The following is a 72,089-nucleotide window of genomic DNA, read 5'->3' as shown; positions in this document are numbered from 1 at the left end:
TGTTCATCTCATGCATTCGAGCATTTTCCCCGTTGTCCGTCTTGCATTCCAGCGCTTCGTTCTCCTCCGGTGGTCATTTCTACCTTTCTTTCATGTGTAGGGATTAATCATTTCCGGATTGGACCGAGACTTGCCAAGCGGCCTTGGTTTACTACCGGTAGACCGCCTGTCAAGTTTCGTACCATTTGGACTTCGTTTGATGCTCCAACGGTTAACCGAGGGACCGAAAAGGCCTCATGTGTGTTGCAGCCCAACACCCCTCCAATTTGGCCCAAAACCCACAAAAACCTTCTCCATCTTCTAGAGCGTTCGATCACGATCGCATGGCCGAAAACCGCACCTCATTTGGACTCTCCTAGCTCCCTCTACCTATAAATTTAGCCTCCTCCCCGAAAATTTCGGATCAAGTCGACCCTAACCCTAGCCCCCCGCTCCTGTCCGCGCGCCGGACGTGTCCGCCGGCGTCGGACAACGTCCGCCGCCGCCCGCGCCCTCTCAGCGACCGCCACCTGTCCCTGTCCCGCCACTCCACCGCGCGGCCCGGCGAGCCCGCGGGAAGCCCGCCCGAGCCACCCACCGGGCCAGTGGCGCCGCCCCGCGCCGCCTCGTCCCTTCGCCGCCCGGCCGCCGCCTTCCCGCGCCCGACGCCCCTCCTCTCGCCGGCGGGAGGCAACTCCGGCGAACTCCCTCGCCGCAGCGCCCGGCTGCCGCCCCGCCGCCTAAGTCCTCCGCCGCCGCCCGGGCCGAGCCGCCCCGGCCTCCTCCATCTCCGGCCTCCTCCTGCCTTCCCCGCGCCCTCACCGCTTCGCCGGAGTCCGGCGAGCCTCCGGCGACCTCGGGGTCAACCGGTGAACAGTACCACGCCGAGATGCTACAGTGCCAGATCTGAGATCCAGATCCACAGCGGGTTGACTTTCTCCCGAAACCCTAGTTCATGTTGCCCTGTTCATCGTGTCATAACTTTGCATCTGTAACTCCGTTTTGCGCATATAGCATATCAAAATGTTCAACTCAGAGAGTACATCATTTCGTTCCATTGCATCATTTTCATTTGAGTTCATCTTGATGCCCGAAATGCTGTTAGAAGAGTGCTACTTGAGATAATTGTCAGATCTGCTGCTCCATTTAGGCATTTGTCATTTTTGCCATGATTATTGTGTGCATGATATGCCCATGAGCTCTACATATGTTTTGTTAAGGGTTTTGCCATATTTCCATAGGTGCAACCCATGTATTTTTGTGATGTGTGTGGTGACTAGCAGAAGCTTGCAAAGTGAGGCACTTGGTAATGCTGATTTCAGGGACTTAGCAATTCCACCAAGTCCTTGATCTGTTTTTCTCATGATGCCATATGTTCATGTTGTTTCCTAGTGATCCGTGCCTCTTTTGAGGATGATCAGTAAGGATGTTTTATTAATCTTGTAGTGCTCTATCCATACATGTTTTTGTTTGTAATTATGGAGCACCCTAGCTTGAGTCAATAGAGCTCTACTTTTGCTACTTCGTGAATCTGGGCAGATTGTCTACTTGTTAGCGATTTTGCCGAGGATGTTGTAGTTGATCCGTGCATGCTATGCTATTGTTCTTGCCATGTATAGCTTGAATTTTGTGTATTCTTGATGGGTGTATGTTTAGATTATCATGACTTGCTCCGTAGTGAGTGCATCGAGCTCGTAAACATGCCTACTTGATATCTGTTTCAGCATGCTCCAGTTTTCACTAAGTCTGAGAACTGATTATGTTTTTGCCATGTTCACATGCTTGCAATTGTATTCTCTGATCCCTTTTGGCTCAAGGTCACTAAGGGACTTTTGTTAAGCTCTTTGAGTAGCTCTATGCCATGCTTTACTTTGCCATGTTCAGGTCCTGTAGCATGTAGTTTTGTTGCTCCAAAGAGTGCTATCTGATCTGAAATTCCAGACAAGTGTTAATTTCACTAAGTCTAAGATCTGTTTACCATATGCATTTTTGCCATGTTTGTTTGAACCTGTTAATGGATGATTTGTCCGTAGCTCGGTGCTAGACTTTTGTTAAGCATCATGAATGCATCCCTGCCATGTATTTTTATGCCATGTTTGGGTGCTGTAGCATGTTCATCTCATTGCATTTAGATGGCTACTTGTTGTACATCGCAGAACGTGGTCATATTTGAATTGCTTGCCATTTCCAAACCGTAACTCCGATTCCAGCATTCTTTATATCGTTTTCAAGCGATTTCATCTCATCTTTCCAGTGGCACACTTGGATTCCCAAGTTGATGCCAGGTTCATGCATCCCTTGTCAAATCTTGCATATGCATCCCGCATTGCATCCCGCATAGCATACCATCTTTGCATCATGTTGTTTGAGTTTGCACGTGGTTGATTGTGTTCCGTTTGCTTGTTTTTCTTGTTTGGGTAGAGCTGGGAGATGAGTTCGCTAACGAGGAGCCCGTTGAGTTTGCTTTCGAGGATCCAGTCAACTCTGACAACTTTGCAGGCAAGATGATCATACCCTCAAAATCACTACTATCTTTGCTATGCTAGATTGCTCGCTCTTTTGCTATGCCAATGCTACGATGCCTACCACTTGCTTTCAAGCCTCCCAAATTGCCATGTCAAACCTCTAACCCACCATGTCCTAGCAAACCGTTGATTGGCTATGTTACCGTTTTGCTCAGCCCCTCTTATAGCATTGCTAGTTGCAGGTGAAGATTGGAGACCGTTCCTTGTTGGAACATTATTTACTTGTTGGGATATCATTATATTGCCATGTTATCTTAATGCATCTATATACCTGGTAAAGGGTGGAAGGCTCGGCCTCTCGCCTAGTGTTTTGTTCCACTCTTGCCGCCCTAGTTTCCGTCATATCGGTGTTATGTTCCCGGATTTTGCGTTCCTTACGCGGTTGGGTTATAATGGGAACCCCTTGATAGTTCGCCTTGATTAAAGCTTTTCCAGCAATGCCCAACCTTGGTTTTACCATTTTCCACCTAGCCTCTTTTTCCCTTGGGTTTCCGGAGCCCGAGGGTCATCTTATTTTAAACCCCCCCCCCCCCCCCCCCGGGCCAGTGCTCCTCTGAGTGTTGGTCCGACTGAGCTGCCTGCGGGGCCACCTCGGGGCAACTTGAGGGTTGGTTTTACTCGTAGCTAGTCTCATCTGAGTGTGCCCTGAGAACGAGATATGTGCAGCTCTTATCGGGATTTGTCGGCACATTCGGGCGGTGTTGCTGGTCTTCTTTTAACCTGTCGAAGTGTCTTGAAGAACTGAGATACCGAGTCTGATCGGAACGTCTCGGGAGGAGCTCTATTCCTTCATTGACCGTGAGAGCTTGTCATGGGCTAAGTTGGGACTCCCCTGCAGGGATTTGAACTTTCGAAAGCCGTGCCCACGGTTATGGGCAGATGTGAATTTGTTAATGTCCGGTTGTAGATAACTTGAACCTTAAGTTAATTAAAATGAATCAACCGTGTGAGTTACCGTGATGGCCTCTTCTCGGCGGAGTCCGGGAAGTGGACGCGGTGTTGGAGTAATGCTTGCCGCAGGTTTGCCCTCTTTAGTTATGCGTTCGCGGTTTGCCTTCTCTTCTCGCTCTCTTTTGCGAACAGGATAGCCACTATATATGCCAGTCGCTTGCTGCAGCTCCACATATTTACCTTGCTTTTCCTATTAAGCTTAAATAGTCTTGATCGCGAGGGTGCGAGATTGCTGAGTCCCTGTGGCTCACAGATTACTTCCAAACCAGATGCAGGGCCTGATGATTCCGCTCCAGGTGACGCGCTCAAGCTCAAGTGGGAGTTCGACGAGGACTCTCAACGTTACTACGTGTCTTTCCCTGATGATCAGTAGTGGTGCCCAGTTGGGGGTGATCGGGACCGTGTCGCATGTTGGGTTATCTTTTATTTTGGCGCCGTAGTCGGGCCATGAGTGTTTGGATGATGTAAGGTTATTATGTACCTTGATTGACGTGGCGAGTGTAAGCCAACTATGTTATCTCCCCTTTTATCATCTATATATATTACATGGGATGTTGTGAAGATTGCCTAACTTGCGACATATGCCTTCAATGCGATTATGTCTCTAAGTCGTGCATCGACACGTGGGAGCTATAGTCGCATCGAGGGTGTTACATAGGCGCGCCCCACCCTTGTGGACAGGGTGTGGGCCCCCTGACGTTGATTCTTTCGCCAGTTTTTTTATATGTTCCAAAAATATTCTCCGTTGATTTTCAGGTCATTCCAAGAACTTTTATTTCTGCACAAAAATAACACCGTGGCAATTCTGCTGAAAACAACGTCAGTCCGGGTTAGTTCCATTCATGCAAGTTAGAGTCCAAAACAAGGGCAAAAGTGTTTGGAAAAGTATTTACGTTGGAGACGTATCACAGAGCCATGGTCCTTTGTGGTGAAGCTTCGTGGTGTTGTTGGGAGCCTCCAATTAAGTTGTGGAGATTGCCCCAACCTTGTTTGTAAAGGTCTGGTCGCTACCTCCAAGGACACCAATAGTGGAATCACGACATCTCGCATTGTGTGAGGGCGTGAGGAGAATACGGCGGCCTAGTGGCTTCTTGGGGAGCATTGTGCCTCCACACCGCTCCAACGGAGACGTACTTCCCTCAAAAGGAAGGAACTTCAATAACACATCCTCGTCTTCACCGGCTCCACTCTCGGTTATCTCGCACATTTACTTGTGCAAGTTTACTTTGTGTTGCATCTCTTGCTTGCTTGTGTACTTTGTTATTGTTGCATCATATAGGTTGCTCACCTAGTTGCACATCTAGACAACCTACTTTGATGCAAAGTTTAAATTGGTTAAGAAAAGCTAAAAATTATTAGTTGCCTATTCACCCCCCCCCCCCTCTAGTCAACTATCTTGATCCTTTCACCGGGGCCCTCCACCATCTCAAGGAACGAGCTCTTTATTCGTCGACGACACTCCTACTACGCTTGTACGAGATGGATCTTCTTCACTAGACTGAAGCAACGTCAAGTACGGGTGCCAAGAATGTCCATGGCAGTAGCTAAGGATACCTCGGTGACCAAGGGAACATGCAAATTAAGACTCACACCCCCTAGACAAATCATCATGTCCTCCCTTTACAGAAACAAATTGTTCAACATCCAAAGTGCCATGCAGCATGGCAGATTGAACAGTGTAGTGAATGTTGTAAAGATGGGGTTTTACATAATGCTTAATCTTAGGGGGGTGCTTAATGGTTCTGACATTTGAAAGGAGCCTAAACACACTTGTTTGCTTTCGGAGGAGTTGTTGGGATTCCCCCAAATGTAAGGTTGAAGTAGCCCAGCGGCAAGTATTTTCTGCCGTTAGAGAACCAAGATTATCAATCCAATAGGAGCTTCTCCCGATGAACAAAGTAAGCATCACCTACACATAAAAGCACAAACAACTTGTCCCCAACACGGCAAGAGGGTTGTCAAACTATTTGACTTGCTAGTCACAAGATTAAAAGCAACTGATAGAGATAATTTGTAGAAAAGTGAAAAAAAGAGAACACTAGCAATTGTGTAGAAGAATTCATTAATGGAGAATACACACAGGGGCCATAGGTTCACTAGTGACATTTCTCTCAAAACAAGCTAATGGCATGGTTAACAAATTATAGTTGGGTAGCGATTAAATTGCAATATTTATGTTTATGACTATGACCATTCATGGTAGAATCTCATATAGGAATTACGTCTGTGAAAAGTAGACCATTAATCGAACTGCATCTACTACTAATACTCTCCAGCCCAAAATTGTTATCCATCATGCATCTCAAGGTATTAAGTTTACAAGAAACAGAGCATGGCAATAAGCAAGATAACATAATGTAGACAGTAAAGCATCAATCAATATGATGAGACAACGTCATTTTATCCTTAATGTCAACAATACAATACATGTCTTGGCCCTTATTGTCACCGGGTTAGAGCACCGCAAGATTGAACCCATTACAAAGCACCACTCCCTTTGAAGAAAAACCCATCGAACCTGGTCAGAGAAGATAGATAGGTCAGAGAGCATGGAAAGCTATTTAATTATATAGCAAGAAAACCTCAAAAGATTCAATTAATTTTAATGAATAATCTGATCATAAAGTGACAATTCATCGTATCCCAACAAACACACCACAAAATTACATCGAATTGATCCCGATCATGTGAGACAGCTCATGGGAACATGGTGTTGAAGACCCAGAGAGACAGATAGATAGAGAGAGAGCCTAAACACACTTGTTTTCTTTCAGAGGAGTTGTTGGGATTCCCCCAAGTGTAAGGGTGAATTAGTAGCGCAACAGCAAGTATTTCCCGCCATTAGAATCAAGATTATCAATCCAGTAGGAGCTTCTCCTAGCGAACAAAGTACACATCACCTACACACAAAAACACAGACAACTTGTCCCCAACACGGCAAAAGGGTTGTGAAACCTTTGATTTGCTAGTCACAAGATTAAACGCAAGTGATAGGGATAATTTGTAGAAAATTAAAAAAAGATAACAGTAGAAATTGTGTTGAAGAATTCATTAATGGAGAATAGACCCAGGGGCCATAGGTTCACTAGTGACATTTCTCTCAAAACAAGCAAATGGCATGGTAAACAAATTACAATTGGGCGGCGATTATATTGCAATATTTATGCTTATGACTATGACCACTCATGGTAGAATCTCATATAGGAATTACGTCTGTGATAAGTAGACCATTAATCAAACTACATGTACTACTAATACTCTCCAGCCCAAAACCGTTATCCATCATGCATCTCGAGGTACTAGTTTACAAGAAACAGAGCATCGCAATAAGTAAGACAACATAATGTAGACAGTAAAACATCAATCAATATAATGAGACAGTGTCGTTTTATCCTTAGTGTCAACAATACAATACATGTTTTGGCCCTTATTGTCACCAAGTTAGAGCACCACAAAATTGAACCCACTACAAAGCACCACTCCCTCTGAAGAAAAACCCATCGAACTTGGCCAGAGAAGATAGATAGATCGGGGATCATGCAAATCTATTTAATTATATATAAGAAAACCTCAAAAGATTCAATTAATTTTAATGAATAATCTAATCATAAAGTGAAAATTCATCATATCCCAACAAACACACCACAAAATTACATCGAATTGATCCCAATCATGTGAGGCAACTCATGGGAACATCGTGTTGAAGACCCAGAGAGAGAGAGAGAGAGATGGAGACGGAGAGGGGAGAGAGGGAGTCATCTAGATACTACTATGGACCCTAAGGTCCTGATGGAACTACTCACACATAGTCATGGAAGCAACAAAGTTGATGAGGAAGCCTCCAACATTGGATTCCCACTCCAGCAGAGCTCTGGAACTGACGTCCAGATTGGATCTTCGCGAAACAGGAACTTGTGGTGGCAGAAAAAAATCTTATCAAAACATCTCGGAGGTTTCAGTATTTATAGGAAATTATGGCAGTGGAACGGGCGTAAGGCGATGTAGGTGGGCCCCACACGGCCTAGGGGCGCGCCGAGGGGGTGGTGCGCAACGGGTGGTCGTGTGGGCCCCATGTGGCTCCTCTCAATCTTCCCCGAAGTTTCTTGTGTCCTTCACTGCCCGAAAAAATAATATTAAATCGGCAAGTTGTTTTAACCTTTGTCGATTGGCTTCCTACAACACCAAAAACATACAGAAAAATATAAACTAACAGTGGGCACTAAATTAATAGTTAGTTGATACGTCACCAATGTATCTATAATTTTTTTTATTGTTTCATGCTATTATATTATCAATCATGAATATATTATATGCATTTTATGCTATTTTATATCATTTTTGGGAACTAACCTATTAACCTAGTGGCTAGTGCCACCTACTGTTTTTTGCTTGTTTTTGGTTTTCTAGAAAATCAGGACCAAACAGAGTCCAAACGCTGTGAAATTTTTTGATGATTTTTTTCTGAACATAAGAGACCCTGGAAGCTTCGGGAGGAGACCAGACGCGAAGAGAGGAGACGACAAGGCAATGGGGCGTGCCCTGCTACCTTGTGGGCCCCATGTGGCTTCATCCAACCTAATCCCACTTCTATAAATTCTCAAATATTGGGAAACTAATAGAGAGCCACCCGAAACACTCTTTACACCGCCGCAATCTTTTGTTCTTCCGTGATCCCATCTAGAGACCTTTACCAGTACTCTGCTAGAGGGAGAATCGATCATGGAGGGCTTCTACATCATCCTTGCTGCCTTCCAATGATGCGTGATTAGTTCACCACAAACCTACGGGTCAAGCTAGTAGCCAGATGACTTCTTCTCGCTCTTTGATCTTCAATACAATGTTCACTCGATCTTCCTGGAGTTCTATCTGATGTAATCTTCTATTGTGACGTGTCTGTTGGGCTCCAGTGAATTGTGGGTTTATGACCAGATTATTCATTAAAAGTAATTGAGTCTTTTCTGAACTTTATTATGCATGATTATGATAGCTTTGTATTTTTCTCCGACCTACCTGTTTGGTTTGGCCAACTAAATTGATTTATCCTCAGTATGAGAGGTGGTTTATAATGGGTTCAATCTTGCAATGTCCTCACCTCGTGATAGAAGGGGCAGCGAGGCACGTATTTGTATTGTCATCATTAAGGATAAAACGATGGGGTTTGTTCATATTGCCTGAGTTTACTTTGTGTACATCATGTCATGCAAATATATTTAATTATATAGAAGAAAACCTCAAAAGATTCAATTAATTTTAATGAATAATCTGATCATAGAGTGATAATTCATCATATCCCAACAAACACACCACAAAATTACATCGAATTGATCCCAATCATGTGAGGCAGCTCATGGGAACATGGTGTTGAAGACCCAGAGAGAGAGAGATGGAGAGGGAGAGGGGGAGAGAGGGAGTCATCTAGCTACTACTATGGACCCTAAGGTCCTGATGGAACTACTCACACGTAGTCATGGAGGCAACAAGGTTGATGAGGAAGCCTCCGACATTGGATTCCCACTCCAGCAGAGCTTTGGAACTGATGTCCAGATTAGATCTTCGCGAAACAGGAAATTGCGGCGGCAGAAAAAAATCTTATCAAAATATCTCGGAGGATTTCAGTATGTATAGGAATTTATGGCGATGGAATGGGCGTAAGGCGATGTAGGTGGGCCCCACATGGCCTAGGGGCGCGCCGAGGGGGTAGTGCACACCGGGTGGTCATGTGGGCCCCATGTGGCTCCTCTCGATCTTCCCCAAAGTTTCTTGTGTCCTTCGCTGCCCGAAAAAATAATATTAAATCGACAAGTTGTTTTGACCTCTGTTGATTGGCTTCCTGATGTCTACTACACAACCTTCTTCTTGTAGACATTGTTGGGCCTCCAAGTGCAGAGGTTTGTAGGACAGTAGCAAATTCGCCTCAAGTGGGTGACCTATGTTTTATGAATCCGTAGGACGCGTAGGATGAAGATGGTCTCTCTCAAGCAACCCTGCAACCAAATAACAAAGAGTCTCTTGTGTCCCCAACACACCCAATACAATGGTAAATTGTATAGGTGCACTAGTTTGGCGAAGAGATGGTGATACAAGTGGTATATGGATGGTAGATAATAGTTTTTGTAATCTGAAAATATAAAAACAGCAAGGTACCGAATGATAAAAGTGAGCGTAAATGGTATTGCAATGCTAGGAAACAAGGTGTAGGGTTCATACTTTCACTAGTGCAAGTTCTCTCAACAATAATAACATAATTGGATCATATAACTATCTCTCAACATGCAACAAAGAGTCACTCCAAAGTCACTAATAGCGGAGAACAAACGAAGCGATTATGGTAGGGTACGAAACCACCTCAAAGTTATTCTTTCCAATCAATCTGTTGGGCTATTCCTATAAGTGTCACAAACAGCCCTAGAGTTCGTACTAGAATAACACCTTAAGACACAAATCAACCAAAACCCTAATGTCACCTAGAACCTCCAATGTCACCTCAAGTATCCGTGGGTATGATTATACGATATGCATCACACAATCTCAGATTCATCTATTCAACCAACACAACGAACTTCAAAGAGTGCCCCAAAGTTTCTACCGGAGAGTCAAGACGAAAACGTGTGCCAACCCCTATGAATAGGTTCATGGGCGGAACCCGCAAGTTGATCATCAAAACATACATCAAGTGAATCACGTGATATCCCATTGTCACCAAAGATACGAACGGCAAGACATACATCAAGTGTTCTCAAATCTTTAAAGACTCAATCTGATAAGATAACTTCAAAGGGGAAGCTCAATCCATTACAAGAGAGTAGAGGGGGGAAAACATAATAGGATCCAAATATAATAGCAAAGATCGCGATACATCAAGATCGTGCCAAATCAAGAACACAAGAGAGAGAGAGATCAAACACATAGCTGCTGGTACATACCCTCAGCCCCGAGGGAGAACTACTCCCTCCTCGTCATGGAGAGCACCGAGATGATGAAGATGGCCACCGGAGAGGGATTTCCCCCTCGGCAGGGTGCTGGAACGGGTCTAGATTGGTTTTCGGTGGCTATGGAGGCTTCTGGCGGCGGAACTCCCGATCTATTGTGCCCTCCGATCGTTTTAGGGTATATGGAGATATATAGGAGGAAGAAGTGCGTCAGGGGGCCACGAGGGGCCCACGAGGGTGGAGGGCGTGCCCAGGGGGTGGGCGCGCCCCCTGCCTCGTGGCTTCCTCGTTGATCCCCTGACATGCACTCCATGTATTCTGGGCTTCTTCTGATCCAAAAATAAGTTCCGTGAAGTTTCAGGTCAATTGGACTCCGTTGGATTTTCCTTTTCTGCGATACTCTAAAACAAGGAAAAACAGTAACTGGCACTGGGCTCTAGGTTAATAGGTTAGTCCCAAAAATAATATAAAAGTGTATAATAAAGCCCATAAACATCCAAAGTTTATAATATAATAGCATGGAACAATCAAAAATTATAGATACGTTGGAGACGTATCAGCATCCCCAAGCTTAATTCCCGCTCGTCCTCGAGTAGGTAAATGATAAAAACAGAATTTTTGATGTGGAATGCTACCTAAGATATTTATCATGTATTTCTCTTTATTGTAGCAAGAATATTCAGATCCATAAGATTCAAGACAAAAGTTTAATATTGACATAAAAATAATAATACTTCAAGCATACTAACAAAGCAATCATGTCTTCTCAAAATAACATGGCCAAAGAAATCTATCCCTACAAAATCATATAGTCTGGCTATGCTCCATCTTCACCACACAAAGTATTTAAATCATGCACAACCCCGATGGCAAGCCAAGCAATTGTTTCATACTTTTGATGTTCTCAAACTTTTTCAATCTTCACGCAATACATGAGCGTGAACCATGGATATAGCACTATAGGTGGAATAGAATGGTGGTTGTGGAGAAGAAAAAAAGGAGAAGATAGTCTCACATCAACTAGGCGTATCAATGGGCTATGGAGATGCCCATCAATAGATATCAATGTGAGTGAGTAGGGATTGCCATGCAACAGATGCACTAGAGCTATAAGTGTATGAAAGCTCAAAAAGAAACTAAGTGAGTGGGCATCCAACTTGCTTGCTCACGAAGACCTAGGGCATTTTGAGGAAGCCCATCATTGGAATATACAGGCCAAGTTCTATAATGAAAGATTCCCACTAGTATATGAAAGTGACAACATAGGAGACTCTCTATCATGAAGATCATGGTGCTACTTTGAAGCACAAGTGTGGTAAAAGGATAGTAGCATTGCCCCTTCTCTCTTTTTCTCTTTTTTTTAATTTGGGCCTTCTCTTTTTTTATGGCCTCTTTTTTGGGCTTCTTTGGCCTCTTTTATTTATTTATTTATTTATTTTCATCCGAAGTCTCATCCCGACTTGTGGGGGAATCATAGTCTCCATCATCCTTTCCTCACTGGGGACAATGCTCTAATAATGATGATCATCACACTTTTATTTACTTACAACTCAAGAATTACAACTCGATACTTAGAACAAGATATGACTCTATGTGAATGCCTCCGGCGGTGTACCGGGATGTGCAATGATGCATGAGTGACATGTATGAAGATTTATGAACGGTGGCTTTGCCACAAATACAATGTCAAGTACATGATCATGCAAGCAATATGAAAATGATGAAGCATGTCATAATAAACGGAACGGTGGAAAGTTGCATGGCAATATATCTCAGAATGGCTATGAAAATGCCATAATAGGTAGGTATGGTGGCTGTTTTGAGGAAGGTATATGGTGGGTTTATGATACCGGCGAAAGGTGCGCGGTATTAGAGAGGCTAGCAATGGTGGAAGGGTGAGAGTGCGTATAATCCATGGACTCAACATTAGTCATAAAGAACTCACATACTTATTGCAAAAATCTATTAGTTATCGAAACAAAGTACTATGCGCATGCTCCTAGGGGATAGACTGGTAGGAAAAGACCATCGCTCGTCCCCGACCGCCACTCATAAGGAGGACAATCAATAAACAAATCATGCTCCGACTTCGTCACATAACGGTTCACCATACGTGCATGCTACGGGAATCACAAACTATAACACAAGTATCTCTCAAATCCACAACTACTCAACTAGCATGACTGTAATATTACCATCCTCATATCTCAAAACAATCATCAAGTATCAAACTTTTCATAGTATTCAATGCACTTTGTATGAAAGTTTTTATTATATCCCTCTTGGATGCCCATCATATTAGGACTAGTTTCATAACCAAAGAAAATTACCATGCTGTTCTAAAGACTCTCAAAATAATATAAGTGAAGCACGAGAGTTCATCTATTTCTTCAAAATAAAACCACCACCGTGCTCTAAAAGGATATAAGTGAAGCACTAGAGCAACAACAAACTACTCCGAAAGATATAAGTGAAGATCAATGAGTAGTCGAATAATTATGCAACTATATGAAGACTCTCTAACATTTAAGAATTTCAGATCTTGGTATTTTATTCAAACAGCAAGCAAAGCAAAAGAAAATTACATTCTAAGAATAGCAAACATCATGTGAAGAAGCAAAAACTTAGGATCAACCGAAACTAACCGATAGTTGTTGAAGAAGAAAGGTGGGATGCCAGCCGGTGCATCCCCAAGCTTAGAAGCTTGAGACTTCTTAAAATATTATCTTGGGATGCCTTGGGCATCCCCAAGCTTGAGCTTTTGTGTCTCCTTAATTCCTCTCATATCACGGTCTCCCTAAATCTCAAAAGCTTCATCCACACAAAACTCAACAAGGACTCGTGAGATAAGTTATTATAAACCATTGCCAAAACCTTATCATACTCTACTGTAGAAAATCACTAAAATTATTATTCAACATTGCATACTAAATGCCTCTGCATATTTAATAGTCCTATCCTCAAATAGAATCATTAAAGAAGCAAACATATGCAAACAATGCAAACATAACAGCAATCTGCCAAAACAGGATAGTAAATTTATCACATTCTTCCCTGACTCCAAAAATTATGAAAGAAAATTCCCACTGTAGTAAATTTATCAGATGTTAATATGCAAAAGGTTTCAACATTTTATCACATTCTGACTTTTCTAGGGAATTATTGCAACAGCGGTAAACTTTCTGTTTTCAAACAGCAACATGAAGACTTGTAACGTAGGCATAGTAAAGACTATCAATGCCACTTTTATTGGAATAAAAGATGCAAAACATTGTTCTAAATAACAGGAAGAAAATCCTAACAAAATAAATTGACGCTCCAAGCAAAACACATATCATGTGGTGAATAAAAATATAGCTCCAAGTAAAGTTTCGGGAGGAGACAAGACGCAAAGAGAGGAGACGACAAGGCAACAGGGCGCGCCCTGCTACCTTGTGGGCCCCATGTGGCTCCGTCTGACCTAATTCCACTTTTATAAATTCTCATATATTGTGAAACCAACAGAGAGCTACCCAAAACACTCTTTACACCGCTGCAAGCTTCTGTTCTTCCGTGATCCCATCTGGAGGCCTTTTCCGGTACTCTGCCAGAGAGAGAATCAATCGCGGAGGGCTTCTACATCATCCTTGCTGCCTTCCAATGATGCGTGAGTAGTTCACCACAGACCTATGGGTCTATAGCTAGTAGCTAGTTGACTTCTTCTCGCTCTTTGATCTTCAATACAATGTTCTCCTTGATCTTCTTGGAGTTCTATCTGATGTAATCTTCTTTTGTGATGTGTTTGTTGGGTTCTGGTGAATTTTGGGTTTATGACCAGATTATTCATTAAAATTAATTGAGTCTTTTTCGAACTTTATTATGCATCATTATGATAGCTTTGTATTTTTCTCTGACCTACCCATTTGGTTTGGCCAACTAAATTGATTTATCCTCAGTATGAGAGGTGCTTTGTAATGAGTTCAATCTTGCGGTGTCCTCACCTCGTGATAGAAGGGGCAGCGAGGCACGTATTTGTATTGTCGTCATTAAGGATAAAACGATGGGGTTTGTTCATATTGCCTGAGTTTACTTTGTCTACATCATGTCATCTTTCTTAAGGCGTTACTCTGTTTGAGCTTAATGCCATAGATGCATGCTGGATAGCGACCGATTGGTGGAGAAATAGTTGTAGATGCAGACAGGAGTCAGTCTACTTATCATGGACGTGATGCCTATATATGTGACCATTGCCATAAATAACGTCATAACTATGTGCTTTTCTATCAATTGCCCAACGGTAATTTGTCTACCCACCGTTTGTTATTGTTTCGAGAGAGAAGCCTCTGGGTGAAAACTATGGCCCCTGGGTCTACTTTACTCATATTAATAAAACCAAAAATACCTTGCTACAATTTTATACCTTTTATTGTACTTTTCTTTTTATCTATCTACATATACAAGATTTAATCCTTGCAAGTAACAAGTTCAAGTGGATTGACAACCCTCTTGCCCGCGTTAGGTGCAAGTATTTGCTTTTGTGTGTGCAGGTGTTGTTCACTAGGGTTTGTGTGATTCTCCTATTGGTTCGATAACCTTTGTTCTCATTGAGGGAAATACTTATCTCTACTATATTGCTTCATGTGACGCCCGGGTAATTAAGCTACACTAACCACACCCTAATATACCATGTCATCATGTTTTATTAAGCCAAATTGCCACTTGAGGAAATCGGAGTCAAATTCAAATTTCAAACAAGTCAAATTCTTATTTCTTCAAACTATAAAATAAAAATGTTCGATGGGTTGCAAATATTCACTAAGTAATTACCATGTAGGAACTAACATTAAATGGATATTTAAATTTCCCCTAGAAATAATTAAAGTGAACAAGCATCCCTTATTATGCCCATTAAAATATGAACTTAATTTCAAACATTTCCAAATAACTACAAACTTTTTGGACAACACCCAAAATATTAGGAGGTAATTATGTGAGGAGTTTCAACTTTAACTAAAATCATTTAGTACCTAAACTAAATACAAAACAGTAGATAAAAAAAGAAAAACAATAAACAAAAAGAAGTGAAAACATAATACCTAATCTACTCGGCACTTGGCCCATCTAGCAAAATGAGCAGGCCCAGCCCAACTCACCTCCCTCCTTCAACCTCCTGTTCACGGGAGGCTTGGTGGACGCCTGTGCGACGTCCGTGCCTCGGATCAGCCACACGCCGGCCATCCGCCGACTCCTCTCGCTGGTTAAGACCGTCCTCGACGCCCCCGGCAACCCTAGACGCCCCACTCTCCCCCTCTCGTCCCAGATCCACCTTCCTGCACACTCCCGAACGCCCCTGTCGACATGGATCCGTTGTACGCATAGCCACCGTCGTCCTCACACCTAGCCGTCGTGTCCAGCTGCTCTGCAGTGCTCTACTACGCCCTCTACGCCAACGAATGCGACCCGGGAGCCATCACCACGTCGGGATCGAGTCGTTTTCCTCCTCTGCATCACCCTCACCGTCGCCGGAACCCGCCGTCATCGAGCCCTCCCCGAGCCCGCTGTGCACCTCTACAGGGCCCCTGTGAGCTCCTCATTCCTTCCCGTCCCCCCCATTTTCCCCATCGGGTCCACCGTCGTAGCATCGTCGTGTCGCCCTATGCATCGGCCGCCATGGACGGGAGCTCGGCTCCCTCACCGCGCGCCCCTGGCCGCGTCCCTACACTGCCTGCTCGCGCACGCGCCGCGCCCTGGCCTCACTGTCGCGCATCCGCGCCGGCCACGCCCGCGCCTACGGCCGCGCTCGCCGGATGGTGCCCACGGCCGCCACGTCCTGCTGCTGCTCTGGCCGCCCCCGTTCGCCTAGCCTCGGGTCAGCGCTCGCTGACGCTGCTCGTCCTGCCGCTGTCACCGCCGCCCTCTGATGCACTGCACGGCTGCCGCTCCTGCATACTGGTTGCTGCCCCTCACGCTGCCCGCATGCGCCGCGCGCATCCGGTGCTACCTGCTTGCTGTTGCTGCGGCTGCTCACCGCTGCTCCTGCCAAACTGCTGCTCTTGCTGCATCACTGCTCCGAGCGTCGCTGCTTGCCGTAACGCTGCTGCTACTAGTGCAACGCTGCTACAGTAACATTTAGTTACTGTAGCGGCTAGCTAGCTTTTATAAATCTACAACGACTAACTCTCTAGACAGCCCCTAAACTGCAGTTAAACAACTGTTAACAAGGCTAAAAAAAATATGATTAGAAAGTATATGTGACAAACACCATTTTATCTCACTGCACCAAATGCTTTCAATGCATGGTGTAAATACTACAAAATTCAGAAAATGCTATCTTGTGTTAAACAAACAACAGAATTGACTCCTAGCATTTTGTGTGTTGCGTGCTTTGTGTGGTGTGTGTGTGTGTGTGGCCGGCTTGGCCACGGCCCACGGCCGTGTGTGGCCGGCCCTTGTGTTAATTAGGACTAATTTAGTTTAGGATTAAAGTTAGTGCTAAGTTAGTCTAATAGCCGGTGACACGTGGATCTACAATTAGTTTAAATAAAATCAGCTTTATAAAAAAATGTCTAAGTCTATGACATATAGGACCCTCCTGCACTGTTCATTTTTGACCAAGTCAACATCAACTATGTTGACTTTGACTGACCCCACTTGTCATGCACCCTGGCTGGTTACACTCTGTGTACCCATAGCATTTTATTTTTTTATTTTGGAATAATATTAATTTCAGAAAATGATTAAAACTTTAGAAAAGCATAGAAAATTAACCGTAACTCGGATGAAATAACTTTGTACATGAAAGTTGCTCAGAACGACGAGACGAATCCGGATGCGCAGCCCATTCGTCCGCCACACATCCCTAGCGTAGCAAACATGCAACTTTCCCCTTCCGGTTCATCTGTCGAAAACGCGAAACACCGGGAATACTTTCCCGGATGTTTTCCCCCTTCACCGGAACCACCTCGTACCGCGTAAGGGTACACCTAGCATCACGCTTTGTCATGTCATGCATCGTCGTGCATTTTTTTTGCATTATATTTATTGTTTCTTCCCCCTCTTCTCTCGCTAGACACCGAGACCGACGCCGCTGCTACCCAGTACGACTACGGTGTTGACGATCCCTCTCTCTTGCCAGAGCAACCAGGCAAGCCCCCCCTTTGATCACCAGATATCGCCTATTCTTCTCTCTACTGCTTGCGTTAGAGTAGTGTAGCATGTTACTGCTTTTCGTTATCCTATCTTGATGCATAGTCTGTCCTTGCTACTACTGTTGTTACCTTTATCTGCAATCCTAAATGCTTAGTATAGGATGCTAGTGTTCCATCAGTGACCTACACTCTTGTCCGTCTGCCATGCTATACTACTGGGCCGTGATCACTTCGGGAGGTGATTACGGGCATATGATATATACTTATACTGTTACATTACTTATGATAATGTTCGGAGATGGGGGCTGAAGGGCAGGTGGCTCCATCCAGGTAGTGATGGGCCTGAGTTCCCGACGGCCCCCGACTGTTACTTTGAGGCGGAGCGACAGGGCCGGTTGAGACCACCTAGGAGAGAGGTGGGCCTGGCCCTGGTCGGCATTCGCGGATACTTAACACGCTTAACGAGATCTTGGTATTTGATCTGAGTCTGGCTACTGGCCTATACGCACTAACCATCTACGCGGGGACAGTTATGGGCACTCGACGTGGTGGTATCAGCCGAAGCCTTCGTGACGTCAGCGACTGAGTGGCACGCGCCGGATTGGACCGTAAGCCTGCTCTTGTATTAAGGGGGCTAGTTCTGCTTCCGGCCGCGTTCGCAACGTGCAGGTGTGCAAAGGGCGATGGGCCCAGACCCCTGCGCCATAGGATTTAGACCAGCGTGCTGACCTCTCTGTTGTGCCTAGGTAGGGCTGCGACGTGTTGATCTTCCGAGGCCGGGCATGACCCAGAAAAGTGTGTCCGGCCAAATGGGATCGAGCGTGTTGGGTTATGTGGTGCACCCCTGCAGGGAAGTTAAACTATTCGAATAGCCGTGATCTTCGGTAACAGGACGACTTGGAGTTGTACCTTGACCTTATGACAACTAGAACCGGATACTTAATAAAACACACCCTTCCAAGTGCCAGATACAACCGGTGATCGCTCTCTCACAGGGCGACAAGGGGAGGATCATCGGTTAGGTTTATGCTACACGATGCTACTTGTTGAACTTACCATCTACTCTCTTCTTCTGCTGCAAGATGGAGGTTATCAAAAGCGTAGTCTTCGATAGGATTAGTTATTCCCCTCTTATTCTGGCATTCTGCAGTTCAGTCCACTGATATGGCCCTTTACACATATATCCATGCATATGTAGTATAAATCCTTGCTTGCGAGTACTTTGGATGAGTACTCACGGTTGGTTTGCTCCCTCTTTTCCCCCTTTCTATACCCGATTGTTGCGACCAGACGTTGGAGCCCAGGTGCCAGACGCCACTGTCGATGACGACTACTACTACTCGGGAGGTGCCTACTACTATGTGCAGCCCGCTGACGACGACCAGGAGTAGTCTAGGAGGATCCCAGGCAGGAGGCCTGTGCCTCTTTCGATCTGTATCCCAGTTTGTGCTAGCCTTCTTAAGGCAAACTTGTTTAACTTATGTCTGTACTCAGATATTGTTGCTTCCGCTGACTCTTGTGCCTTTGAGCATTTGTATTCGAGCCTTAGAGGCCCCTGGCTTGTAATATAAAGCTTGTATTATTTTAATTTGTGCCTAGAGTTGTATTGTGATATCTTCCCGTGAGTTCCTGATCTTGGTCGTACACATTTGCGTGCATGATTAGTGTACGGTCAAATCGGGGGCGTCACACTTCAGCCTTCCTCTTCGGGGGAAATCCCAACGCAGCTCACAAATATCATTAGTTCATAAAATAATATAATTTAGTATAAAAGTATATAAAGAGGATAATATAATGGCATGGAATAATAAAAAATTGTAGATATGTTTGAGACGTATCAACAATCAAGTCCCTTTTTATTGCCTTGGTTCCTTAGGCAACCCCCCCTAGCTCAATTGGTAGAACTCTCATTCTTTTCATTGAATAGCTTGTCGAAGTAAGCTTACTGTCCATGTTTGATCTCCCCTCCCTTCACCAGAAACTTATCTAATCCGTCCTTGATACATTTGACTTGGCTGACATCCCTCATCTTCCTCTCTCGGATCTTGTCCATCTTATAGATGCCCCTTTTTCCTTCCTTTGTGCTTAACCACAGGTAAAGGTCATCATACGTCCGACCCATTGCTTTGCTCACAGTTGGCTTTTGCAGTCTTCTTCGCCACCTTGTACTTCTCTACATTGTCTATACTGTTATCGAGGTTTACATGTGTGAAACAATCTTTTTTCTCCTTAATCAACTTCTGAACATTATCATTTCGCCACCAGGTATCTTTAACTTCACTTCTACTCACCCTAGTCACCCCAAACTTCTTTGAAGCTACCTTCCGAATGCAAGTCGTCATCTTCACACATATTGTTTGCGTAACCTCCTACCCCACTGAGGACCCTTCTCAATAAGCCTGGCATTAAAAGCCGGAGTTGACTCCTCCTTGAGCTTCCACCACTTTGTTCTGGCAACTTTGGTGTGCTTATCCTACTAGACATGAATCCAAAAGCAAAATTCAACCACCACAAGCTTATATTGAGGGACAACACTCTCTCTAGGTATCACCTCACAATCTAGGCAAGCACATATGTTCTCTCATCTCCAGAGGACAAAATGAATATGGGTAGAGTGTAGTCCACTACTAAATTTCACTAGATGAGATTCTCTATTTCTAAAGAGGGTGTTAGCTATGATCATGTTGTAGGTTAAACGCAAAGCTTAAGACATCCTCTCCCTCTTTATTCATGCTGCCATATCCAAAGCCTCCATGCACCCCTCAAAAGTTGTGTTCAATGTACCCACATGGCCATTGAGGTCTCCTCCTACGAAGAGCTTCTCGTCAATACGCACACTCCTAACCATGTCCTCCACACCCTCCTAGAATTACCTCTAGGTGCTATTTTTGTGGCCTACTTGTGGGGCATATGTGTTGATAACATTCAGAACTAAGTCCCTAGTGACCAGCTTGACCAGGATAATCCAGTCCCCTTGCCTCTTGACGTCTACCACTCCATACTTGAGACTGTCGTTGATCAAGATGCCAACTCTGTTTTTATTTATAGTTGTACAATGTACAAAATCTTGATCACCCTGTCGAAAAAATAACATTACATAAAAGAACAGAGGGAGTACTAGGTTTCTAGAAAAACTTTAGTTTAAAATATTTTGAGGTGTTTGGATAAAAGAAATATCTTTTCTTGTGAATTGAGGTTTTACCAAAATTGTAGTTTTTTTGGAGTATTAAAAGAAAAACTCCCGACCTCTTTTTTAAAACCAGAAAGGTCTCGCCCTCTTCATCTATTTTGGCCGATCTACATCATGCTTATTAGTGTATAAATGTATATGTGCACAAATTTTGTTGTATCAGTGACTAGTAGCAAACTCACACGATTCTGTACGATACCAATATTTGATTTAGCTGTTTCTTTATGTAAGGTGTAATTTTTCATCATGGTGATCAAGGCATGAAATTGTAGAGAACTTAGGATGAAATTATCCTTAGCCAATTTGTTAATTAGCGACAGGTAACCAATTAGCTTAGAAAAGAAAGTGATACATGCAATCGGGAAAGATATATTGTCTTTTTTTCTAGAAGGAGAGATACAAGCAATCGGATGAGGGAGACTTTCGTTTTTTCTGGAGGGCTGGAAAACGAATTACAAGAAATGTGTTGGGAATCATTGCATGGAAAACATAAATTTTTCTATGCACGCGCAATGATCTATCCATGGAGATGTATAGCAATGAGGGGGGAGTGTGTCTACGTACCCTCGTAGACCGTAAGCGGAAGTGTTTCACAACGCGGTTGATATAGTCAAACTTCTTCTCACGTCAACCGATCAAGTACCGAACGCACGACACCTCCGCGTTCTGCACACGTTCAGCTCGGTGACGTCCCTCGCCTTCTTGATCCAGAGGGTCGACGAGGTACTAGATGAGTTCCGTCAGCACGACAGCGTGGTGATGGTGATGGTGAAGTGATCTTCGTAGGGCTTCGCCTAAGCACTACGAAAAATATTACCGGGGGTGTAAACGGTGGAGGGGGCACCGCATACGGCTAAACAATTGTCTGTTGTGTACTAGGGCGCCCCCCACATATATATAGGTGGGAGGGATAGGGGAGGCAGGTAGGAGGCGCCCAAGTAGTCCGAATCCTACTTGGGGTCTCCCCTTGGCCACCCCCCCTTGCCTTATTTGCCAGAGGGGGAAGGAAAGATGAGGGAGGAGGGAAGGAAGGGGGAGGCCGAATCCCCCCTTTCCTTTTCCCTTCCCCTATTTCCTTCTCCTCCCGGTTCAGCCCATATGGGGGGCACACCAGCCCCTTGTGGCTGGTGCGTTTACCCTCGTGGCCCATAAGGCCCATATCTTTTGCCGGGGGTGCCCGGAACCCCTTCCGGTGACCCGATATGTACCCGGTACCCTCTGAAACACTTCCAGTGTCCGAATACCATCGCCCTATATATCAATATTTACCTCTCGACCATTTCGAGATTCCTCGTCATGTCTGTGATCTCTCCCGGGACTCCGAACAACATTCAGTCACCAAATCACATAACTCATATAATACTATATCGTCATTGAACGTTAAGCGTGCGGACCCTACGGGTTCGAGAACTATGTAGACATGACCGAGACACCTCTCCGGTCAATAACCAATAGCGAAACCTGGAGGACCATATTGGCTCCTACATATTCTACAAAGATCTTTGTCGGTCGAACTGTTATGACAACATACGTAATTCCCTTTGTCCATCGGTATGTTACTTGCCCGAGATTCGATCGTCGGTATCTTCATACCTAGTTCAGTCTCGTTACCAACAAGTCTCTTTACTCGTTCTGTAATACATCACCTTGTGACTAACTCCTTAGTCATTTGCTTGCAAGCTTATGATGTGTATTATCGAGAGGGCCCAGAGATACCTCTCCGATACTCAGAGTGACAAATCCTAATCTCGATCTATGCCAACTCAACAAACACCTTCGGAGATACTTGTAGAGAATATTTATGATCACCAGTTATGTTGTGACGTTTGATAGCACACAAGGTATTCCTACGGTATCCAGGAGTTGCATAATCTCATAGTCGGAGGAATATGTATTTGACATGAAGAAAGCAATAGCAATAAACTGAATAATCATTATGCTAAGCTAACGGATGGGTCTTGTCCATCACATCATTTTCCTAATGATGTGATCCCGTTATAAAATGACAACACATGTCTATGGTTAGGAAACATTAACCATCTTTGATCAATGAGCTAGTCTAGTAGAGGCTTACTAGGGACACGGTATTCATTTATGTATTCACACATGTATTTAAGTTTTCGATCAATACAATTCTAGCATGAATAATAAACCTTTATCATGAATAAGGAAATATAAAATAATAATTTTATTATTGCCACTAGGGCATATTTCCTTCAGTCTCCCACTTGCACTAGAGTCAATAATCTAATTCACATCGCCATGTGATTAACATCAATAGTTCACATCGCCATGTGATTAACACCCATAGTTCACATCGCCATGTGACCAACACCCAAAGTGTTTACTAGAGTCAATAATCTAGTTCACATCGCCATGTGATTAACACCCAAAGAGTGCTAAGGTGTGATCATGTTTTGCTTGTGAGAGAGGTTTAGTCAACGGGTCTGCCACATTCAGATCCGTATGTATTTTGCAAATTTGTATGTCTAAAATGCTCTGCACTGAGCTACTTTAGCTAATTGCTCCCACTTTCAATATGTATCCAGATTGATACTCAGAGTCATCTGGATCAGTGTCAAAGATTGCATTGACATAACCCTTTATGACAAACTCTATCACCTCCATAACTGAGAAACATCTCCTTAGTCCTCTTTAGGTACCTAAGGATAATTTTGACCGATGTCCAGTGATCTACTCCTGGATCACTATTGTACCCCCTTGCCAAACTCATGGCAAGGTACACAATAGGTCTGCTACACAGCATGGCATACTTTATAGAACATATGGCTGAGGCATAGGGAATGAGTTTCATTCTCTCTCTATCTTCTGCCGTGGTTGAGTTTTGAGTCTTACTCAACTTCACACCTTGCAACACAGGCAAGAACCCTTTCTTTAACTGATCTATTTTAAACTTCTTCAAAATTTTGCGAAGGTATGTGCTTTGTGAAAGTCCTATTAAGCGTCTCGATCTATCCCTATAAATCTTGATGGCCAATATGTAAGTAGCTTCACTCAGGTCTTTCATTGAAAAATTCTTATTCAAGTATCCCTTTATGCTATCCAGAAATTCTATATCATTTCCAATCAACAATATGTCATCTACATATAATATTAGAAATGCTATAGAGCTCCCACTCACTTTCTTGTAAATACAGACTTCAACGGAAGTTTGTATAAAACCATATGCTTTGATCACCTCATCAAAACATATATTCAACTCCGAGATGCTTGCACCAGTCCATAGATGGATCGCTGGAATTTGCGCACTTTGTTAGCACCTTTAGGATCGACAAAACCTTCTGGTTGCATCATATACAACTCTTCTTTAAGAAATCCATTAAGGAATGCAGTTTTGACGTTCATCTACCAGATTTCATAATCATAAAATGTGGCAATTGCTAACATGATTCGGACAGACTTAAGCATCGCTATGGGTGAGAAGGTCTCATCGTAGTCAACCCCTTGAACCTGTCGAAAACCTTTTTGCGACAAGTCGAGCTTTGTAGTCAGTAACATTACCATCAATGTCAGTATTCTTCTTGAAGATCCATTAATTCTCTATGGCTTGCCGATCATCGGGCAAGTCCACCAAAGTCCATACTTTGTTTTCATACATGGATCCTATCTCAGATTTCATGGCCTCAAGCCATCTGTCGGAATCTGGGCTCATCATTGCTTCTTCATAGTTCGTAGGTTTGTCATGGTCTAGTAACATGACTTCTAGGACAGGATTACCGTACCACTCTGGTGCGGAACGTGCTCTGTTCGACCTACGAGGTCCAGTAGTAACTTGATCTGAAGTTTCATGATCATCATCATTATCTTCCTCACTAGTTGGTGTAGGCATCACGGGAACGGATATCTTTGATGTGCTACTTTCCAAATTGAGAGAAGGTGCAATTACATCATCAAGTTCTACTTTCCTCCCACCCACTTCTTTCGAGAGAAACTCCTTCTCTAGAAATGTTCCATTCTTGGCAACAAAGATCTTGCCTTCGGATCTATGGTAGAATGTATACCCAATTGTTTCCTTAGGGTATCCTATGAAGACGCACTTCTCCGATTTGGGTAGAGCTTATCAGGCTGAAGCCTTTTGACGTAAGTGTCGCATTCCCAAAATTTAAGAAATGATAGCTTAGATTTCTTGCCAAACCACAGTTCATATGGTGTCGTCTCAACGGATTTAGACGGTGCCCTATTTAACGTGAATGCAGCTGTCTCTAATACATAACCCCAAAACAATAGTGGTAACTCGGTAAGAGACATCATAGATCGCACCATATCTAATAAAGTACGGTTACGATGTTCAGACACACCATTACATTGTGGTGTTCCAGGTAGCGTGAGTTGTGAAACTATTCCACATTGTTTTAAATGAAGGCCAAACTCGTAACTCCAATATTCGCCTCCGGGATTAGATCGTAGAAACTTTATTTTCTTGTTACGATGATTCTCTACTTCACTCTGAAATTCTTTGAACTTTTCAAATATTTCAGACTTGTGTTTCATCAAGTAGATATACCCATACCTACTCAAATCATCTGTGAAGGTCAGAAAATAACGATACCTGCCGCGTGCCTCAACACTCATCGGACCACATACATCGGTATATATTATTTCCAGTAAGTCATTGGCTCGCTCCATTATTTCGGAGAACAAAGTTTTAGTCATCTTGCCCATGAGGCATGGTTCGCAAGTATCAAATGATTCATAATCAATTGATTCCGAAAGCCCATCTGCATGGAGTTTCTTCATGCACTTTACACCAATATGACCTAAATGGCAGTGCCACAAATATGTTGCACTATCATTACAACTTTGCATCTTTTGGCATCAATATTATGAATATGTGTATCACTACGATCGACATTCAATAAACCATTCACCTTGGGTGTATGACCATAGAAGGTTTTATTCATGTAAACATAACAACAATTATTCTCTGACTTAAATGAATAATTGTATTGCAATAAACATGATCTAATCATATTCATGCTCAACACAAACACCAAATAACATTTATTTTAGGTTCAACACTAATCCCGAAGGTAGAGGGAGTGTGCGATGGTGATCGTATCAACCTTGGAATCACTTCCAACACCCATTGTCACTTCGCTCTTAACTAGTCTCTGTTCATTCTGCAACTCCTGTTTCGAGTTACTAATCTTAGCAACCGAATCAGTATAAAATACCCAGGGGCTACTATGAACACTAGTAAGGTACACATCAATAACCTGTATATCAAATATACCTTTGTTCACTTTTCCATCCTTCTTATCTGCCAAATGTTTAGGGCAGTTCCGCTTCCAGTGACCATTTCCTTTGCAGTAGAAGCACTCAGTTTCAGGCTTGGGTCTAGCTTTGGGCTTCTTCATGGGAGTGGCAACTTGCTTGCCATTCTTGTTGAAGTTCCCTTTCTTTCCCTTTCCCTTTTTCTTGAAACTAGTGGTCTTATTAACCATCAAGACTTGATGCTCTTTCTTGATTTCTACCTTCGCCGATTTTAGCATCGCAAAGAGATCGGGAATTGTTTTCGTCGTCCCTTGCATATTATAGTTCATCATGAAGTTCTAGTAGCTTGGTGATAGTGACTAGAGAACTCTGACAATCACTATCTTATCTGGAAGATTAAATCCCACTTGATTCAAGCGATTGTAGTACCTAGACATTCTGAGCACATGCTCACTGGTTGAGCTAGTCTCCTCCATCTTGTAGGCAAAGTACTTGTCAGAGGTTTCATTCCTCTCGACACGGGCATGAGTCTGAAATACCAATTTCAGCTCTTGGAACATCTCATATGCTCTGTGGCGTTCAAAATGTTTTTTGAAGTCCCGGTTCTAAGCCTTAAAGCATGGCGCACTAAACTATCAAGTAGTCATCATATCGGGCTTGCAAAATGTTCATAACGTCCGATCTGCTCCTGCAATAGGTTTGTCACCTAGCGGTGCATCAAGGACACAATTCTTCTGTGCAGCAATGAGGATAATCCTCAGATCACGGACCCAGTCCGCATCATTGCTACTATCATCTTTCAACTTGGTTTTCTCTAGTAACATATCAAGAATATATATAGGAGCTAGCTATTGATCTACAACATAGATATGCAAATACTATCAGGACTAAGTTCATGATAAATTAAGTTCCGTTAATCAAATTACTTAAGAACTCCCACTTAAATAGACATCCCTCAAGTCATCTAAGTGATGCGTGATCCAAATGAACTAACCCATGTCCGATCATCATGTGAGGTGGAGTAGTCATCAATAGTGAACATCTCTATGTTGATCATATCTACAATATGATTCACGTTTGACCTTTCGGTCTCCAGTGTTCCAAGGCCATGTCTGTACATGCTAGTAGGCTCGTCAAGTTTAACCCAAGTATTCCGCATGTGCAAAACTGTCTTGCACCCGTTGTATGTGAACGTAGAGTCTATCACACCCGATCATCACGTGGTGTCTCAACACGACGAACTATAGCAATGGTGCATACTCAGGGAGAACACTTTTACCATGAAATTTAGTGAAGGGATCATCTTATAATGCTACCGCCGTACTAAGCAAAATAAGATGCATAAAATATAAACATCACATGCAATCAAATATGTGACATGATATGGCCATCATCATCTCGTGCTTTTGATCTCCATCTCTAAAGCATCTTCATGATCTCCATCGTCACCGGCTCGACACCTTGATCTCCATCATTGCGTTGTGGTCGTCAAAGATATAAGTGAAGCACTAGAGCAAATGACAAACTACTCCAAAAGATATAAGTGAAGATCAATGAGTAGTTGAATAATTATGTAACTATGTGAAGACTTCTTCTCATAAATAAAATTTCAGATCTTAAGTACTTTATTCAAACAGAAAGAATAACATAATAAAATGACATTGCAAGGATAGCACATATCATGTGAAGAAGGAAAAACTTAGGTTCAACCAAAACTGACCGATCATTGTTGAAGAAGAAAGGTGGGATGCCAACCGGGGCATCCCCAAGCTTAGATGCTTGAGACTTCTTGAAATATTAATTAGGGATGCCTTGGGCATCCCCAAGTTTGAGCTTTTGTGTCTCCTTGATTCCTTTCATATCGCGGTTTCCCTAAATCTTCAAAACTTCATCCACACAAAACTCAACAAGAACTCGTGAGATAAGTTAGTATAAATCAACACATAAACCTTATCATTCTCTACTGTAGAAATTCACAAAAATTATTAGTTTACATTGCATACTAAATGCCTCTGCATATTTAATAGTCCTATCCACAAATATAATCATTAAACAAGCAAACATATGCAAACATAACAGCAATCTGTCTAAACAGAACAGTCTGTAAAGAATGCAAGAGGAATCATACTTCCCTAACTCCAAAAATTCTGAAAAATTACCACACTGTAAAACATTTGTTTTTACTTATTATATAAAAATTTCAAGATTTTATCATGTTCTGACTATTCACAAATATTCAAAACATAACAGCAAACTTTCTGTTTTTAAAACAGCAACAGATGGACTTGCAAAATAAGCATGGTAAAGGCTATACTTGACCTTATTATTGAAATAAAAGATGCAAAACATTACTCTAAATAACAGCAAGCAAATCCTAATAAAATAAAATGACGCTCCAAGCAAAGCACATATCATGTGGTGAATAAAAATATAGCTCCAAGTGAGGTTACCGATGAACGAAGACGAAAGAGGGGATGCCATCCGGGGCATCCCCAAGCTTAGATGCTTGGTTGTCCTTGAATATTATCTTGGGGTGCCTTGGTCATCCACAAGCTTAGGATCTTGCCACTCCTTATTCCGTAGTCCATCAAAACTTTACCAAAACTTGAAAACTTCACAACACAAAACTCAACAGAAAACTCGTAAGATCCGTTAGTATAATAAAGCAAATCACTACCTAGGTACTGTTGTGAACTCATTCTAAATTCATATTGGTGTTATATCTACTGTATTCCAAATTCTCCATGGTTTATACCCTCCGATACTACTCATAGATTCATCAAAATAAGCAAACAACACATAGAAAACATAATCTGTCAAAAACAGAACAGTCTGTAGTAATTTGTAACTCTTCAATACTTCTGTAACTCCAAAAATTCTGAAAAATTAGGACAACCTGAGAAATTTGTTTATTAATCCTCTCCAAAAGGAATTAGTATTTTATCACGCTTCTGTTAAAAATGAGAATTGTTTTCCTGAGTGCAAAAGTTTCTATTTTTTAGCAAGATCAAATCAACTATCACTGTAAGCCATCCCAAAGGTCTTACTTGGCACTTTATTGAAACAAAAGCTATAAAACATGATTAATGCAATACCTCAATCATGTGAAAATGCAAAAATAGTAGGGGTAAATTGGGATGTCTCCTGATGACCCACAAGTATAGGGGATCTATCGTAGTCCTTTCGATAAGTAAGAGTGTCGAACCCAACGAGGAGCAGAAGGAAATGATAAGCGGTTTTCAGCAAGGTATTCTCTGCAAGCATTGAAATTATCGGTAACAGATAGTTTTGTGATAAGTTGATTGGTAACGAGTAGCAAGTAATAAAAGTAAATAAGGTGCAGCAAGATGGCCCAATCCTTTTTATAGCAAAGGACAAGCCTGGACAAACTCTTATATGAAGTAAAGAGCTCCCGAGGACACATGAGAATTATCGTCAAGCTAGTTTTCATCACGATCATATGATTCGCGTTCGGTACTTTGATAATTTGATATGTGGTTGGACCGGTGCTTGGGTGCTGTCCTTACTTGGACAAGCATCCCACTTATGATTAACCCCCATTGCAAGCATCGGCAACTACAACAGAAGTATTAAGGTAAACCTAACTGAGGGAGTCCTGGATTAGGGAGTGTTCGGATAGCCGAACTATACCTTCAAGCCGGACTCCTGGACTATCAAGATACAAGATTGAAAGACTCCATCCCGTGTTCGGAAGGGACTTTCCTTGGCGTGGAAGGCAAGCTTGGTGACACGGATGTTCAGATCTCCTACCATTGTAACCGACTCTATGTAACCCTAACCCTATCCGGTGTCTATATAAACCGGAGGGTTTTAGTCCGTAGGACAACATACACATCAACAATCATACCATAGGCTAGCTTCTAGGGTTTAGCCTCTCTGATCTCGTGGTAGATCAACTCTTGTACTACCCATACCATCAATATTAATCAAGCAGGACGTAGGGTTTTACCTCCATCGAGAGGGCCCGAACCTGGGTAAAACTTCGTGTCCCCTGCCTCCAGTTACCATCCGGCCTAGACGCACAGTTCGGGACCCCCTACCCGAGATCCGCCGATTTTGACACCGACATTGGTGCTTTCATTGAGAGTTCCTCTGTGTCGTCACCATCAGGAAGGATGACTCGCCCCGTCTTTAAAGACGGCACCGTTGCTAAGGGAGCTTTGGCTGTCGGCCAAACCCTCCGGCTAGGTGGTTTTCTTATGACCACCTGTTCGGCTTCTACACCGACGATGACCTCTCGAGCCATCGAAAACAATCTTCATGTCAACTCGGAACTTGCAGAGCAGTTAAATCCAATAGAGCTTTCCTCCATAAACGAGCTCTTGGATCGCTTCGCCGCCCTGGGAGTCGCTACGGATTACGACCAGATTGGGCCTAAAACCGATCTGAGAGAGATTAACTCTCCCCAAGCCACCCATCACGTTGCCGTGGTAGAGGGACAGTGCGGCGACCCTTCATCTATCCTAAGGACTCGCTATGTCCGGATTCCCGGTCCCTCCAAACCGGATGACCGCGGAGGGGAGGACATCACTCAAGACCTGAACCGAGAATCAGGCTCCGGGCTGGATTCATTGGACGACATCCAGGAATCCAAACTTTCGAGTTCGGAAATTCCTCGGCCTCTGAGCCTCAGAAGGGGTAAGGCTTCGGATTCAATTCCACCCACACACCCGAACATTAGCGATCTATCCCAAATCCGGCAAGAGCCCAAAGAAACAGTACATCATTACTGGGCCAGATTCCTCCTGGTTATGCACAGGATAAAGGGCTGCCACGAGGAAGACGCAATTTCATCCTTCTACAATAATTGCACGGACAAGGGAATACTCAACGCCATAAGTCGCCGTGATATTACACGCTTTGTTGACTTAGCGTCCATAGTACGAAAGTACTGTGCGATGGAAAGCGCCTGGAAAACCGAAACAAAATTTTGGGACAATCCGGCCCTTAATGCAATCCCAGTCCGAAATAAAAGGGTGCATCATCGCCAGACACCCGGGCCAAACACCAAAAGGCAAAAACCCTCTACTGGGCATGGAACCGTACTGGAAGGATGGCTTAATGGACCCTGTAAAATTCATAGTACAGAGGACGCCACACCAACTCACAGCCTTAGAGCATGTTGGATACTCCGGCAGGTGGCCAAAATTGGCGAAAACCTCCTAATCCCGGAAGCCACAGAAAGCCACCCCAGAGACACCAATACGGTATTAACAGTCTTCGAGACCTTCGCATCAAATAACATGCGAAAAAGGACACTCCGCAGCCTTGCCGAAGTCTACCAAGTAGCAACAATAAACCCTGGAGTGACACGGCCATTACCTTCAACGCTAGTGATGAACCTAAATTCCGAACAGCCCGAGCACCAGCCGCACTGGTCCTCAGTCCAATAGTGGACGGCTTTCGTCTCACCAAGGTACTCATGGATGGCGGCAGCGGATTGAACCTCATCTATGAGGAAACTCTCCAAAAAATGGATATAGACTGGAACCGCATCACGTGAAGCAGCACAACCTTTAGAGGAATAATCCCCAGTCGGGAAGCACGCTATACAGGAAAAATCACACTAGATGTGGTGTTCGGCATGCCGGACAATTACAGGTCCGAAGAAATCACGTTCCACGTGGCCCCGTTCAGCAGTGGTTATCACGCTTTGCTAGGGCGGGAAGCATTCACAATCTTCCAAGCAATACCCCATTACGGTTACATGAAGCTCAAGATGCCCGGGCCTAACGGGATCATCACTCTCGCTAGTGATCCGGATGTAGCACTCTGCGCCGAAAACAAGACAGCCGCACTGGCCCTCGAGGCACTATCCGAAGCCCTAGCGGCTGAGGAGCTAACTGCGCCGCGCTCTACGGTGAATAGGGATGATGTGGTACTCGACAAAAGATCCAAATCCACCTCCTTTAAACCAGCGGACGAAATAGTCAAATTCCAAGTCCATCCAACGGACCCCAATAAAACAGCTTCCATCGGGGCACAGTTAAACCCTGATGTAGACGCCGCATTGCGAGAGTTCCTACGAGAGAACTGGGACATTTTCACCTGGCACCCTTCAGACATGCCAGGAATCCCACGCGGGCTGGCCGAGCACAGCTTAAATATCCAAACAGGATTCAAACCTGTCAAACAGGCTCTCCGGCGTTTTTCTGAACCTAATAGACAGGCTATGGGAGAGGAGCTAGCAAAGCTATTAGAGGCCGGTTTCATCAGAGATATAAAACATCCGGACTGGCTAGCAAACCTGGTGATGGTACCAAAGAAGGACAAATCCTGGCGCCTGTGTGTTGATTTTAAAGACCTTAACAAGGCTTGCCCAAAGGATCCCTTCCCCCTCCCTCGCATCGACCAAATTATCGATGCGACCGCAGGACACGATTCGTTGTGTTTCCTTGACGCATATTCTGGCTACCATCAAATCAAGATGGCAGAACCAGACCAAGCCGCAACGGCATTTATCACACCATACGGGCTATTCAGCTTCAACACGATGCCCTTCGGGCTCAAAAACGCCGGCACAACATATCAGCGCATGATTCAGACATGTTTGGCAAGCCAGATCGGTAAAACAGTGGAGGCATATGTAGATGATGTGGTCGTCAAAACAAGACATGTTGAATCTCTAGTAGACGACTTGAGACTCACATTCGACAATCTCCGAACATACGACATCAAGCTCAACCCGAAAAAATGCGTTTTCGGCGTTCCAGCCAGAAAGCTCTTGGGCTTCATTGTATCCAGCAGAGGAATTGAAGCAAATCTAGCCAAGATCCAAGCTCTGTCGCAACTGGATATCCCAAAGTACCTCAAACAAATACAAAAGTTAACCGGATGTGTGGCGGCTCTAAGCCGCTTTATCTCCCGTTTAGGAGAAAAGGCCCTTCCCCTTTACCGCCTCCTTCGGCGCACCGAACACTTCAAATGGACGGACACAGCCATGGCTAGACTCGACGAAATAAAAGCCATACTGGCAACAAACCCAGTCCTGGCCGCGCCAAACACCGGCGAACCAATGCTATTGTACATCGCAGCAACACATCAGGTTGTAAGCACAGTGCTCGTCGTCGAACGAGAAGCGGACGGACACAAATTCCCCCTTCAAAGGCCGGTCTATTATGTGTCCACTGTCCTCACTCCCTGCAAATCACGGTACCCGCATTATGAAAAGATTGCGTACGCGGTATTCATGGCATCCCGGAAGCTACGACACTACTTTCAAGAGTGTTCAATAACAGTAGCCTCGGAAGTACCACTTAACGACATTATAAACAACCGTGACGCAACGGGCCGGATTGCGAAATGGGCCATCGAGCTCCTCCCGTTCGACATAACTTATAAGCCACGGCGAGCCATCAAGTCACAAGTTTTGGCCGACTTCGTCGCAGAATGGACGGAGGCCGAACTCCCTAGAGAGTACGGCACATATTCAAATTGGATCATGCATTTCGACGGCTCCAAAATGTTGGCCGGACTGGGGGCTGGCGTCGTTTTGACGTCCCCCACAGGAGACACGGTTCAATACATACTACAGATTCTGTACACGGACTCCAACAATGCAGCCGAATATGAGGCCCTTCTACATGGTCTCCGGATGGCAGTATCCATGGGCATCCAACGCCTAGAGGTGCGCGGGGACTCGAACCTCGCAATCTCCCAAATAAATGGAGACTTCGATGCCAAGGATCCGAAAATGGCAGCTTACCGCAACGCCGTCCTAAAAATGTCAGCTCGGTTCGAGGGACTTGAATTTCACCATATAGCCTGGGAAAATAATCAGGCGGCGGATGTCCTGGCACGCATCGGCGCAAAATGCGATGTAGTCCCCCCCCCCAACATCTTCTTGGAAAGGCTGTTCAAGCCATCCGTGGCATGGGAAGGGGAGCCAAACAATAACAGCCCGGACCCAACTGCACTGCCCGACACCGAACATTCTGACACAATCGGAGGCTCTGCCATTGAAATAACACCTTCAGCCCACGTAATAATGGCCGTCATCGCCCCGTGGACAGAACCATTCCTCGCCTACCTTACTAGGCAGGAACTCCCCGAGGACCAAAATGAGGCACGCTGCATAGTGTAGCGATCCAAAGCCTACAGAGTCCACGAGGGAGAGCTTTATAAGAAAAGCACTACCGGAGTCCTTCAATGGTGCATCTCCGAAGAAGAGGGGCGGAATCTCCTGGCTGAAATCCATGCCGGACTCGGCGGTCATCACGCTGCAGCCCGGTCCCTGGTAAGCAAGGCCTTCCGTACAGGCTTTTATTGGCCGACGGCCCGGGCAGACGCTCAGGACTTAGTCCAACGATGCACCGGCTGCCAGCTCTTTGCAAACCAAAGCCATATGCCACCAAACCGCCCTCCAAACTATCCCCATCACTTGGCCCTTTGCGGTCTGGGGGCTTGATATGGTTGGACCCCTTAAAGGCGGAACCCACAAGCACAAATACTTACTGGTCATGGTGGATAAGTTCACCAAATGGATAGAAGCCAAGCCTGTTAAGACGGCCGAATCCGGACCTGTGATAGACTTCATATCCGGGGTCGTACACCGTTACGGCGTCCCCCACAGCATCATCACTGATAATGGCACGAACTTTACGGCCGACGAGGTAAAACTCTGGTGCAAAAACATGGGCATAAAGCTCGACTATGCTTCCGTCTATCACCCACAAACTAACGGCCAGGTCGAACGTGCAAATGGTCTTATCATGAGCGGCATCAAACCCAGACTAGTGCGGTCCCTCAAGGAATCTAACACGCACTGGGTAGAGGAGCTCGACTCCGTACTCTGGGGGCTGCGGACCACGCCGAATCGCACCACCGGATACACACCATTCTTCATGGTGTACGGCGCAGAGGCAGTTCTGCCTTGCGACATAATTCATGACTCACCTCGAGTGCGCATGTACGAGGAAAGAGAAGCCGAGCTCGATCGGCAGGACAGTTTGGACGCATTAGAGGAGGAGCGTGATGTGGCGAAAGCCCGTTCCGCATTCTATCAACAGCAAGCTCGAAGATACCAAAGCAGAGAAGTACGGGACAAAAATTACAACGTTGGCGAATTAGTTCTACGCCTGCCGGACAAGAAGAAGGACAGACTCAAGCCCAAGTGGGAAGGTCCCTTCATAATTGACCAAGTCCTGACTGGTGGAGCATACCGCCTGCGAAACGCATCGGATAACCGACTCGAGCCGAACCCATGGAACGCAGCCCATCTCCGAAGATTCTATGCCTAGCGTCGGATCCTATGTTCGTCTCCTTACTCTGTCCATTTTTTATATACTGTCCGTCGTACATTTCTCTCCTTCTCCCGTTTTCTCTCTCTTATAACCTTTAAAGGCTCACAAATTGACGCGCTATCCGCGCTCAGTAAACCTGGGGGCTTCTTTAAACAGAAGCTTATTTATACGGGCTTCATGCCTAACACATGTGTCAAACTTCCGCATGTACCTTTTATTCACCATCATATGCATCGATATTACTTAAGTTTTGGCCAAGCTGGGTTGCCTGGCTCCTGTGCTTACCCCTACGTTCCTGATTATTCGGCTAGGTGGTAAAGGGAGCACCTCTGCGATTGTTACTGCCGGATCAGCCGGACGTGTACCTCAGACTGGGTGAAGCCGAAAGCTAGCATTCTTAAGAGAATATTCGGTCGGTGAACTAAAGATGATCTTTTTCATTATCTATGTGCCCCCAGGCGTTTTTCCTGTGTTTCTTTTCGCAGCATGGACATGCACTTTAGGGCATGCCCCCCAGGGAAAGGAACCCCTAACGAAACTATTCTCCCTGGAAGATGTTTCTTACTAACCATGTAATATAACATAACTAGTCGGGCACTTGTCTGTTCACGCCATAATGACCCCTACGCCTGGTCTCCACGCATTCCCTGGTTCCTATATAACCGCACGGGAATTCGGACACACTCCGGACCGTCAGGTACCGAGGCTGAAGCGAAAAGGTCAGCCATGACAAATGATCAACAATCCAGCTAGAAGGCATTATAAATGTCAATTAAATTACATAGTCATTTTGACTGACTGTACTCCTCTTCAATACCATCTAACATGCTGTCTAATTTACAATCCTGCTGGGAATACTTTGCGGCCAACTCTACTTGGCCGTATACTAAGCTCACAGGGATCTCCTTCCCATCGGGGCCTATAGGACCAACCTCGGCCATATGGTTGGGGTCGGCCTGTGAATACCGTGTCTTCACCATGGCCCAGGCCTCCCTAGCGCCTTGACGGCAGGCTGATATCTTCGACAACTGGAAGCGCCGCCGTGCTCCCCTCAGCTTCTCCGCAAGCTCTCCAAGACCTTCGGGTGTCGAGATGGATGGCCACAGAACCTGGGCGACGCCTCGCATCGCCTGTCGAACTCGATCGAGCAATTGCAAGAGCTCGGGAAGAAGGTCACCCGTAGAACCGGGCATCTCCTCGGCAGGACGACCTGTTAACATACCTACGGACATTGCTCTGTTAATCAATGGCACCGCCGAACTTTTTTTTAAAAGGTTCGTTCAAGCACTTACTAAATTTGCCGCGCCGAAGCCGCTGATTCTCCTTCACAGAGTCTGACAGCTGGGCACGAACATCTTTTAGCTCGACGCCCAGCCGGGTGTTGGCATCTTGGAGAACATTCTTCTCCCCCATCACCTTTAACAACACCCTCTCACCAGCCTTTAGTTGGCGTTCGAGGTGTTGCCTTTCCGGATTCAATCCGGCGCCATCTGCAATTTTATTTGTTAGATTCGCACAAAAGCCGTGCTTCGCCACATACTTATCTTTCAAAATGTATATTACCAGAGGGGGTCTCCTTAGGCTCCCCTGCCGTGGCTAGTGCGGCCTCCAGTTGGGCTTTGCACTCTTCCAGCTCCTGGGTCAGTAGGGAATTCTTTTCTGTAAGAACCTGCATTTCAAATGATCCTTAAACCAGTTATTCTAACTGTTTTCAGTCTCGGGGGCTACTGCTACATATATATTTACCAAAATTTTCTTACCCGTATGTCTTTTACGTATTGCTCCGTGGCTCTGGCTAGACCATTTTGAGCGGCACGGAGGTGCGCATCTCCTGAATTGAAGGCATCTAATGCCTCTTGGGAAAAGCAAGCGTCGCAAAGAATGGTCCGGCGACGCCTGTGGTTCATGGCACTTTCCATCTCTGAGTTGGTGGCAGATAACCCGTCTGCATCCTCCATCGGAGGAACGTCTGGCACACGCCTTGCGTTCGCCTCCGCCCCCGGACCAGGCTTTGGAGCCTGGCTGGTGGAGGCGCGATTAACAGCCTCTCCGGATATAGTCCGGCGAGGTCTCTTTGTCCTGAAAAGGGCACGAGTGTCAAGTGTGCCTCGAAGGTATAACAACTGGGATAAAGGGGCGCGCCATACCTTCGTGCTGATGCCTCGGTCCGGATTGCACCTCTTTTCTGCCCATGGGGCCCTGCGGCCCCTGGTTGGTTTGTCGCCGCAGGTTCGGCCTTCTGCCGTAAAAACCTCCCCTGCAAAGTTCGGTTGCAATCAGGAAATTAAACACGCATGGACGAACCCCTGTCCGGGGTACAGGGACTTCGGTCTCAGGTACCTGGGGTGTTCGGATCAGCCCTGGATAATCAGCCGTAATGGCCACCAGGGCGTTGTCCTCGCTCAATTGATGGAACACTCCATCGATCAGCTCCACAAATATGTCCGGATCCTCTTGAGAGGCCAGGTCGAGAGACCGTCCTAAGTCCTCGGGTTGTGGAGGCGGGCTGCTTATGTCCTTAACAGCCCGGCGCAGTTCCTGCGTTGAAGTCATCAGACTAAGTATTTAACAATGGGAACACTAAACGGATGAGCAAGTAAATGCGACTACTTACCCAGCTTGGGGGATTGTGCATAGAGAATCCGCCCTGTGGGTTGATGCGGAGAAATTCCTCCTCTTCTCCCTTGTACAAAGTGGACAAGATCTTTAATAGAGCGGCAACTGAATCTAGTCCTTTGTGGCCGTAGCGGGTGGCGTCGTCCTCCCCGTTGAAATCCCACATGGGGTGGCTTCTGTACTGAAGCGGCTGCACCCCCCGCATGATGCATTCGGCCATAACTCCGATCATGGTTAGTCCGGAATGGGCCAACAATCTTATTCGGCCCATGAGATAAACGATGTCCCTGTCACTTTCCCTTTGAGGGCTCCGTGGACGCCAGCTTAGGCGCTTCTTTAAAGGGGCACTGTTGAACTCTGGGAGGCCGATCCGGATAGGATCCGGCAGTGGGACGTCTTCTATATAGAACCATTCCGAGGGCCAGTCTTCGGACGCCTTCTTTGGGGTTCCGGACAGATATCCGGTCCCGGCAATGCGCCATACTTCAGCTCTGCCCACTTGATACATTGACCCTTTCTTGGAACAGGGCACGAGGCAAAATAGCTCCTTCCACAGTCCGAAATGAGCTTCAATACCCAAGAACAGCTCGCAGAGGGCTACAAAGCCCGCGATGTGCAATACTGAGGCAGGCGTGAGATGATGTAGCTGGAGGCCGTAGAACTCCAGCAACCCCCGGAGAAACGGGTGGATGAGAAATCCGATCCCCCTTATTAAGTAAGGAACGAGGCACACCCGCTCTCTTTGGATGGATTAGGGGCATTCTCTACTTGCTCTCCGCCGTTGTAGACGGCAAGACCGGCTCAGACCGGGACCATATCGGCCGGGGGGGAAATCCCTTGGTCTGAAGCGTCACTAGCTCGCTATGCGGAGTAGAACATCTCTCCCAATATCCAGGCTTAGGGCTAGAAGGACGAGAGGAGGAGTTGCGGCAGCTGGCCATGGTGGAATGTACCTTTGACGGATGCGCTCTGATGAGCACTCGTGGAGGGGAGAAGGTGTGGATTGGATCTAAATCCTCATCCCCTTAAAAAGGGGGAACTCATTTACATGGCGAGGGGTGTGAATGTAAAAACACTCAGACTTTTCATATTCGTTTGGCACGTAGAAAGCGGCCATTGTTGGGCGTAGAAGCCGAGGAGTGCAACTATAGCTTCAAGCCGGACTCCTGGACTATGAAGATACAAGATTGAAAGACTCCATCCCGTGTCCGGAAGGGACTTTCCTTGGCGTGGAAGGCAAGCTTGGCGACACAGATGTTCAGATCTCCTACCATTGTAACCGACTCTATGTAACCCTAACCCTATCCGGTGTCTATATAAACCGGAGGGTTTTAGTCCGTAGGACAACATACACATCAACAATCATACCATAGGCTAGCTTCTAGGGTTTAGCCTCTCTGATCTCGTGGTAGATCAACTCTTGTACTACCCATACCATCAATATTAATCAAGCAGGACGTAGGGTTTTACCCCCATCGAGAGGGCCCGAACCTGGGTAAAACTTTGTGTCCCCTGCCTCCAGTAACCATCCAGCCTAGACGCACAGTTCGAGACCCCCTACCCGAGATCTGCCGGTTTTGACACCAACACTAACCATAGCATGAAACATATGGATCCAAATAAGCCCCTTACGAAGCAACGCATAAACTAGGGTTTAAGCTTCTGTCACTCTAGCAACCCATCATCTACTTATTACGTCCCAATGCCTCCCCCTAGGCCCAAACAATCGTGAAGTGTCATGTAGTCGACGTTCACATGACACCACTAGAGGGATGACAACATACATCTCATCAAAATATCGAACGAATACCAAATTCAAATGACTACTAATAGCAAGACTTCTCCCATGTCTCCAGGAACAAACGTAACTACTCACAAAGCATATTCATGTTCATAATTAGAGGCGTATTAATATGCATAATGGATCTGAATATATGATCTTCCACCAAGTAAACCAACTAGCATCAACTACAAGGAGTAATCAACACTACTAGCAACCCACATGTACCAATCTGAGGTTTGGATACAAAGATTGGATACAAGAGATGAACTAGGGTTTGAGATGAGATGGTGCTGCTGAAGATGTTGATGGAGATTGACCCCCTCCCAATGAGAGGATCGTTGGTGACGATTTCCCCCTCCCGGAGGGAAGTGTCCCCGGCAGAACAACTCCGCGGAGCCCTAGATTGGTTCCGCCAAGGTTCCACCTCGTGGCAGCAGAGTCTCGTCCCAAAAGCTTGCTTATGATTTTTTTCCTCGACAAAAGACTCCATATAGCAGAAGATGGGCATCGGAGGGCCACTAGGGGCCCACGAGGCAGGGGGCGCCCAGGGGGGTAGGGCGCGACCCCACCCTCGTGGCCAGGGTGTGGCCCCCCCTCTGGAACTTCTTGCGCTCAGTATTTTTTATATATTCTGGAAATAGCTTCCTTGAAGTTTCAGGACTTTTGGAGCTGTGCAGAATATGTCTCTAATATTTGCTCCTTTTCCAGCCCAGAATCCCAGCTGCCGGCATTCTCCCTCTTCATGTAAACCTTGTAAAATAAGAGAGAATAGGCATAAGTATCGTGACATAACGTGTAATAACAGCTCATAATGCAATAAATATCGATATAAAAGCATGATGCAAAATGGACATATCAACTCCCCCAAGCTTAGACCTTGCTTGTCCTCAAGCGAAAGACGAAATCGAAAAATATGTCCACATGTTTAGAGATAGAGGTGTCGATAAAAATAAAATACGGACATGAGGGCATCATGATCATTCTTATACTATGAAGTTTAGAGATAGAGGTAACGAGATTGAACTAGGTATTGAGATACCGACGATCGAATCTCGGACAAGTAACATACCGATGACAAAGGGAACAATGTATATCGTTATGCGATTTGACCGATAAAGATCTTCGTAGAATATGTAGGAACCAATATGAGCATCCAGGTTCCGCTATTGATTATTGACCGGAGACATGTCTCAGTCATGTCTACATAGTTCTCGAACCCGTAGGGTCCGCACGCTTAACGTTCGATGACGACCGGTATTACGAGTTTATGTGTTTTGATGTACTGAAGGTAGTTTGGAGTCCCGGATTTGATCACGAACATGACGAGGAGTCTCGAAATGGTCGAGACGTAAAGATCGATATATTGGAAGCCTATGTTTGGACATCGGAATGGTTCCGGGTCAATCGGGAGTATACCGGAGCACCGGGAGGTTACTGGAACCCCCCGGGAGGTATATGGGCCTTAGTGGAAGAGAGGGAAAAGAAGCAAAGGAGGGCCCCCCCAAGCCCAATCCGAATTGGGAGGGGGGCCGGCCCCCCTTTCCTTCCTTCTTCCTCCTCCTTTCTTCTCTCCTAGAACCAACAAAGGGAAGGGGGATCCTACTCCCGGTGGGAGTAGGACTCCCTTGGGACGCGCCTAGAGAGGCCGCCCCCTCCCCCTCCTCCACTCCTTTATATACGGGGGAGGGGGCACCCCATGGACACACAAGTTGATCATCGATTTTTAGCCGTGTGCGGTGCCTCCCTCCACCATAATCCACCTCGGTAATATCGTAGTGGTGCTTAGGCGAATCCATGTTCCGGCAGCAACATCATCACCGTCATCACGCCGTCGTGCTGCCGAAACTCTCCCTCGAAGCTCTACTGGATCGTGAGTTCACGGGACGTCACCGAACTGAATGTGTGCAGATCGCGGAGGTGTCGTATCTTCGGTACGAGATCGGTCGATTGTGAAGACGTACGACTACATCAACCGCGTTGTCATAACACTTCCTCTTACGGTCTACGAGGGTACGTAGATGATACTCTCCCCTCTCGTTGCTATGCATCACCATGATCTTGCGTGTGCATAGGAATTTTTTTGAAATTACTGTGTTCCCCAACACCGGCCACTCTTCCGGCTCTCCCTCCCTCCTCCCCATCAAGCCAGAGCCCCAGGATGCGCCGATCAGCCAGTGCACCCGCAGCTCCGGCATCTCCATCGTCGAGTCCTCCCCCACCTCTGCCCGGCTCGTGAAGCCGAAGGTGGAGCCCGGCCTCCCCGCGGAGTACGAGGCTATAGTCCGGCGCGGCTTCTCCGACGAGGCCGCCCCAAAGTGGGTGCGGGCCGACTACCTCCGCGAAAAAATGGCCCAGCAGCGCCGAGCCCTGCTGGAGAAAGCCGCCTGCCAGCATGGGCGCGAGGACGAGAATGACGTGGTGATCCTCGACAGTGATGACCCACAAGTATAGGGGATCTATCGTAGTCCTTTCGATAAGTAAGAGTGTCGAACCCAACGAGGAGCAGAAGGAAATGATAAGCGGTTTCCAGCAAGGTATTCTCTGCAAGTACTAAAATAAGTAGTAACAGATAGTTTTGTGATAAGATAATTGTAACGAGCAACAAGTAACAAAAGTAAATAAGGTGCAGCAAGGTGGCCCAATCCTTTTTGTAGCAAAGGACAAGCCTGTACAAACTCTTATATGATGCAAAGCGCTCCTGAGGACACATGGGAATATCGTCAGACTAGTTTTCATCACGTTCATATGATTTGCGTTCGGTACTTTGATAATTTGGTATGTGGGTGGACCAGTGCTTGGGTGCCGCCCTTACTTGGACAAACATCCCACTTATGATTAACCTCTATTGCAAGAATCTGCAAATACAACAAAAGTATTAAGGTAAACCTAACCATAGCATGAAACATATGGATCCAAATCAGCCCCTTACGAAGCAACACACAAACTAGGGTTTAAGCTTCTGTCACTCTAGCAACCCATCATCTACTTATTACTTCCCAATGCCTTCCTCTAGGCCCAAACAATGGTGAAGTGGCATGTAGTCGACGTTCACATAACACCACTAGAGGAGAGACAACATACATCTCATCAAAATATCGAATTAATACCAAATTCACATGACTACTAATAGCAAGACTTCTCCCATGTCCTCAGGAACAAAAGTAACTACTCACAAAGCATAAACATGTTCATAATCAGAGGGGTATTAATATGCATATAGGATCTGAACATATGATCTTCCACCAATTAAACCAACTAGCATCAACTACAAGGAGTAATTAACACTACTAGCAACCTATGAGCAGCAATCCCGGACTTGGAGACAAGAATTGGATACAAGAGATGAACTAGGGTTTTGAGATGAGATGGTGTTGATGAAGATGTTGATGGAGATTGCCCTCTCCCGATGAAAGGAGCGTTGGTGATGACGATGGCGATGATTTCCCCCTCCGGGAGGGAAGTTTCACCGGGAGAACAGCCCCGCCAGAACCCTAGATTGGTTCCGCCAAGGTTCCGCCTCGTGGCGGCAGAGTTTCGTCCGAAAAGATGGCTTATAATTTTTTCCCATCGAAAGAGTCCATATAGCAGAAGATGGTCACCGGAGGGCCACCAGGGGGCCCACGAGGTAGGGGGCGCGCCCAGGGGGGTAGGGCGCGCCCCCCACCCTCGTGGGCAGGGTGTGGCCCCCCTGGTGAAGTTCTTGTGCTCAATGTTTTTTATATATTTGGAAAACATCATCCGTGAAGTTTCAGGACTTTTGGAGCTATGCAGAATAGGTCTCTAATATTTGCTCCTTTTCCAGCCAGAATCCCAGGTGCCGGCATTCTCCCTTCTTTATGTAAACCTTGTAAAATAAGAGAGAATAGGCATAAGTATTGTGACATAATGTGTAATAACAGCCCATAATGCAATAAATATTGATATAAAAGCATGATGCAAAATGGACGTATCAACTCCCCCAAGCTTAGACCTCGCTTGTCCTCAAGCGAAAAGCCGAATCGAAAAATATGTCCACATGTTTAGAGATGAAGGTGTCGATAAAATTAAAATATGGACATGAGGGCATCATGATCATTCTTAGAACAGCAACTTATATAATTCTTGTCATATTATTTCTTATGCTAGAGTAATAATTCAATCACAATATCAAGTATGAATCGTAAACTTCATTGAAAACTAACAAACTATAATCTCAGTCATTGAAGCAATTGCAATTTATCATAACATAGGAAAGATTCAATGTATATGAGCTTTTCAGCAAGTCCACATACTCAACTATCATATAGTCTTTCACAATTGCTGACACTCACGCAATACTTATGGGTATGGAGTTTTAATCGGACACAGAGAAAGATAGGGGCTTATAGTTTTGCCTCCCAACGTTTTACCTCAAGGGTAATGTCAACAGTAATAGTTCATGAAAACTCACATCCAATTAGTCATATATACCGGGATCTTTCTAACATATTGTGCTTGCCAAAGGATAAAATGTAAAAAGGAAAGGTGAAGATCACCATGACTCTTATGTAAGGTAAAAGATAGGCCCTTCGCAGAGAGAAGCAGAGGTTGTCATGCGCTTTTATGGTTGGATGCATAAAATCTTAATGCAAAAGAATGTCACTTTATATTGCCACTTGTGATATGGACCTTTATTACGCAGTCCGTCACTTTTATTTCTTCCATATCACAAGATTGTATAAAGCTTATTTTCTCCGCACTAATAAGTCATACATATTTAGAGAGCAATTTTTATTGCTTGCACCGATGACAACTTACTTGAAGGATCTTACTCAATCCATAGGTAGATATGGTGGACTCTCATGGCAAAACTGGGTTTAGGGATATTTGGAAGCACAAGTAGTATCTCTACTTGGTGCAAAGAAATTGGCTAGCATGAGAGGGAAAGGCAAGCTCCACATGTTGGATGATCCATGACAATATAATTTATCTCAGATGTAAGAAAACATAACCCATTACGTTGTCTTCCTTGTCCAACGTCAACTCTTTAGCATATCACTTTAATGAGTGCTCACAATCATAAAAGATGTCCAAGATAGTATATTTATATGTGAACCTCTCTTTCTTTATTACTTCCTATTAATTGCAACGATGACCAAAATTATGTTTGTCAACTCTCAACAACTTTTATTCATCATACTCTTTATATGTGAGCTCATTACTTTCCATAAGATCCACATGATCTCTTTTTCTTTTTATTTCTTCTCTTTTATTTTATTTAATTCCCTCAAGATCACAGCAAAATAATCAAGCCCTTGACTCAACACTAATATTTATTATATAGCTCACGGAATCGATTACATAGAAGGATCATAAAGCAAAACTCACAACTAAATCATACTAAAACTTTATTCTACTAGATCAAGATATTATCAAAAGGATCGAACTAAGAAAACGGTAAAGACAAAAGTTGTGATGGTGATACGATACCGGGGCACTCCCCCAAGCTTGGCAGTTGCCAAGGGGAGTGCCCATACCAGATACTCAGTTCTTCTTTGTTGGTGAAGAAGGTGTTGGTTTTGTTGATGCGTAGGTTTCTTCCTTATTTTGCGCTTGAGGACAAAATTTTGATCCCTCAAATCATCGATCTCCTGCTCAAGGCTTAATATCTTCTTGCATAATTCCTGTTTGTTTTCCTGCATGAGGCGAAAAGGGATAAACTCGATCTTAGGTTTCTTTGCTCTATCAGGGAGGCTTGACTTTTTGAACTCCACATGCATGTCCCCAGGTTGAGGTAATGGGACTTCATCTTCATCTGAGCTCGTCTCATCCTTTCCCTTAGGTTCATAATCCTCTTCTTCTTCTGTAGTCCAGCCACAATGCTCCACATCCCCATAGACCTTAGGATCTGCAAGGTAATCAGCCACATAGCTTTCTCCATCTGAATCCTGGGACGACATGTTGCTCAAATCTGTAGCAGGACAGCTCAAAACAAAGACATGATATATTTGCGTGATACGGTGGTCAAAACCTTCGGGAGATTATATAATAAATTTTTACCGACCAAAAGAAGTATCGTGCAAGAAAATGGAGTCCGGAGAGCGCACGAGGTGCCCACGAGGCAGGGGGCACGCCCAGGGGGGTAGGGCGCACCGTCCACCCTCGTGGAAGCCCCGTGTCCTTTCCCGTCTGCTTCTTATTTTCCTATTTTTCTAAATATTCCAAAACGGAGAAATATTGCCATTAGAACTTTTTTGGAGTCGGTTTACTTACCGTACCACGTACCTATTCCTTTTCGGAGTCTGAAACGTTCCGGAAAGTGTCCCTTATGTATTCCCCCGGGGTTACGGTTTCGATAATATTAGTTTCAACATTTATAGGATTACCTGAGATATAATGTTTAATTCTTTGACCGTTCACCACCTTCGGATTTGTGCCTTCGAAGTTGTTGATTTTTATGGCACCGGAACGATAGACATCCTCGATAACGTAAGGACCTTCCCATTTAGAGAGAAGTTTGCGTGCAAAAAATCTTAAACGAGAGTTGTATAGCAATACATAATCACCTGCATTGAACTCACGCTTTTGTATCCTTTTATCATGCCATCTTTTAACTTTTTCTTTAAACAACTTGGCATTTTCATAGGCTTGGGTTCTCCATTCATCAAGTGAGCTGATGTCAAAAAGCCTCTTCTCACCAGCAAGTTTGAAGTCATAGTTGAGCCCTTTAATGGCCCAATATGCCTTATGTTCTAGTTCGAGAGGTAAGTGACATGCTTTACCATAAACCATTTTATACGGAGACATACACATAGGATTTTTATATGCAGTTCTATAGGCCCATAATGCATCATCAAGTTTCTTGGACCAATTCTTTCTAGATCTATTAACAGTCTTTTGCAAAATTAATTTGAGCTCTCTATTACTTAATTCTACTTGACCACTAGACTGTGGGTGATAAGGAGATACAATTCTATGATTAACGTCATACTTAGCAAGCATTTTACGAAAGGCACCATGAATAAAGTGTGAACCACCATCAGTCACTAAATATCTAGGGACTCCAAACCTCGGGAAAATAACTTCTTTAAGCATCTTAATAGAGGTGTTATGATCAGCACTACTAGTTGGAATAGCTTCTACCCACTTAGTAACGTAATCAACAGCGACTAAAATATGTGTATACCCATTAGAGGAAGGAAATTGTCCCATATAATCAAAGCCCCAAAAATCAAATGGTTCAATAACAAGTGAATAATTCATAGGCATTTCTTGACATCTACTGATATTACCAATTCTTTGACATTCATCACAAGACAAGACAAACTTACGGGCATCCTTGAAGAGAGTAGGCCAATAAAAACCGGATTGCAATACCTTGTGTGCAGTTTTATCTCCAGCATGGTGTCCTCCATAAGCCTTGGAGTGATACTTGCGTAGGATCTGTTCCTATTCATGCTCAGGTACACAACGTCTAATAATATCATCTAATCCTTCTTTATAAATATGTGGGTCATCCCAAAAGTAATGTCTCAAATCATAGAAGAACTTTTTCTTTTGCTGGTATGTGAAACTAGGTGGTATAAATTTAGCAACAATATAATTAGCATAATCAGCGTACCATGGAGCAGTACGAGAAGCATTTATGACATTTAATTGTTCATCAGGAAAGCTATCATCAATAGGTAGTGGGTCATCAAGAACATTTTCTAACCTAGAAAAGTTGTTTGGAACGGGGTTCTCAGCTCCCTTTCTATCAATAATATGCAAATCAAATTCTTGTAGCAGGAGAACCCATCTAATAAGTCTAGGTTAAGGTATTTAATAGCAGCATGATCAGTGTGAATAGTTACTTTAGAATCAACAATATAAGGTCTGAACTTATCACAAGCAAATACAACTGCTAAAAATTCTTTTTCAGTAGTAGCATAATTTCTCTGGGCATTGTCTAGAGTTTTACTAGCATATTGAATAACATTTAATTTCTTATCAACTCTTTGCCCTAGAACAACACCTACAGCATAATCACTAGCATCACACATAATTTCAAAGGGTAAATTCCAATCAGGTGGCTGAACAATAGGTGCAGAAATCAATGCTTTCTTAAGTATTTCAAATGCTTCTACACAATCATCATCAAAGACAAAAGGAATATCTTTTTGTAATAGATTAGTTAGAGGACGAGAAATTTTTGAGAAGTCCTTAATGAACCTCCTATAAAAACTAGCGTGACCGAGGAAGCTTCTTATACCTTTAATTTCCTTGGGACATGGCATCTTTTCAATAACGTCGACTTTAGCTTTATCATCTTCAATGCCTCTTTCAGAAATTTTATGCCCCAAGACAATACCTTCATTAACCATAAAGTGGCACTTCTCCCAGTTCAAGACAAGATTAGTTTCTTCACATCTCTGCAAAACTCGATCAAGGTTGCTCAAGCAATCATCAAAAGAGGATCCATAAACGGAGAAATCATCCATGAACACCTCACAAATCTTTTCACATAAGTCAGAGAATATAGCCATCATGCATATTTGAAAGGTAGCAGGTGCATTACATAAACCAAAAGGCATATGTCTATAAGCAAAAGTACCGAAAGGGCAAGTAAAAGTGGTCTTTGATTGATCATCAGCTGACACAGGTATTTGAGAGAAGCCAGAGTAACCATCCAGAAAGCAAAAATGTGTATGTTTGGATAATCTTTCTAGCATTTGATCAATAAAAGGCAAAGGGTAATGATCTTTTTTAGTAGCCTTATTTTATTTGCGGAAATCAATTACCATCCTATAACCTGTAATAATTCTTCGCGGGATCAATTCATCTTTATCATTAGGAACAACAGTAATACCTCCCTTCTTAGGGACGCAATGGACAAGACTTACCCACTGACTATCAGCAGTGGGATAAATTATACCTGCCTCAAGGAGCTTTAATATTTCCTTTCTTACCACTTCTTTCATCTTAGGATTCAACCGTCATTGGTGATCAATAACTGGTTTGGCGTCTTCCTCCAAATTTATTTTGTGTTGACATAGAGTGGGACTAATGCCCTTAAGATCATCAAGAGTATATCTAATAGCAACACGGTGCTTCTTCAAAGTTTTCAATAATTTCTCTTCCTCCTTCTCTGAAAGGTTAGCACTAATAATAATAGGATATATTTTCTTTTCATCAAGATAAGCATATTTAAGAGTATCAGGTAATGGTTTAAGTTCAGACACGGGATCACCCTTGGCTGGAGGAGGATCCCCTAGGATTTCAACAGGCAAGTTGTGTTTCACAATAGGTCCCTGTTTAAAGAATACTTCATCTATTTCCCTTCTTTCATTCATGAACATATCATTTTCATGGTCTAGCAAATATTGTTCTAAGGGATCAGTAGGAGGCACGGCAATAGAAGCAAGACAAATAATTTCATCTTTACTAGGCAATTCTTTATCATGGGGTTGTCTACAAAATTTAGCAAAATTAAACTCATGAGACATATCCCCAAACCAATAGAAACAATATCCTTATTGCAGTCTATCTTAGCATTGACAATATTGAAGAAGGGTCTACCAAATATAATGGGACAAAAGCTATCTTGTGGGGAACCAAGAACAAGAAAATCAGCAGGATATTTAACCTTTCCACACAAGACTTTAACATCTCTAACAATCCTAACTGGTGAAATAGTATCTGTATTGGCAAGCTTAATGATAACATCAATATCTTCTATCTCAGCTGGTGCAATATCATGCATAATTTCTTTGTATAAGGAAATAGGTATTGCACCGGCACTAGCACCCATATCACATAAGCCATGATAACAATGATCTCCTATTTTAACAGAAATAACAGGCATGCCTACAACAGGTCTGTGTTTATTTTTAGCATCAGGTCTAGCAATTCTAGCAGCTTCATCACAGAAGTAAATAACATGCCCATCAATATTATCGGCCAAGAGATCTTTAACCATAGCAATTTTAGGTTCAACTTTAATTTGCTCAGGGGGTTTAGGTGTCTTAATATTACTTTTGTTGACCACAGTTGAAGCTTTAGCATGATTCTTTATTCTAACAGGGAAAGGTGGTTTCTCAACATAAGCAGTAGGAACAACAGCATCATTAGAAGTGATAGTCTTTTCTTCAACTTTAATAGGTGCAACTACTTTTGTTTCAATGGGAGGATTGTATTTAAACCACTTCTCCTTAGGGAGATCAACATGAGTAGCAAAGGATTCACAGAAAGAAGCTACTATCTCAGAGTCAAGTCCATATTTAGTGTTAAATTTACGGAAAACATTGGTATCCATAAAACATTTAACACAATCAAACCTAGGTGTTATACCTGACTCCTTACCTTCGTCGAGATCCCAATCTTCAGAGTTGCATTTAATTCTCTCCAATAAATTCCATTTGAATTCAATAGTCTTCATCATAAAGGAACCAGTACAAGAAGTATCGAGCATGGAACGATTGTTGTCAGAAAGCCGAGCATAAAATTTTTGAATAATCATTTCTCTTGAGAGCTCATGATTGGGGCATGAATAAAACATTGACTTAAGCCTCCCCCAAGCTTGAGCGATGCTTTCTCCTTCGCGAGGCCAAAAATTATATATATAATTACGATCACAATGAACGAGATGCATAGGATAAAACCTCTGATGGAATTCCAATTTCAACCGTTTGTAGTCCCATGATCCCATATCATCACATAGCCTATACCATGTCAATGCATCTCCCTTCAAAGATAAAGGGAAGGCATTCTTCTTGATAACATCATTGGGCATACCTGCAAGCTTAAATAATCCACAAACTTCATCCACATAGATTAAGTGTAAGTCGGGATGCAATGTTCCATCTCCTGCAAAAGGATTAGCTAGCAGTTTCTCTATCATACCCGAAGGAATTTCGAAGTAAACATTTTCATTTTCAGTAGGTCCAGTGGGTTGAGGGGTAACTAATTGTGGTTCCGGATGAGGTGAAGATACCCCGAACAAGCCCCTCAAAGGATTACTTTCCATAGTAACAAGTGACAGTAAATTTCAGCACACTATATAAATTTTTCCTTACCAAATTCCACCTACCAAAGACGCTTCACTCCCCAGCAACAGCGCCAGAAAAGAGTCTTGATGACCCACAAGTATAGGGGATCTATCGTAGTCCTTTCGATAAGTAAGAGTGTCGAACCCAATAAGGAGCAGAAGGAAATGATAAGCGGTTTTCAGCAAGGTATTCTCTGCAAGCACTAAAATTATCGGTAACAGATAGTTTTGTGATAAGGTGATTGGTAACGAGTAGAAAGTAATAAAAGTAAATAAGGTGCAGCAAGATGGCCCAATCCTTTTTATAGCAAAGGACAAGCCTGGACAAACTCTTATATGAAGTAAAGCACTCCCGAGGACACATGGGAATTATCGTCAAGCTAGTTTCCATCACGATCATATGATTCACGTTCGGTACTTTGATAATTTGATATGTGGGTGGACTGGTGCTTGGGTGTTGTCCTTACTTGGACAAGCATACCACTTATGATTAACCCCCATTGCAAGCATCTGTAGCTACAACAGAAGTATTAAGGTAAACCTAACCATAGCATGAAACATATGGATCCAAATCAGCCCCTTACGAAGCAACACATAAACTAGGGTTTAAGCTTCTGTCACTCTAGCAACCCATCATCTACTTATTACTTCCCAATGCCTCCCCCCTAGGCCCAAAAATGGTGAAGTGTCATGTAGTCAACGTTCACATGACACCACTAGAGGGATGACAACATACATCTCATCAAAATATCAAACGAATACCAAATTCACATGACTACTAATAGCAAGACTTCTCCCATGTCCTCAGGAACAAACGTAACTACTCACAAAGCATATTCATGTTCATAATCAGAGGGGTATTAATATGCATAATGGATCTGAACATATGATCTTCCACCAAGTAAACCAACTAGCACCAACTACAAGGAGTAATCAACACTACTAGCAACCCACATGTACCAATCTGAGGTTTGGATACAAAGATTGGATACAAGAGATGAACTAGGGTTTGAGATGAGATGGTGCTGGTGAATATGTTGATGGAGATTGACCCCCTCTTGATGAGAGGATCGTTGGTGATGACGATGGTGATGATTTCCCCCTCCCGGAGGGAAGTGTCCCCGCAGAACAGCTCCGCCGGAGCCCTAGATTGGTTCTGCCTCATGGCGGTGGAGTCTCGTCCCAAAAGCTTGCTTGTGATTTTTTTCCTCGACGAAAGACTCCATATAGCAGAAGATGGGCATCGGAGGGCCACCAGGGGGCCCACGAGGCAGGGGGCGCGCCCAGGGGGTAGGGCGCGCCCCCCACCCTCGTGGCCAGGGTGTGGCCCCCTCTGGAACTTATTGCGCTCAGTATTTTTTATATATTCTGGAAATAGCTTCCGTGAAGTTTTAGGACTTTTGGAGCTGTGCAGAATAGGTCTCTAATATTTGCTCCTTTTCCAGCCCAGAATCCCAGCTGCCAGCATTCTCCCTCTTCATGTAAACCTTGTAAATAAGAGAGAATAGGCATAAGTGTTGTGACATAATGTGTAATAACAGCCCATAATGCAATAAATATCGATATAAAAGCATGATGCAAAATGGGCGTATCATCTCCCAACAAGCGCTTTCCTTTAATGCCTTTCTAGCTAGGCATGATGATTTCAATGATGCTCGCATAAAAGATAAGAATTGAAACATAATGGGAGCATCATGAAGAATATGACTAGCACATTTAAGTCTAACCCACTTCCTATGCATAGGGATTTTGTGAGCAAATATTTCGTGGGAACAAGAATCAACTAGCATAGGAAGGTAAAGCAAGCAAAACTTCAAGATTTTCAACACATAGAGAGGAAACTTGATATTATTGCAATATGTAGAAGCATATGTTCCTCTCTCATAATAATTTTCAGTAGCATCATGAATGAATTCAACAATATAAATAGCACACAAATCATTCTTTTCATGATCTACAAGCATAGAAATTTTGTTACTCTTCACATAAGCAAATTTATTCTCATGAATTGTAGTGGGAGGAAACTCAACAAAATAACTATCCTGTGAGGCATAATCCAATTGAAAATTAAAATCATGATGACAAGTTTCATGGTTATCATTATTATTTATAGCATACAAGTCAGCACAATAATCATCATAGATAGCAACTTTGTTCTCATAATCAATTGGAACCTTGTCCAAAATAGTGGATTCATCACTAAATAAAGTCACTGCCTCTCCAAATCCACTTTCATCAACATAATCATCATAAATAGGAGGCATGCTATCATCATAGTAAATTTTCTCATCAAAACTTGGGGGACAAAAATATCATTTTCATCAAACATAGCATCCCCAGGCTTGTGGCTTTGCATATCATTAGCATCATGAATATTCAAAGAATTCATACTAACAACATTGCAATCATGCTCATCATTCAAAGATTTAGTGCCAAACATTTTATAGATTTTTTCTTTTAACACTTTAGCACAATTTTCCTTTCCGTCATTTTCACGAAAGACATTATAAAGATGAAGCATATGAGGAAACCTCAATTCCATTTTTTGTAGTTTTCTCTTTATAAACTAAACTAGTGATAAAACAAGAAACTAAAAGATTCGATTGCAAGATCTAAAGATATACCTTCAAGCACTCACCTCCCCGGCAACGGCGCCAGAAAAGAGCTTCGTTGACGGGTGAGTGCCGCTTACCTAGCCTACCCGGCAACGGCGCCAGAAAAGAGCTTGATGTCTACTACGCAGCCTTCTTCTTGTAGACTCGTGTTGGGCCTCCAAGCATAGAGTTTTGTAGGATAGTAGCAAATTTCCCTAAAGTGGATGACCTAAGGTTTATCAATCCGTGGGAGGCATAGGATGAAGATGGTCTCTCTCAAACAACCCTGCTACCAAATAACAAATAGTCTCTTGTGTCCCCAACACACCCAATACAATGGTAAATTGTATAGGTGCACTAGTTCGGCGAAGAGATGGTGATACAAGTGCAATATGGATAGTAGATATAGGTTTTTGTAAGCTGAAATTATAAAAATAGCAAGGTAACTAGTAACAAAAGTGAGCGAAAATGGTATTGCAATGCTTAGAAACAAGGCCCAGGGTTCATACTTTCACTAGTGCAAGTTCTCTCAGCAATGATAACATAATTAGATCATATAACAATTCCTTAACATGCAACAAAGAGTCACTCCAAAGTCACTAATAGCAGAGAATAAACGAAGAGATTATTGTTGGGTACGAAACCACATCAAAGTTATTCTTTCTGATCGATCTATTGGGCTATTCCTATAAGTGTCACAAACAACCCTAGAGTTCGTACTAAAATAACACCTTAATACACACATCAACCAAAACCCTAATGTCACCTAGATACTCCAATGTCACCACAAGTATCCGCGGGTTTGATTATACGATATGCATCACACAATCTCAGATTCATCTATTCAAACCAACACAAAGAACATCAAAGAGTACCGGAGAGTCAAGATGAAAAGGTGTGCCAACTCCTTTGCATAAGTTAACAAGGTCACAGAACCCACAAGTTGATCACCAAAACATACATCAAGTAGATCACATGAATATCCCATTGTCACCACAGATAAGCACATGCAAGACATACATCAAGTGTTCTCAAATCCTTAAAGACTCAATCCGATAAGATAACTTCAAAGGGAAAACTCAATCCATTGCAATAAGGTAGAGGGGAGAAAACACCATATGATTCAACTATAGTAGCAAAGCTCGCGGTACATCAAGATCGTGCCAAATTAAGAACACGAGAGAGAGAGAGAGAGAGAGAGATCAAACACATAACTACTGGTACATACCCTCAACCACAAGGGTGAACTACTCCCTCCTCGTCATGGAGAGTGCTGGGATGATGAAGATGGCCACCGGTGATGGTTCCCCCCCTCTGACAGGGTGCCGGAACGGGCTCCCAATTGGCTTTTCGTGGCTACAGAGGCTTGCGGAGGCGGAACTCCCGATCTAGGTTTATTTCTGGAGGTTTTGGGATTTATAGGAGGTGTTGGCATCGGGGACAAGCCAGGAGGCCCACGAGGCGACGACAAGGACGGGGGGCGCGCCCTCCACCCTAGTGGTGGCCTCGGGACTCTTCTTTGATATCTTTTCGTTCCAGTATTTTTTATATTTTCCAAAAATATTCTCCGTAAATTTTCAGGTCAATTAGACTCCGTTTGGTATTCCTTTTCTGCGACTCAAAAACAAGGGAAAAACAGAAACTGGCATTGGGCTCTAGGTTAATAGGTTAGTCCCAAAAATCATATAAAATAGCATATAAATGCATATAACACATCCAAGATAGATAATATAATAGCATGGAACAATAAAAAAATTATAGATACATTGGAGACGTATCAATGGTGTGAGGAGGGCAAACGGCCATCAACATCAATGGAGAGCCGGGGCCATATTTCCGTAATACCCGAGGGGTCAGGAAAGGGGACCCCAAATCCCCTCTGCTCTTCAACATTGTGGTTGAGGCTCTGGCAGTCATCCTAGAGGGAGCTAGGAAGGCTGGCCATATCCAAGGAATTTTTCCTAACCTTATGGAAGGGGGAATCACTCACCTACAGTACGCTGATGACACGTTGATCATAATCAAGAATGACCCAGTTAGCCTCATGAACCTTCGATTTCTGCTCATGTGCTTTGAGTCCATGTCTGGTCTGAAGATCAATTATGACAAGAGTGAGGCTTTTTTTACTAAAGGTAATTTGGAGCATCTACTCAGAACGGCTCACATTATGAACTGTAGACTCGGCACCTTGCCCATCAAATATCTGGGCATGCCGCTAACCAACAAGCATCTCACCACCGAGGACTCCTCTTCCTTACTGATCGAGTGGCTAGGCGGGTGGAGCCTTGGATCGGTAAATACCAATCAATAGGGGGCAAAACCACGTTGATCAACTCTTGCCTCTTTAGTTTGCCTATGCTCATCATGGGATTTTTCTGCTCCAAGATGGCATCCACGAAAAATTTGATAATGTACTATCCCGGTTCTTTTGAGGTAAAGAACTCGAGAAACAAAAATATCATATGGTACACTGGAGTACTATCTGTGCGCCAAAAGAGGTTGGCGGCCTCAGCATCTTAAATAGCAAGCACATGAATTGGTGTCTGATGGCAAAGTGGGCATGGAAAATGCTGACCGACCAAGGTGGCCTATGGTTAGACATCATCAAACACAAATATTTACAGCATGCCCCGGTATCCATAGCATCACGAAGAAACGGCTCGTCGTTTTGGAAAGCGATTGTAAAGATTAGACACCTGTTGCATCTGGGGGCATTTCACTATATTGGTAATGGACAATCCACCATCTTTTGGTTAGACGTGTGGATGGGGCTAGAGCCGCTTGCTACCGCTTTTCCCCAGTTGTTCGCTATCGCAACAACTCCGAATGCACTAGTCAGCGAGATTTGGAGGGATGGTCAATGGAGCCCCTAGTTTTGCCGCTCCATCAGTTTACTTGAGAGGGATGAATGGGGTCGGTTGGTGGCCTTGTTACAAACTGTTGCACTGACCTCGGAACCGGACTCATTCCGGTGGAAGTTAGAACCTTCGGGACAGTTCACGACGGAGTCCTTGTACCGTTCCTTACACAACGGAGCTGCACCATTTCAAGCAATGGATATTTGGAGGGCTCACATCCCTATTAAAGTCAAAATTTTCCTATGGCAGCTGGTACGTGATAGGCTGCCTACCGATGTTCAAGTACAAAAACGACATGGCCCAGGGATGGGCGGTGTCCTTTGTGCGATGTGATCGAAAATACCAACCACATCTTCTTCAAGTGCAGCCTTACACAACTCCTATGGGGCTCCATTCGGGATATCACAAAGTGCAGTTGGGCGCCCACTTCGTTTGGAGCTTTCCATACGTTAGCTGCACGTCTTTCTGGGCGTACCCGTAGGGTTACATGGCTTGTTTTTGCGGCAATAGCTTGGGCCTTGCGGCATGTTAGGACTAAAGTTGTAACTGAAGGAAAATTCATTAAACATCCTGATGATATTGTCTATAAAATGATCATTTTTCTACAGCTTTGGAAACCACCGAGCAAATTGGAGGACGCATCCACCATTGCGATGCTACTTGAGAAGTTCAGAGCGCTCGGCTTCGAGCTGCGGCGGCACATGACTCATGATGATCAGCGGGGAGGCTGAAGGGCATCTGTCGTCTGATATTGTACCGTTACACTTCGTCGTCTTCACTAGGATACTTCATCTTGCTGATTTTCCTTGTGCCTTGGCCTGAGGGGTCTGTATCGAACTTATTTTGTTCTCCTTTTTTCCTTTTGCGGTTGAACTCCTTCGAACTTCGATATGTACTCGTAAGGGAATCGGTTCGCCAAAGCCGGGCAATGTGCCTCCTTTTTAATAATAATAATAATAATAATAATAATAATAATAATAATACATATTATACAAAGGAACGGAGGGACTAAAATATATTTACATACTTCTATGAAGGTTTTACGTTCTTTCTCCAAAGAACAAATAGTATGTCTAACCGAAATAAAATAATGCATGTGCCAAACGTCTCATGGTTTTGCAAATACTGTAAAATACAATTGTTCTCACAAATTGTGATGTTATTACAGCCAGAGGTTTAAAAACTGTAGATTTTAAATACTACAGTTTTACATATGGGAAACGTTTGGGACCGGGGCACCGGCCGAAGCTTCGGCCGGTCCAGTCCACGCGTGTGCGATGCGACCCACTCATGAGCAACCACGTGGCGTGATGGACCCGAGACGACTAGTCCTCCTTCCTTTTCCCTTTTTCCTCTCGTGCATCCCTCTCTTTTTCTCTCCCCGCTGCCATGGTCAACGCATCGCCCCGCGCCGCAGGCCTCCCAGGCGCGTCGCCGTTCAGCAGATCTGGCCGCCCTCGAGCAGATCCGCGCGGATCCGCGTGCATCGGAGCTCTCCCTACCTCGCCGGACCCGGCCATGCCGGAGCTGCAACCAGCCATGGCAGGACTGCACCCCGCGGCGCAAATTTGCTGGAACCTCGACGTCACGGCGAGACGACGGATGACCATTTTTTTTGCTACAACTGTGTTTTGGTTTTGCTACTACCATAGAGATTTTTTGCTGGAACCGATGGTATTTTTTGCTTCAATCAGAGATGCGCGATAGCTGGGGAGGCTGGTGAATGTTGCAACCGTTGACAGGAAAGCTTCAACCCAAGATTAAAAATGCTTCAACTGTATATACAGAAAGTTGTAAGCGATCAGTGCTATCGAGGAAAGCTACAACCGTCTATATAAAACACTACAACCTTTGATGAAAAAAGCTTCAACCGAACAATAGAGAAAAGCTTTCACCCAGACGTTGCTCAAAAAGAAAAAAGTTTCAATCGTTTACAGAAATGCTTCCACCATAGAGGGGAAAGGCTTCAACCATTGAGATAAAAGCTACAACCGTGTTAAGTTTTTGCTACTACTGTCTGTGTTTTTCCTACATCCATTCATGCGGCCATGGTGCTTTTTTACGACTGAGGTGTGACCGGCGACGACGAGGACGACATTTTTGTTGCAATATCCTCGTTTTTTGCTACCATTGGCGCTGTGTTTTGCTACATCCGATTAACATTTTTGCTACAATGGTGACGCCGATGGATTTTTTTTGCTACAACCGTTGTCTTCATTTGCTACGACTGACACGGGAAAATGCTACCACGGGGCATCTCTGTTTTTTGCTGAAACCAATCATCGGTGAGGCGGAGCTACATCCATGGCACTACGATGAGCAGCGGGGGCAGCGAGCGGTCGGGGCGAGCCGAGTCCCGGAGCGCGGGGCGGCTCCGACGGATGGCCGGGGCGGCGAGCGGACTGGACGAGCTGAGTCGCGGAGCTGCATCCATGGCGCTCCGACGGGCGGCCGAGGCGGCGAGCGGTCAGCTCCAACCGGCGGCCGGGGCGAGCTGAGTGCCGGAGCGGCCGGGGCGAGCTGAGTGCTAGAGCAGAGGGCAGCCCCGACGGACGATCGGCACGGCGAGCGTTCAGGGAGATAAGGACAAGGTAAAAAAGGCAGAGCTCGAATCCAACGATGTTGCACAACAAATCGGGCGGGTGGGAGCAGACTGGCCGAAACATTCGGTTGGTGCGCCGGCGCCTAACGGTGGCCTCTACATATACTCTGCATCCAAATAGAGCATAAGAGATAAGGTTTCCGAGGTCCATCGCACAGCCACAACTGCAAGCCGCACCGGGTCCCTCTTCTTCATCGCTTCAGCTGCGCAGACTCCAAAATGGCAAAGCTGGGCGGTATCAACACCTCCGCGTGGAGCCTCCGAGGCCCAGCCCTGCAAAAACTCGCCAATCCCAGGAAACCATGCGCCTCCGGCTCACGGCCGAGACCTTTACATCCGCGACGCAGCGACAAGCACGCGGTCTCGGCAGCATCCACCGGCCAAGGCGAGCAGCAACCTGCCCCTGCCGTCGCGTCGCCGCGGGCTCGGCCCGATGCCGACACGTTCAGCGTCGAGTTCCTGACGCGCGACGGCTGCCGGCTGGGCATCTCCCGGTACCCGGACTTCGCTTACAACGCCCATGGCGGCCGCGGCGTGGGAGCCGGGCGTGGCGCGAGCGGCACGGCGGAGGCGGATGGCACGGTGCTCGTCGATTTCGACGTGTCGAGCCTGTACATCCCGGCAATGTCTGGCGCCACCACTAGGTTCCTAGGGCTGCCGCTGCCGCCATTCCTCAAGATCGACATCTTGCCCGAGGCTCTGCGCGGGAGCATTGATCGGACGACTGGTCAGGTAAGCTTTGCACTGCCTCCTCTCTGCACCCTGCCGTCCTGCGCCCATGTGTTGTTACCACTTATCAGCCCAGATAAGAGATTACTTTTTCGGGAGCGACGACCAAGAGATTTTTAGTAGTTTATACGTGGTCTCAGAGTATTTGGACCAAGTTCTTGCTTGGCATTTAAATGGTCACAGAAAATGATCATGACCTCTGCATGCGTATGCACGTTTCAGGTCGACCTGAAGTTCAGGTCGAGGTTCTGTTTCTCGGTTGGGAGCATCTACCAAGCTCCGCCGTTGTTCGTCGACACAACACTGACGTCTGAGGAGTCCAGTGGAGCCATAAGACGCGGAACTGGCGAAAGATTGGACGGCGGAGGGAGATGCAAGCTGGTCGGGGTGGCCGTCCTCGACCCCATCGATGATGTATTCATGAACACCTTCCTCAACCTGCCAACCGAGTGCATTGCTTATTTGAACGCCACCATCTCCATCGCCAGCGCCTCCTGATCATGCCTGTTTCGTGGTCTACAAATTTCGTGAAACACCTAAATCACACAAAGGAAGATCCTTGAGTCCTTGTTGCTCGGGGAATAATTAATTGTACGCATAATCTAAGTTCTTGTATATAAATTACCACATGTGTGTAGTAACGGGGAACACATTTTGCACATAGTGCCACAGGGGCCAAATATTTTTTAACACAATAAAAGGATCATATTCTCTCCGGTCCTTTTTAGTTCGCATATAAGATTTGACTGAAATCAAGCCTCGTAAAGTTTGACCAACTTTATAGAAAAAAGTACAAACATCCACAATCTGAAATCAATATCAATAGATATGTCATGACTTAAAGTTTCATATTGTATAACTTTAACATGGCAGATGTTGATATTTTTTCATATAAATACGGTCAAACTTTGTGAAGTTTGACTTCAGAGAATTCTAATATATAAAGTAAAAAGGACCGGAGGGAGTACAAGATAAATCTTGATGCAAAGCAAATAGACAAGATAAGATTATGCTTTGGTTACGACGAAGTACAAATTTTGCAACTTTTTCTTGAACTAATAATAAAATAGGTATGTGTCAATGATTAATCCGCTCTATTGGGTTACCAAATACTATAAGAGATTAATTGGTATGTACCCCCTCTGTTTCTAAATATAAGTCTTTTTAGACATTTCAAATGAACTACAACATACAAATGTATGTAGACATATTTTAGAGTGTAGATTCACTCATTTTGCTCCCTATGTAGTCACTTGCTTATTAATTTGGTTCTCACGAGTATGCCAATGTTTCTCTTGTCCTTTTTTGAGATTCCAGTTAGAGTTAGGAAAAGGCTGGACTTCTATCGATCCCGATTCTTCGGGCAGAGTGATGAACTAAAGCGAAAATACAGGCTCGCCAAATGGGATATTATTTGTAGACCGAAAGATCAAGGGGGGTCAAGGCATTGAAAATCTTGAAGTCAAGAACAGATGTCTTCACAGTAAGTGGCTGTATAAGTTATTTGTAGAGACGGAGGCCACATGGGCGCAGATTCTGCGTAGTAAGTATCTTCATTCCAAAACTTTGTCCCAGGTAACAGTGAGGCCGACGGACTTGCCTTTCTAGAAAGGACTGATGAGAGTTAAATCAGTTTTTTTCAATAGGACAAAGTTTATAGTCGAAAACGGTACCACCACGAGATTCTGGGAGGATACATGGCTAGGGAAAACGCCCCTCATGCTTCAATATCCATCCCTTTATAGTATTGTTCAACGAAGAGACGCTTACGTTGCGACAATACTTCAGTCCATCCCTCTCAATAATCAATTCAGGAGAACGCTAGTCGGAACCCGTTGGGAAGCCTGGCTCCATCTTGTGAGTGGACTGATGGAGGTTTAGCTTTCTCAACGGCTCGATCAGTTGTGCTGAAAGCTTACTAGGACTGGAGAGTTTAAGGTTAAATCCATGTACATGGATGTTATCAATTCTAACTCCATTCCTAGTTCCAAACATGTTTGGAAAGTCAAAGTGCCTTCGAAAGTTAAAGTGTTTATGTGGTTTGTACATAAACAAGTCATTTTAACTAAGGACAACCTGGCAAAATGCAACTGGAGAGGACCTATAAGATGTAGCTTTTGTGATCGGGATGAATCCATCAAACACCTCTTTCTTGACTGCCCGTTGGCAAAAAATTTATGGCGGTCGGTACACATAGCCATTAACATTACTCCTCTGAATTCTGTCAGTACGTTATTTGGGACGTGGCTTAACGGGATAGATTCCGAAACAGCGAGGCACATTCACGTAGGAGTTTGTTCTTAGTCTGGAACTGCAGAAATGATTTGGTCTTTAACAGAACAACAAATATTCATTTTTCGCAGGTTATCTTCCGAGCCACTGCGTTGATCCGTATGTGGTCGCTACTCACTCCGACGGAGGCTAGGGAGCGTTTGGTTGCTGGATCTATCTGATGGGAGATGGTAGCACGGGCTATTTTCAACCGGTTTGGATGGCGGTCATGTAATAGGATAGGCAATTAGTTTTCCTATCTTTCTTTTGCCAGTCGGTTGTGGCTTTATGTCTACTTTTTTTTCCTACTCTTTGTGAGCATTTTTTTGTCCCTTTGTTGGAGACTTTAAGACCTCTGTTGAACTTATTTGCTTATTAATTAAATTAACCGTATGCATCATTCTGATGCAGAGGCGGGGGTGCTCCCCCTTTTCGAAAAAAATGTAGTCACTTGTTGGAATTTATTGAAAGACTTATATTTGAGAACGGATGGAGTAATAGCTACTGGCCCTGAATTTATTGATGTTTATTGGCTTACCAAATATGTATGACCGGTACCAGGTTTATCATAAAAAATCATGGAGATTATTCTACCAACTAAGACATTGGAAGTAGAGATACCATATATTAATTTGGTTTTGGGGTTAGAAAAGATTGGTTTCATGGAAACCAGAATGGAATGAAAACCCAGAAAAAATCGATGGAAGATGGGAGGTTCGACAAAAGGGTGATGGGGAGAATACTGAGTGAAAAATGGAACCTTAGGTTTGTACAAAATGTGCTTGGGGAGTTGGAAGTAAACTTGTCAAGTTAGGGATGGATGATCTAACAGGGTGTCTAGATGAATCTACTGATTGTGCTAATCAGCTGAAGTTAGGATTTTCAAAGATCTTGGCGAAGCTTAAGATGTCTCTCTCCTTGTCGGGTGGACGCCTATTAGTAGTAGTCTTGGCCGGTTGCCACTTTCCCACTGTTTGATCTCATGTCTTATCCGTCACAGACATCTCCGTTTATTGTAGTCATGTTGCTTGTTTCAGAGAAACAAAGGCTAACAAGATTTTGGAAGTCGATAGATCCAACATAGGCCCCTTGAGACCCACTCATATGGGTCATTTTTGCCGAATACTCCCTCCGTCCGGAAATATTATGGAGAAATGGACATCCATTTCTCCGAAATGAATAGTATAAAACTATCATTTTTTGTGTTATGGTTTTAAAAAACTATCAGATTTTTGTTTGTCGCTGATAATTACCAGAATCATTGTCGGCTGTTTCGAAAAACACAAATTATCTGTTGCTCAGAAATTAAACCGGTTTATGACAGGTCAGACCTATACCTAAACAAACCGTTTGTTTGACTGTTTAATGATATGCGGGCCTCACGTGTCAGTGTCTCATCTCTATCTCCCCCTCCTCTCTGTCTCCCTTCTCCTCCTCTCTACAGAGCACTGTCACATGGCCATGGCCGCCGCCCACATTGCTGGCGCACGCCACGCCTTATGCCACGTCCGGCTGCCTCCTTCCGCGCACGTGGAGCCCCGCCTCCACTGTTCCTGCTGCCCTCTGCTCCACGGCGATTGCTGGCGAGGAGATTGCCGGCGATGGGCATGGGAGCCGAGCCTGTGGAGCTGCTGCACGGCGTCTGCGGGCGCGGCAGGGCTTCTCGCAGGACCACGCCACCCCGAGGAACGCGGCGGCCCGAGCTCCTGGGCGCGGCAGCCCGAGTTCCTGGGCATGGCGGCCCGAACGCAGAGAGAGGCGGCCGCTTCTCCAGCGGTTCGCATCTGCGCTCGCCTGAGCACGCAAGGCCGGGCAAGGGGAGCGGCAGGAGGGAGCCCTTCGCCGGTCCTGCAACATGGCCGGGCACGAAGAGCGGCCGGAGGGAGTCTGGCGAGGTCGCTGCGTGAGGGCGTGAGCTGCAGGACGACAGGGACCCGATTGCTTTTTTATTTCTGGGCAGGGACCTGATTGCTTTTATGCCACGGCAGTTACGCGTGGGCCCAACCAGTCATAATCGCGATCAATTGTAAAACGCCCACTTATTTAGGTTTTTTAAAACAGCCGACGCCGATTTTGGTAATTATTAGCGACAAACAAAAATCTGATAGTTTTGTGGTGCCATAACGCGAAAAGTGGTAGTTTATGCTATTCACTCGTTTCTCCGACAGTTTATCCATTTCTCCGACAAGTATTTCCGTATGATGGAAGCAGTATGGAAACATGTAGAAACACATTTCCCCTCGACATTATTCTGCATGTAGTAGTAGTACTGGACAAAAATGTTGGAAGGTATAGAGAAGGTTGAAAAACAGATATACAAGTTTTTTAGTGGAAATATTGGGGATTTGACTTAAGATATTGAAATAAGTTCATTAATTGATATTTTGCATGTGCCCCTTTTGATAGTATGGTTGTCTTGAAAGTCAGTGTGGGTTTTGAATCCACTTAAAGACTAGAAATTAAAAATTATAGGTTTGAAGAAACAAACACCTGGGAAGACAAAAAGTAGAGGGCATCATAGATATTTCCACTTAGTAAAATGGACAAACTTCCTCAAAAAAGACATGGCACTTACATATGTATTATATGGGAAAACGCGCTTTGTCGTGCCGTTTTATTCTTGCCATTGCACATGAATTATTTTCTCATTATATTTGTTAATAATGCCATCTTGCCACTTAATAGACCAATGAATGAAAACACAATCCACGATATACCAATAAGTTAGTATATCTAAGGAACAATGTCAGTCTAGTGTCACATAGCAAAATTTATTTCATACATAACAAAAGATGCAACATAATAAATTGGAGAAAATAAATAATTTTCACGCACTTGCTATTTATTGACAGGAAAAAGAATGCAACAAAACTATCCTAAGTACAACAAATCTATCCTAGCATGTGGCATACATAGTATGCTCTGCATACTTTGTGGAGAACCTACGACGTATGCAATGACTAAACATATAACCATTTGATATTCAATATAAGGTACCATTGCTGCTCCCACCCATCTTGACACCTAAAAAACAACGTAGGAAGAGGTCATATGAATTAAATTTACCAAAGTTTGAAACTCAAGGCTGAAAATATGAGACAAATAAGCAGTTCAAAAGGCCCTACTAGTAAATCCAAAATAAGAATCATATACCACGGACTTTATAAGGACAGATACTGTAAAATTCCTTCCTTCTCAACTAACATTGAAATAAAAGAATAATGTCGAAATAAAGTTATCAATCGATGTGAGGACACTGAATTTCCCACTTCAACATTTTGCTCAAAATATCCAAGACAATGATTCTTCACAATCGAGTCAAAAGAACTGGCCCCTAGGTATTCTACCGCGGGCGATGGGTTTTAGCCCTCCTGCTATAAGAAAATGGACGTATGAGATTGTCTGGGAAGGAAGCAAGGGACGACCTAGATTCTAATAGCATCTCCAGCCGTTGCCCCCCCAGGAGGCGCTAAAAATCGCCGCCTGGGCGCGTACCAGCGCTAACCGCGTGCTGGGGACGTGATGCTCCCAGTCGCCGCACCCACGTTTTTTTAAAAACAAAATCCGGCCCCACATTCGCACAAACAAGGCGTAAATTCAACCAAACTTCAGCAAGTTCATAACATATATAAAATATTTTAGAAAAGAAGAAAAAAACACTACTAGACCCGTCGTCGCCCTCACCGTTCCTCACCGCCCGCCGTCCTTGAAGCTCTACACGCCGAGGAGCCTGTAGAACTGCGTGTAGTCGGCGCCGCCGCCGTCGTCGCCTCCTCCGCGGCCGCCGTCCCTGCTGTTCCCCTGCCCAAGGTCGTCGACGCGCGGCGGGTTGGACGGTCCGGGGGCGTCCTCGTCCTCATTGCTGTCTGATACGTCCATTTTGCATCATGCTTTTATATCAATATTTATTGCATTATGAGCTGTTATTACACATTATGTCATAATACTTATGCCTATTCTCTCTTATTTTACAAGGTTTACATAAAGAAGGGAGAATGCCGGCAGCTGGGATTCTGGCTGGAAAAGGAGCAAATATTAGAGACCTATTCTGCACAGCTCCAAAAGTCCTGAAACTTCACGGATGATGTTTTTCAAATATATAAAAAAAACATTGAGCGCAAGAACTTCACCAGGGAGGCCACACCCTGCCCACGAGGGTGGAGGCGCGCCCTACCCCCCTGGGCGCGCCCCCCTACCTCGTGGGCCCCCTGGTGGCCCTCCGGTGACCATCTTCTACTATATGGACTCTTTCGATGGGAAAAAATTATAAGCCATCTTCTCGGACGAAACTCCGCCGCCACGAGGCGGAACCTTGGCGGAACCAATCTAGGGTTCTGGCGGGGCTGTTCTCCCGGGGAAACTCCCCTCCCGGAGGGGGGAAATCATCGCCATCGTCATCACCAACGCTCCTTTCATCGGGAGAGGGTAATCTCCATCAACATCTTCATCAGCACCATCTCATCTCAAAACCCTAGTTCATCTCTTGTATCCAATTCTTGTCTCCAAGTCCGGGATTGCTGCTCGTAGGTTGCTAGTAGTATTAATTACTCCTTGTAGTTGATGCTAGTTGGTTTAATTGGTGGAAGATCATATGTTCAGATCCTATATGCATATTAATACCCCTCTGATTATGAACATGTTTATGCTTTGTGAGTAGTTACTTTTGTTCCTGAGGACATGGGAGAAGTCTTGCTATTAGTAGTCATGTGAATTTGGTATTCGTTTGATATTTTGATGAGATGTATGTTGTCTCTCCTCTAGTGGTGTTATGTGAACGTCGACTACATGACACTTCACCATTGTTTGGGCCTAGAGGAAGGCATTGGGAAGTAATAAGTAGATGATGGGTTGCTAGAGTGACAGAATCTTAAACTCTAGTTTATGCGTTGCTTCGTAAGGGTCTGATTTGGATTTTGGATCCATATGTTTCATGCTATGGTTAGGTTTACCTTAATACTTTTGTTGTATTTGCGGATTCTTGCAATAGAGGTTAATCATAAGTGGGATGTTTGTCCAAGTAAGGGCAGCACCCAAGCACTGGTCCACCCACATACCAAATTATCAAAGTACCGAACGCGAATCATATGAATGTGATGAAAACTAGTCTGACGATATTCCCATGTGTCCGGGAGCGCTTTGCATCATATAAGAGTTTGTCCAGGCTTGTCCTTTGCTACAAAAAAGATTGGGCCACCTTGCTACACCTTATTTACTTTTGTTACTTGTTGCTTGTTACAATTATCTTATCACAAAACTATCTATTACTACTTATTTCAGTACTTGCAGAGAATACCTTGCTGGAAACCGCTTATCATTTCCTTCTGCTCCTCATTGGGTTCGACACTCTTACTTATCGAAAGGATTATGATAGATCCCCTATACTTGTGGGTTATCAAGACTCTTTTCTGGCGCCGTTGCCGGGGAGTGAAGCGCCTTTGGTAGGTGGAATTTGGTAAGGGAAAATTTATATAGTGAGCTGAAATTTACTGTCACTTGTTACTATGGAAAGTAATCCTCTGAGGGGCTTGTTCGGGGTATCTTCACCCCGACCAGTAGAGCAAAGATTTGCTCCTCAACCTACTGAACCTATTGAAAATGAAAATGCTTGCTTTGAAATTCCTTTGGGTATGGTAGAAAAACTGCTAGCTAATCCTTTTTTGGGAGATGGAACAAAACATCCTGATGAGCATCTAATATATGTGGATGAAGTTTGTGGATTATTTAAGCTCGCAGGTGTACCCGGAGATGTTGTTAAGAAGAAGGTCTTCCCTTTATCTTTGAGGGGAGATGCATCGACATGGTATAGGCTATGTGATGATATGGAGTCTTGGAACTACAAACGGTTGAAATTGGAATTTCATCAAAAGTTTTATCCTATGCATCTTGTTCATCATGATCGCAATTATATATATAATTTTTGGCCTCGCGAAGGAGAAAGCATCGCTCAAGCTTGGGGGAGGCTTAAATCAGTGTTATATTCATGCCCCAATCATGAGCTCTCAAGAGAAATGATTATTCAAAATTTGTATGCTCGGCTTTCTGATAACAATCGCACCATGCTTGATACTTCTTGTGCTGGCTCTTTTATGATGAAGACTATTGAATTCAAATGGGATTTATTGGAAAGAATTAAACGCAACTCCGAAGATTGGGACCCCGACAATGGTAAGGAGTCAGGTATGACACCTACTTTTGATTGTGTTAAATCTTTTATGGATACCGATATTTTCCATAAATTTAGCACTAAATATGGACTTGACTCTGAGATAGTAGCTTCTTTCTGTGAATCTTTTGCTGCTTATGTTGATCTCCCCAAGGAGAAGTGGTTTAAATATCATCCTCCCATAAAAGTAAAAGTAGTTGCACCTATTAAAGTTGAAGAAAAGACAATTACTTATAATGATCCTATTGTTCCTACTTCTTATGTTGAGAAACCGCCTTTCCCTGTTAGGATAAAGGATCATGCTAAAGCTTCAATTGTGGTTCGTAAAAGCAATATTAAAACATATACACCTCCCGAGCAAGTTAAAGTTGAACCTAATATTGCTATTGTTAAAGATATCTTGTCTGATAATATAGATGGGCATGTTATTTATTTCTGTAATGAAACTGCTAGAATTGCTAAACCCCGTGATACAGATAAACCTAGACCTGTGGTAGGTATGCCTGTTATTTCTGTTAAAATAGGAGATCGTTGTTATCATGGCTTATGTGATATTGGTGCTAGTGCTAGTGCAATACCTGTTGACTTATACAAAGAAATTATGCATGGCATTGCACCTGTTGAGTTAGAGGGTATTGATGTCACAATTAAACTTGCTAATAGAGATACTATTTCACCAATGGGAATTGTTAGAGATGTTGAAGTCTTGTGTGGGAAAGCTAAATATCCTGCTGATTTTCTTGTTCTCCGTTCCCCACAAGATAGCTTCTGTCCCATTATATTTGGTAGACCCTTCTTAAATACTGTTAATGCTACCATAGATTGCACAAGAGATGTTGTTACTGTTGGCTTGGATGATATGACTCATGAATTTAATTTCTCTAAATTTAGTAAACAACATCGTGAAGAAGAATTACCTAGTAAAGATGAAATTATTGGTCTTGCTTCTATTGCCGTACCTCCTAGTGATCCTTTAGAACAATATTTGCTAGACCATGAAAATCATATGTTTATGAATGAAAGAAGGGAATTAGATGAAGTATTCTTTAAACAGGAACCTATTCTGAAACACAATTTGCCTGTTGAAATCCTAGGGGACCCCCCTCCACCTAAGGGTGATCCCGTGTTTTAGCTTAAACCATTGCCTGATAATCTTAAATATGCTTATCTTGATGAAAAGAAGATATATCCTGTTATTATTAGTGCTAACCTTTCAGAACATGAAGAAGAGAGATTATTGAAAACTCTGAAGAAGCACTGTGCTGCTATTGGGTATACTCTTGATGATCTTAAGGCTCCTTGAGGCAGGTATAATTTATCTCGTTGCTGATAGTCAGTGGGTAAGTCATGTTCATTGTGTCCCTAAGAAGGGAGGTATTACTGTTGTTCCTAATGATAAAGATGAATTGATTCCACAAAGAGTTATTACCAGTTATAGGATGGTAATTGATTTCCGCAAATTAAATAAGGCTACTAAGAAAGATCATTACCCCTTACCTTTTATCGATCAAATGCTAGAAAGATTATGCAAACATACACATTACTGCTTTCTAGATGGTTATTCTGGTTTCTCTCAAATACCTGTGTCGGCTAAAGATCAATCAAAGACTACTTTTACATGCCCTTTTGGTACTTTTGCTTATAGACGTATGCCTTTTGGTTTATGTAATGCACCTGCTACCTTTCAAAGATGCATGATGGCTATATTCTCTGACTTTTGTGAAAAGATTTGTGAGGTTTTCATGGATGACTTTTCCGTCTATGGATCTTCTTTTGATGATTGCTTGAGTAATCTTGATCGAGTTTTGCAGAGATGTTAAGAAACTAATCTTGTCTTGAATTGGGAAAAGTGCCACTTTATGGTTAATGAGGGTATTGTCTTGGGGCATAAAGTTTCTGAAAGAGGTATTGAAGTTGATAAAGCCAAGGTTGATGCTATTGAAAATATGCCATGTCCCAAGGACATCAAAGGTATAAGAAGTTTCCTTGGTCACGCCGGATTTTATAGGAGGTTCATTAAGGACTTCTCAAAAATTTCTCGGCCTCTGACTAATTTATTACAAAAAGATATACCATTTGTCTTTGATGATGATTGTGTAGAAGCATTTTAAATACTTAAGAAAGCATTAGTCTCTGCACCTATTGTTCAGCCACCTGATTGGAATTTACCCTTTGAAATTATGTGTGATGCTAGCGATTATGTTGTAGGTGCTGTTTTAGGGCAAAGAGTTGATAAGAAATTAAATGTTATTCAATATGCTAGTAAACTCTAAACAATGCTCAAATAAATTATGCTACCACTGAAAAAGAATTCTTAGCAGTTGTATTTGTCTGTGATAAGTTTAGACCTTATATTGTTGATTCTAAAGTAACTATTCACACTGATCATGCTGCTATTAAATATCTTATGGGAAAGAAAGATGCTAAACCTAGACTTATTAGATGGGTTCTCTTGCTTCAAGAATTTGATTTACATATTGTTGATAGAAAAGGAGCCGAGAACCCCGTTGCAGACAACTTGTCTAGGTTAGAAAATGTGCTTGATGACCCACTACCTATTGATGATAGCTTTCCTGATGAGCAATTAAATGTCATAAATGCTTCTCATACTGCTCCATGGTATGCTGATTATGCTAATTACATTGTTGCTAAGTTTATACCACCTAGTTTCACATACCAGCAAAAGAAAAAGTTCTTCTATGATTTGAGACATTACTTTTGGGATGACCCACATCTTTATAAAGAAGGAGTAGATGGTGTTATTAGACGTTGTGTACCTGAGCATGAACAGGAACATATCCTACGCAAGTGTCACTCTGAAGCTTATGGAGGGCACCATGCTGGAGATAGAACTGCACATAAGGTACTACGATCTGGTTTTTATTGGCCTACTCTCTTCAAAGATGCCCGTAAGTTTGTCTTATCTTGTGATGAATGTCAAAGAATTGGTAATATTAGTAGACGTCAAGAAATGCCTATGAATTATTCACTTGTTATTGAACCATTCGATGTTTGGGGCTTTGACTATATGGGACCTTTTCCTTCCTCTAATGGTTATACACATATTTTAGTTGCTGTTGATTACGTTACTAAGTGGGTAGAAGCTATTCCAACTAGTAGTGCTGATCATCACAGTTCTATTAAAATGCTTAAAGAAGTTATTTTTCTAAGGTTTGGAGTCCCTAGATATTTAATGGCTGATGGTGGTTCACATTTTATTCATGGTGCCTTCCGTAAAATGCTTGCTAAATATGACGTCAATCATAGAATTTTTGGGGAACATAGTAATTTCAAAAAAATTCCTACGCACACGCAAGATCATGGTGATGCATAGCAACGAGAGGGGAGAGTGTTGTCTACGTACCCTCGTAGACTGTAAGCGGAAGCGTTATATCAACGCGGTTGATGTAGTCGTACGTCTTCACGATCCGACCGATCCAAGCACCGAAAGCACGGCACCTCCGAGTTCTGCACACGTTCGGCTCGGTGACGTCCTCGCCTTCTCGATCCAGCAAGAGGGGCAAAGTAGTAGATGAGTTCCGGCAGCACGACGGCGTGGTGACGGTGTTGGTGAAGAACAATTTTCGCAGGGCTTTGCCTAAGCACTACGAAAACTATGACGGAGGATAAACTAGAGGAGACGGGGTTTCCAGCACACGGCTTGGTGTTTCTTGATGTGTCTTTGGTGCTAGCCCTACCCCTCTATTTATATGTTGAGCCCTGGGGTCAAACTTGGAGTAAAAGCCTCCTCAAAGTCGGTTTCACCCGAAAGGCAAGAGTCCTTCTCGGACTCTAGGGCTAGACGCCAGGGTTCCCGGCGTCTACCCCCTAGACGCCAGGGTTCCTGGCGTCTAGCCTCTGGTCTCCGCAAAACTTCCTTTTGCACTTTCCAAAAGCCTCGTGGGCTTTCCCCTTTGGCCCAGATAAAGTGTTCTCGTGCCCAAACATTTCGGGAAACATCCGGAACCCCTTCCGGTGAATTCCGCAACCCTTCCGGAGATCAAACACTACTATCCACATATCAATCTTTACTTCTGGACCATTCCGGAGTTCCTCATCATATCTGTGATCTCATCCAAAACTCCGAACAACATTTGGTCACCAACATACATAACTCACATAGTACTATATCGTCAACGAACGTTAAGCGTGCGGACCCTACGGGTTCGAGAACTATGTAGACATGACCGAGACACCTCTCTGGTCAATAACCAATAGCGGGACCTGGATGCCCATATTGGCTCCTACATATTCTACGAAGATCTTTATTGGTCAGACCGCATAACAACA

At 44.0% G+C, this 72,089-nt stretch overlaps 1 protein-coding gene across 1 annotated transcript; it reads left to right on the top strand.

Annotated features, from left to right (window-relative positions):
- Window positions 1-58,766: 58,766 nt before the first annotated feature.
- On the top strand, window positions 58,767-60,086 carry LOC125514110 (ATP-dependent Clp protease ATP-binding subunit). Its single transcript, XM_048679369.2, has 2 exons — window positions 58,767-59,368; window positions 59,588-60,086. Exons 1-2 carry the CDS (start codon window positions 58,856-58,858, stop codon window positions 59,861-59,863), a joined length of 789 nt encoding a protein of 262 aa, XP_048535326.1. The 5' UTR covers window positions 58,767-58,855; the 3' UTR covers window positions 59,864-60,086.
- The last annotated feature ends 12,003 nt before the right edge of the window (window positions 60,087-72,089 follow it).

This window comes from Triticum urartu, chromosome 6A (assembly GCF_056163025.1).
Source record: "Triticum urartu cultivar PI428250 chromosome 6A, HENAU_Tu73, whole genome shotgun sequence".
In the NCBI taxonomy this organism is placed as follows: Eukaryota; Viridiplantae; Streptophyta; class Magnoliopsida; order Poales; family Poaceae; genus Triticum; species Triticum urartu.
This window is presented reverse-complemented; position numbering and strand designations above follow the sequence as displayed.

Excerpts from the sequence above, each read along its gene's own strand:
- LOC125514110 (XM_048679369.2), top strand. The coding sequence starts at position 58,856 with ATGGCAAAGCTGGGCGGTATCAACACCTCCGCGTGGAGCCTCCGAGGC. Across the intron at positions 59,369-59,587 it reads TTGATCGGACGACTGGTCAG|GTCGACCTGAAGTTCAGGTC; the intron begins GTAAGCTTTGCA and ends TGCACGTTTCAG.